The sequence below is a fragment of the Lepisma saccharinum genome, chromosome 20, assembly GCF_977018435.1.
Source record: "Lepisma saccharinum chromosome 20, izLepSacc3.1, whole genome shotgun sequence".
Classification (NCBI taxonomy): Eukaryota; Metazoa; Arthropoda; class Insecta; order Zygentoma; family Lepismatidae; genus Lepisma; species Lepisma saccharinum.
This window is the reverse complement of record NC_139248.1, coordinates 51,043,238-51,115,326: the sequence shown is the minus strand read 5'-3', so window position 1 is coordinate 51,115,326 and position 72,089 is coordinate 51,043,238. Positions and strand designations below refer to the sequence as shown.

Below are 72,089 nucleotides of genomic sequence, written 5' to 3'. Positions count from 1 at the left end.
CCCAATTAGCCTTACTATGCATAAAGTTGACTTAAAACACCAAATCAACCAATTCATCTCCTTTCAGAGTGGGCCTTCTATGAAACTGTAGTCGGCCAGCATCCGAAAATACAGTTCTGCTTCGCGTATACCAGAGTGTAATTGCATTTAATATTGTGACTAATTTTACTTTAAAAGTACAGATTAAAGCGATAATAGTGTCCAGAAAAAGAACCTCAAAGTAGATCTTCACACAAAGTATTTTAATCCATTGCCAAACATTTCAGTTAAGAATAACATTATTCTTTTCCATTGATCGTATTTTCGATTCATGGTGAATTTGCTAAAAGGACCATGTCAAGAAATCTAAATATGTAAGTTTTACTAGTAAATGCATTTAAAATGCACGAAACAACAGGGGAGGAGAAAAATAAACCTCAAAAATAAGTAAAAATGCAACAAAAACTGTTAAAAATACTGACAAATAAACTAAATGCCAAAAAAAGCCGAAAAATTAAAAAAAAATGTAAAATAGAAAGTGTTTTTCGGCTCTAACTGAAGGGAAACGGACATGATATCAGGTTTAGCATTGTTTTTAAGGGTCAGAGAAAAAGTTGATTTTTCATCAACTTTCGGATCCTAATTAGTAATTATGACCATTGAAAAAGTTGGAGGTAGCTTACTTAAAATTTTCTGGCTGAGGGATCGTATCGTCCCATATCTCCACTTCATAATAAAGAAAAACATCAAGTTCATATTTCAATAATGACTTGGAGTTTTCCACCACGAAAATTTGTTTTTCATAGTTTGAAGTTCGTTAGTACTATCTTTCAAGGTTTCCATTGTTTTAATTTCACACATATTTTATATTTCATATGTTCCTCTCTTTTTTCATACAGTCTTTGGAAAAAAGCTGAAGTTTCTTGTCAAATGGGGTATGGTTCAAATGACTCCTTTTCGCTCTTCTGTTCCTACTTTAATCAAACAACAAAATACTTTGTAACTATATGATTGCTTGTTCAAAACACGGAATTTTTACACAATTTACAAAATATGACAAAACGCAAATAGACATGTTCATCATTTTTCCCTTTCAGCGATTCTCGATTTTATCTGAATTCGTTTCCTCATGAAAATTGCCATGAGGAAATTATAGATATGACATTATGTGTGAATTGATTGGTTTCTTCAAACTGGTAGAAAATTTTAACATGAGCTACCTGGAGAAGAGGTAGCGTGCTTGATTCTTACGAGGGAGGTCGTAGGTTCGATTCTCCACCTAGGCAGGATTTTTTTCAGGAATGTATCGTTGGGTGTAAAGTTTATCCACCGTGCTAAGAAGTTAACATTGGTCTCTGTATTTCACGAGAGGAAAGGAAATAGTAAGAGAAAGTTATTTCAATGATAGGAGGAAGTCACATGCCACGTGGAATGCACAGAATCAAGTTACATGGAGCTAAATCTGTAATGGTTGTTTCGAATATTGCAAAGTTAGTGCGGAAAGTTTGTTATATCTGATACTCGTACTTTCTGTTCAAAGAAGACAAATATTTTAGATACAAAGCAGTGAGGAATTAACGATCATTATGAGGTTTTGAATTTTTGTTTGTCACTCACTATATAAATACTTATTACTAGTTTCTTATCGAATCGGCCTTCGTCGCAATAACAATTTATTTGTGTTAATTAGCGATTTACTATTAGTTTTAGACGCATGGTAAGATGGTGGTGAGGGGATTGACAACAGTCATTATGAAGGAATGGGCATAAAATTACCAATCTTAGCAATTTGAACTCATTAAACGCTCTCCTTCGTTACAGTACTGCACTACATCACTACTTAACATAACTGTATATCTTTTTTAGTATATCGAAATCAAATAATCAATATTTTAGGTGTCAGTGAAGAACAAACAATAATAACCCACAGCGCAACAGCCCTTGAGAGCCTTGGCTTACCTACCGACTGCTGGTATCCCTCCCACACTGTTCCTCCAACACCTGTTATAGCGTGGAGATCTTAGACCAGTATTGGGGTGACGTGTGGTCAGCCCGATGAACCCCCAGCCATTGTAGGTCTTCTTGACCGGGTTACCACTCACTCATTCGGAGCTCCCCAATTTCCTCACGATGGTGGGTTCCCACCGGCCCTATACGTAGGCCGAATAAATTCCGACCAGAGCCGGATTTGAACCTACGCCATCCTGCAGCGAACGATCTCAAGACAAGTGAAACCTTAACCCGCTTGGCTACGGAGGAGGACGAAGAACAAACAATACATAACTTAAATAACATTACATTTTGCTGTTCAGCAAACAAAAAAAAGAAAGAAAAAGAGGAGAGGGTGGGATTTGAACCAACGACCTTTCACGCTTGATGAAAAATGAGGATAGCAGCACCTAACCAACAGCTCTATGTTAACTTATTGACGTTATGCCCTTAAAAACATGTTGATGTTTATGAAGACTCCCATCTTCCTGTGTTTCAAGCACATTTTCTCGACAAGTCATGTAAAATATATGTTTTTGAGAACTGTTCGATATTATGCAAGGTATTGTAAATAAAATGTCGCATAAACGCCTCACAAATTTGCTTCCTTCTGCACAAACTTGATGGCAATTTCCTTCAGCTGGAGAAAAACTCTATTGAGTGTTTCAAACTCCCCAAATTTCAAGTCGAGCAAGCAGAATCGTAAATATCCATCAAGGTTCCTTTTCCAATTTATTATTTCTGTTTGATTGTGCATTATAATAGCGGTTTATAGTTTCTAAGTTCATGGAAAGTGTTAAATTAAAAACCTATCACCGCAGCGTTTTTTGTCTAGTGGAAGGGCCTACTCAAAGTTGGCTACTCTCACCTGGAGCTGAAGTGCAATATTGCTAAGTTTACGATTTCTGGACTTAGAATTCTTTCGGGGCGGTCAAATAAGATGTTGCGAAGTGTACGCCTAAAATTGTTGAAATATCGACATCGAAAATTGTTTTCCTGCCAATTTTCATAACCTTGATTGATAACAGCATTGGCTTCTACCTCACTACTAGTTGGAGTCTGAGTTCAAACACTAGTGGTCTTCGAGCGTTGAACATTAACTTGCCCCACATTTAACTTGCCTCTATTTTGTTCAGAGTTCTTAAAAACCTTTAGAATATTTTCACGTTCGTTGTCTGCATTAGGAAGAACAACAAGCCTCTTTCTACTAAATTTTATTATATCTAACCTTCTCAACATGGTAGTCAGTTGATCTACAGAATGAATTTCGTGACAAGTAATGTGATTGGCAATATTATCAGGTAATTGGTTAAGTTTTAACTGCAAAACATCTATATCTTGAGGATCTTCAACCAAATTGCAATAACTACAGTGAGTTTTTATAGCAAAAGTCTCTAAACTGTCATGTACACTGGGATCATATTTGCGATTCCTCAATACGGAGAGTTGTGATTGGATAACTTCCGAAGAAGCAAATTGCTTAATGAATTCTTGAACAAACTGATCATAAGAATGAAAGCAATATTTATGAGTCTGAAACCAATAACCATCTCTCCCAATGAAGCATTGTTGAATACCTTGCAGTTTCATTTCTGTTGGCACTCCTACAACACTTAATATGTTATTGAGCTGTTCAATATATTCTCTCACTGATTGTTGCTCTATCTTGCCTGAGAACTTAGGCAATTGAGATAATTCACTTCTCCATTGCACGTATTTCTAGTTATAGGATGATCACTTCTTCCTCTTGAACTATATGGTCGATTATAGCAAATATGATTTGCTCCGTTTAACCCTGTGTTACCATAATCGTGCAATCTCGGACCATTTACAGAAGAATGAGGATCATCGTGATTGTTCGAAACTGAATATGGTACACTTGCATCACGATAAATATTACTAACACAATCATATTTTTTTAGTTAGATTCCGATATTTGTGGGTTAAAATCACACTACATACAAGGAGAATTAAAGCTTTGATCTAGATGAGAATGTGGGTTATTATGTACATTCCTACCATTGTCATTATTCTTAGTAAGCACAAAACTAGAAGTAGGATGTGCATTTGTACCAAACAGTTGATAGCAAGCATCAGTGTAGTTATATTTCTCAGCACCTAGCTCTCGTTTTTGGTATGGACCTTCTGTGTCGTCACTTCGGAATTTCTATATGGAAGTTTCTTCAGAGCTAGATCTTACAGATTTATTATACTTGTGTTTCCAATGGACATGTTCACGAGCACGAGTGTTAGTAACATTCTTCTTACTGGAAACTGTCCTAGAAGAATCATCTGATACATCACTAGACGAAGTACTGAGTCCAACATCACACTGGGTTCTTCCATTCTGACATGTATTAAATTCCATATTATCCAGAACAATTGATTTTGTTCTACCTTTACTATTTGTAACAACTGAATTATGAGCAGAGGAATTATGTGCAAGGGCTATGCTACCCTCATCATTATGATTAGAATTAACTTTGACTGTTAAATCCTTGTCATCAGCTTGAAGCTTTTTGATATTTTATTCTATACCTTCAATACGGGAATTAAACTTTTAGAACTTTTCTGTGCAACGAGAAATATGCTTATGTACATCAGCATTAACATCACTTTTACTTTCTAAAATAATGACTCTAGACATAAGATCAACTATATTAGCAGAGCAGTCATTATAATTTGAATTGAGATTATCTAAACATTGGTCATAATCAAGAACATGTTCTATCAATGATTCTTGCACATTTTTAAATTCAGATAGTTTAACATCAACATTACGACCTTTATTATCAAATACAGATTCAAGACGTGTAGTTGATTGTAAACATGCTGTTCCAACCCCATCAATCTTGTACTTAAATTCAGACATCAAGATATTGAGCCGATTGTTAACATGACTAATATCATGATTAACAGCTTCAAATTTAACATCAAGCTCTGAAGATAACTGTGTATGTGTACTAGATAATTCAGCTTGTTTCGAAGTTATAACTTCGAACTTAACCTGAATATTTTCATTAGACAGATTTAATTCTGATCTAAGTTGTTGATAATTTTCTAGGAATGCCTTTCTTCAGTTTTTTGAATGATAAGTTAAACTCACTGTTGAATATTTATCTGTAAATACACAACTTTAAAAAATTTTCTCTCTGTTCACTGTATAATTAAAAGAAAATTAACCAAAGTGAAAAGTTCTTGTAGAGATCCCTGTTTAGTATCTGAGCAGCAATAATGTGATCCAATGCAAAGAAATGAATTGATGTGTTGACAAACAATGTTAAGCTACTTGGGTCCATTAGCCTTCTTGACATGCTTTCCTGTCAAGAAAGACCCATTTCTTCATTCTTCAGAGATAAATGATAATAGTGGATTCTTCATTCACTAAAAGCTATAGTTGCAAGGAAAAAATGCTTGCACACTTTCTTTGAACTGACACATAAGTTCTTGATAGGAATATAGATCATGAGTGTGTCAAAATATCTTCTAATGGAGTAACATACTTCGTTACTTTTGATTTGCACAATGTGATAAGGCTTCCACGAGCATCAGCATCAATTTTTTATTGTAAGATTGATTGATTGATTGAATTGTTGTTTTAAGTCCACTTTTTGCACAGTAAGGCTAATCGGGACTGGACCTACAGTTTAGAGTGGGATCCGAACCACTGTGCCATGTGCCTCCACCAGTATCGAACCCACGACCCCTTGATTACAAGGCAACAACGATACCACTGCACCATCGGGGAGGCCCTTTTATTGTAAGAGGAAGCTGAATTGATACTATGTAACAGCACACTCTTCTGTTGGCAACCAGACATATTGTTCTATGTGGCATGAAGGAATGGGTGGGAGATACGCAAATTGCAAGTACAGTTGTCAAAGTTTTGTCTGTGATTCTTGGAAAACACCCAAATATAAAACTTTTTTTTCTGTGGTCTGACAGTTGTACTCCACAGGACAAATACTATCAGTTTTGCTCTATAACAATTCTTCGAAAGAAATCCAACTATTTTGAATTTGCAGATACAGGATATTCTAATCTAGAAGAAGTAGATTCTGCTCATAGTGTCCTAGAAAGATGAATGGCTCGAAATGAAACATGCAATTCCCTTTCTCTGCTTCTACTTACATAATGAAGCTAATAAAACAAAAAAAAAGTATTTTTAAAATTGCTTAAGAGTGATTTCTTAGATTTTCAGGCTGTTTCAAAATTGTACAAATATTGTGAAAGTATTTTGCAAAACTAAAATACGCATGTCTACTAAAGCCAGAACCAAATTGTGATATGTTTAAGTTTTCATCTAATGTATTAACACTTCACAGAATATTACATGATCCTACACTGAGATTGCTGTTCTAAAATATGAAACCATTTTATTTTCATATTTAAAAAATGCTATCAAGAGCATGCTGTAATTTATGCCCCTTATTGATAGGGAGTACTATTAAAAAATAATTCTTCAGATATCTTAAGGTAAGGCATGGATATTTAATGATAGGTTTGAATTGTTGTTTCAAATCCACTTTATATAAAAAAAAAGTTAATCGGGGCTGCACCTACAGTTTAAAGTGGGTTCCGACCCATTGTGAAATATGCCTACACTTGGTATCGAACCTGAGACCCCTTGATTACAAGGCAACAATGTCACCACAACTCTATCGGGAAACTTAAAGATAAGCTTAAACTGTTTATTGTGAAACTGTAATAGATGGCTCTGACATGTGACATGAAGTGAACTGATTCTTGCAATGTAAGTGTTAATACTATTTCTCAGAAAGCTATTGTTGTATCTCCACATGTTAAGTTCCAAGTTCATATTATTGTCCTCTTTTGTTTTATCTCATTTTTTCTTCTATTTTGACACTTTGTCTTAATTAAGACAAACAGTTTGTGTTCACAATAATTCTTTCAGTATCTATTATCAGCAATATTAAATTTTTTTTGCACAAATCTTGTAGTGTATTCAAAATCCCCATACGTCAAACTTCAATCAGCTCTCCTGGAAAGCTGTACAGATAGAAATACGACAATGTAGCAGTCATCTGGCGAATTGAGTAATTTCTGAAAAAGAAGCTCCTTACCAGATCAAAGGTTGTAGTGAATCATAAATATAGTTATTTTTGAATCACTACAACCTTTGATGTGGTAAGGAGCTTCTTCTTCAGCAAGCACTCAATTCACAAGTTCAACTATTTTCTCGTATTTCTTCTCTGGCTTGAGTGATACTGCATTTAGTTAAGTTCATGCAGGCATAAATGATATCCGAATCTCCATCCAAATTTGTGTAAGAGAAACAGAATTACAATTTTTTGTGAATTTTCACTCCATAAGCTAATATCAATATTTATTTCAAACCAGTAAGACAACAGGATTGAATGTTTAACTGGTGAATAAATGAGAGAAACAATATAATGCATTATGTTGTGTCCAGCTTCTCACAGTCAGATATAAAATTATTCTATCATAATGACCTGGTTACCATTTCTATATGATTTTTTAAAATAGTAATTAACTACATGACAAGAAAATATATACAAAATGTTATCACTACTGAGTTGCCATGCTATGCAGATTTTGAAAAGATTAATAATATAGGAATTAATTACTACTAATAAAAATAATCAAGTGTGTTCATGTGTACCATTTTGAAAACTTTGGAATCTTATTGAAATATACTATATATTGTCTTCACATATAACAATAGGGTGCTACAATACAAATTAGTACTTTTGATACAAACTCTGCTCTTTTGTTACAATACCAAATACACCCCTTTATCTTTGTACAGGAACCACTGGCTTTGAAAGAAACAGGAAATACAACCAGATACACACGTATGAAAACAATATTGCTGAGAGGTTAATTCTACAGAATATTAAGAGCATTAAGAAGCTGAGAGAAGACATCATCAACATAAGAGGTCACTGAATTGAAAGGATGGAACAACAAAACATGTTGAGTAAGTAATACTTTACCTCTTTATGCACTCTCACTTTCCCCTGCTCAAAATTAACATGACTTCTCTACTGGTATCTCCTTCTTTATACCTTAACCTACACAATACCTCATGCTACCCTTATCACACCACACACATATTTCCTTGTATTTTCCATCTAGGCCTGGCTTCCTCAAATTTACCTCCATATTTCTTATACCTCCACAAATCTCATTTGGGTCAGGCGTCCTCGTATATCTCTTCATACACTCCACATGCCTCTCCATTCTTTCTGTTTGCTACCTTAATCTGTTAAACCTTCCCCCATTCCCTTTGCAGCCTCAGATTTCTCCTTCACTTTCCCTGACTTTAATTTAACCCTTCATTTTTGTTGGAGGACTCTTTTCTTCTTTTCTCCCTCTACATTCCTCATCTCACTATCCTTCGTTACTACAGGTTGCTTTATTTTCAGCCTTCTCTAATCTCTATCTCTCTCTCTCTCCATTCTACTTGCACTCTTTGAATTATACTACATATATATACCATCTTTCACCCTCCATTCTCCTTGAAGATGTTGCTTCTTCTTATCTTCCTTTCTACTCCTAATCTCACCATCCTTTCTCATTAGCGGCTCTTCTTCCTCCTATCAATCTTCCTAAACCTCATCTCATCATCCATTATCCTTGTAGGCCTGGTCTCCTCCTATCTCCACAATCCATTATCCTTGGAAGCAGGTCTTACTCCTATCTGTCATCATACTCTCTATCTCACCCTGCATTCTCCTTGAAGATCTGGCTTATTCCAATGTTTCTTCTTACTACTTAACTCAACATCCTTTCTCATTAGAGGCCAGGCTTCCTCCTATCTAACTTTCTAATCTTCATCTCACCATCCATTATCCTTGGAAACCTGGTTTCCTCCTTTCTTCACAATCCATTATCCCTGGAAGTAGATCTTAATCCTATCTCTCACCATACTCTTTATCTTATACTCTGTTCTCCATGAAGGTCTTGCTTCCTCCAATGTTTCTTCCTACTCCTAATCTCACCATCCTTTCTCATTAGAAGCCTCTCTTCCTCCTATCAAACTTTCTAATCCTCATCTCAACATCCATTATCCTTGGAAGCAGGTCTTACTCCTATCTCTCACCATACTCTTTATCTAACTCTCCATTCTCCTTGAAGATTTGGCTTCCTCCAATGTTTCTTCCTACTCCTTATCTCATCATCCTTTCTCATTAGAGGCCCTTCTTCCTTCTATCTACCTTCCTAATCCTCAACTAACCATCCATTATCCTTAGAGGTCTGGTTTCCTCTTTTCTTCACAATCCATTATCCTTGGAAGCAGGTCTCACTCCTATCTCTCACCATACTCTTTATCTCACCCTCAATTCTCCTTGAAGATCTGGCTTCCTCCAATGTTTCTTTTATATGTCCTTCCCGGACTTATGAACAGACTGTTGAAGTGCACCATCCCACCTGGTATATATGAATCTTGTAGCTTGAAGTTACGAGATTAATGGAAGTGCATGAGAGAAAAATTGTGCTGTTACTGTGATTATTTTGTGAGTTTCGTTATGATGTACAACTTTGGTTCTTTTTAAATTGCATTATCAAGATAAATAGATTCTGAATTCCTATGTTAAAACATAAGTTCTGTGTTTTGTTTCTATTTACTGAAAATCTTAATGTTTTCCCGTGCCCTGGGAGGTATCATCCTTATACCTATATACAGTCTCATGTTTCTCATTCTCAATTTGTATTGAGATAAATATATTCTAATGGCTATTAATATCCAATGGTTGAAATTGGCGTGACCGTGTCATCTTCCTACTCCTTATCTGACCATTCTTTATCATTGGAGGCCTGGCTTCCTCCAATCTACCTTCCTAACCCTCAAATAACAATCCATTATACTTGGAGGTCTCTTTTCCTCCTTTCGTCAACAATCCATTATCCTTGGAAGCAGGTCTTACTCCTATCTCTCACCATACTCTTTATCTAACCCTCCATTCTCCTTGAAGATCTGGCATCCTCCAATTTTTCTTCCTCCTCCTTATCTCACGATCTTTTCTCATTAGAGGTCCTTCTTCCTTCTATCAAAATTCCTAATCCTCATTTCAACATCCATTATCCTTGGAGGTCTGGTTTCCTTCTTTCTTCAAAAATCCATTATCCTTGGAAGCATGTCTTACTCCTAGCTCTCACCATACTCTTTATCTCACCCTCAATTCTCCTTGAAGATCTGGCTTCCTCCTATGCTTCTTCCTACTCTTTGTCTCACCATCATTTTTCATTAGAGACCCTTCTTTCTGCTATCAAACTTCCTAATCTCCATCTCACCATCCATTCTCCTTTGAGACCTGGTTTTCTCCTTTCTTCAAAATCCATTATCATTGGAAGCAGTTGTTGCTCCTATCTCCCACCATACTCTATACCTCACCCTCCATTCTCCATGAAGGTCAGGTTTCCTCCTATGTTTCATCCTACTCCATATCTCACCATCCATTCTCATTAGAAGAATGGCTTCCTCCTATCTACCATTCCTAATCCTCATCTCACCATCCATTATCCTTGGAGACGTGGTTTCCTCCTTTCTTCACAATCCATTATCCTTGGAAGCAGGTCTTACTCCTACCTCTCACCATACTCTTTATCTCACCCTCCATTCTCCATGAAGGTCTGGTTTCCTCCTATGTTTCTTCCTACTTCATATCTCACCATCTTTTATCATTAGAGGCCTAACTTTCTCCTATTTCCCTTCCTCATCTCACCATCCATTATCCTTTTAGACCTGGTTACCTCGTATCTTCACAATCCTTTATCCTTGGAAGCAGGTCTTATTCCTATCTCTCACTATAGTCTTCATCTCACTCTCCATTCTCCGTGAAGGACTGGCTTCCTCCTATATTTCTTCCTATTCCTTATCTCACCATCCTTTCTCATTAGAGTCTTTCTATTTTCTATCTACCTTCCTAATCCTCAACTAACCATCCATTATCCTTGGAGGCCTGGTTTCCTCTTTGCATCACAATCCTTTATCTGTGGAAGCAGGTCTTACTGCTATCTCTCACCATACTCTTTATCTTTTACTCTGTTTTCCATGAAGATCTGGCTCTTTCCTTTGTTTCTTCCTAACCCATATCTCACCATCCTTTCTCAATAGAGGCCTTTCTTCCTCCTATCAACCTTCCTAATCCTCATCTCACCATCCATTATCCTTGTAGGCCTGGTATCCTCTTTCCTTCACAATCAATTATTCTTGGAAGCCGTTTTTACTCCTATCTCTCTCCATACTTTTTATCACACCTTCCATTCTACTTGAAGATCTGACTTCCTCCTATATTTCTTCTTAATCCATATGTTACCATCCTTTCTCATTAGAGGCCTTGTTTTCTCCTATGTACCTTCCTAATCCTCATCTTACCATCTATTCTTATCTCTCACCATACTCCTTATGTTATCCTCTGTTCTCCATGAAGGTCTGGCTTTCTCCTTTCTCCAATTTTGCTCTTAATCTCACCCATCATTCTCCTTTTATGGATGGTTTCCTCCTATCTTTTGCACTACTTCTTATGTGATCCTCCATTCTCCTTGGAGGTCTGGCTTCCGCACACCTCCCTTCCTTATTCATATTACACCAACCATTCTCGTTGGAAGCTTAGCCTTTTCCTACATACCTTCCTACGCCATATTTCATCATCCTTTCTCCAAAGAGGCCAGGCTTCCTCCTATAACACTCCCTACATCTTATCTCACCCTCTATTCTCCTTGAAGGTCTCACTTCCTCTTATCTGCCCTATTTCACCATCCATTCTGCTTGGAGGCATGGCTACCTCCTACCTCCCTCCCTACTCCTTATCTCAGCCTCCATTCTCCTTGAAGGTCTGAATTCCTCCTATCTCCATGTCTACTCCTTGTCTCACTGTCTCACCCTCCACTCTCCTGTGAGGTCTACCTTCTTTTCTGTCTTCTTCCCTAATCTTTACCTTTTCTTCGGTTCTCCGTGAAGCCCTTATTAATTCTACATACCTCCTTACTCCTTCTCTCAGCCTCCATTCTTCTTGGAAGCCTCACTTTCTCTTATCTCCATCCCTAATTTATATATCTCTCCCTCTATTCCTCTTTGAAAACTTGTATCCTCATATCTCCATCCCCATTCTGTAATTTTCTTTCATTCTCCCTTGAGCCCCGCCTGCCTGCTCTCATCTTCTTTAATCTTCATGTCTTTCATCTTCTTCCTTGGAGGACTGGCTTTCACCTATTTCCCTCCTTTGGGCATGTATGCTCCTTGTTCCTGCTTTTCTTATCAGAAGAAAAATGTTGCTGAGGCCAGACAGGACTTTCAAAATGCAAGAGGAATTCAAAGAGATATTAGTAGCATTAAGGAAGCAAGATCTTGAGGAGGATTGGCGGAAATTAAGGGAATAAGGCGGGAGAATGAAGATGTTTAGATTTCAAAGGAGATTCGATGAGACATTTGAAGCAGGGAATCAGATTTTGGGATGCAATGCCTCCAGGGAAGAATAAAGGAAGAATCAAGGAGAAAGATTAGAAGTCTGCGCCAAAGATGTAGAAGAAGAGATATGAAGTGCGGAAAGAGATTGGATGATTCAATGTCCCCAAGAAGACTGGAGAAGTAGATAAGAGGTAGAATTGGTGAACGGATGAACTTGGCCTTAAAGGAGAATATCAGAAATAATGAAAGGTCTAGAGAATGGTGAGAAGAATCCAGGCAACCAAAGATAATGGAGGAAGAGACAAACATAAAGAAGAAATGAAGGCTATGAGAAAATAAGAAGCCAGTCTCAAACCAGAGGGGCATGCAAGATGAGTTGCATGACAGGATATAAAATGATTCAATACATTATAGCAGATTGCAGATTAAAGAGCATGGGAGGAGATTAGAGGAAGACAGGCATAAAAGGAGAATGCAGGGTGAGATAAGTTCTGAAGGAGATAGGAGGAAGCCAGTGATCTAATGAGAGAGGATGGTGAGAAAAGGAGTAATAAGGAAGAAATTAGGAAGCCAGATCTTCAAGGAGAATGGAGGGTGAAATATAGAGTATGCTCCTCATTCCTGCTTTTCTTATCAGATAGGAATAAGACCTGCTTCCAAGGATAATGGATTGTGAAGAAAGAAGGAAACCAGGCCACCAAGGAGAGTGGAGGCTGAGAGAAGGAATAGGGATATGTGTACTAGATATCAAAGACTGCAAGTAGAATGGAGAAAGAGATAAAGATTATGGAAGGCTAAAAAGAAAAAAACCTCCAAAAGGGAAGGATGGTAAGATAAGAAGTGTAGAGAGAGATAGGAGGAAAGAAGTCATCCAAGGAAAATGGAGAGTTAAATTAAAGTCAGGGAAGATGAAGGAGAAATCTGAGGCTGCAAAGGGAACGGGGGATGGTTTAATAAATTAAGGAAGGAGACAGGAAGAATAGGAGAGGCAGAGAGAATGGAGAGGTATGTGCTGAGTATGGAGAGACATACGAAGATGCAGGACTCAAATGAGATTTGAGGCGGAATAAGAAGTATGGAGGTAAATTTGAGGAAGCCAGGCCTAGATGGAAAATACAAGGAAATATGTGTGTGGTGTGATAAAGGTAGGATGAGGTATTGTGTAGGGTAAGGTATAAAGAAGGAGATACAAGTAGAGAAGTCATGTTAATATTTGAGCAGGAGAAAGTGAGTTGTAACAAAAGAGCAGAGTTAGTATCAAAAGTACTAATTTGTATTGTAGCACCCCATTGTAATATGTGAAGAGAATATGTATATTTGAATAAGATTCCAAAGTTTTCAAAATGGTGCACATGAACCCACTTCATTGTTTTTATTAGTAAGTAATTAATTCCTAGTTATTAAGTGTCAGCTATATTATTAATCTTTTCAAAATCTGCATAGTATGGAAAACTCAGTAGTGATAACATTTTGTATATATTTTCTTGTCCTGTACTTAATTACTATTTTAGAAAATCACATGAAAATGGTAACCAGGTCATTATGATAGAATAATTGTTAAATCTGACTGTGAGAAGCTGGGCTCAACATATTGCGTTATGTTGTTTTCTCATTTATTCATCAGTTAAACATTATATCCTGTTGTCTTACTGGCTTGAAATAGATATTGTTATGTGCAAAATATATTAGCTTATGGAGTGAGAAATCACACAAATTGTAATTGTGTATCTCTTACATAAAGTTGGGATGTATAATCTTATATTTTTATTTTTATGAAATTGTTTTAGCCAGTCATGTACAGTTCCAAAATTTTAACACGGTACATGCCAAGATTCATATTCCCATTAACTTGGGAATATATCTCCATTAAATATGGATGAGATTATTTAACTTTTACAAGAAAAAAAGTCATTGATAGTAGAATTCTGATGATGATGACATACACATTTTTGGCATAAATGAGATTTTAATAGTCCATTATCAATTGCTGCAATGAAAAGAAACAAGATCATTGTTGAGATATTTGCATAGGGTTTACTCAATATTTCAAAATACACTGGTTCTGATAACAAAGACAGATCTCATATTACTCAAGGTCTACACAATGACACAAACAAACCTAGAAGAAGTTCTGCTATAGTGGAACCACAAGGAAAGAAACCTGTACAGAATCTTATCGTGCTGGTGGGTGGGGAAAAGGACAGGGGGAAGGAGCCTTCAGAGCGGCCAACGTCAGTGTTGCCAGACCTATTGATTTCTTGGGAGAATTCCATAATAAACTATTGCTATGGCACCTCCAATGGCCTGCTCAGAAACAAGTTTCCTGCTCATCTTGCTTGAACATGGAGGGGAGAGATAGAGTGGAACTCCACGAAGCCATGAAAAGTGTTATTTGAACTGTGAAATTATGCCAAACAATACTAAATTGTGCTTGGACATTATTATCATATTTTTACTATTACTACATTACTATTTTTAGATGGTTGTAGTTTATCCCACCCGAAAATCTATTTCTATTTTAGTTATTTTACGTTGCTTTTGTGTCTCTACAGGTAAGTACGACAATGTGGATAAATGAATAACTGATGAAAGGGATGAAGTGACACAAACACAGTGAAATGTCCTTTCCTTACTAGATAGAAACACTGACTTTGTAGTGTGGCCAAATTATTTTATACATGCATGTGTTTGTATATATAATGAATACAGCAACATAGAGTCAGCATAACTGACAAATAAAGCATGTGAGTGTTAATAACAAAAAAATTGCTAGAGAAACTTTCATTGGCTTGAAAATACTTAATTTTCTATCCTTAAGATACTATTCTTAAATACTTAATTTTCTACAAAATTATATAGCGGCATGGACGTCCCGAAGGAAGTGCAAGGATGGTCGCTACCCCCTCCCCTTCTGGAAAATGAATGTTTAAATAAAAGTACCTATTATTTCAGATGTATTAGTTGATTTCAGTCACAGTAATTTACATCCATTATTATTAAGGATGTTTGAACATGATAATTTCAAACTCAAGTGGCGTTTTCTGAGAGGGCAACATTATTACGGGGTAATATGCCTCTTTTATCAGCCTGATAAAAATACATTGTTTCCCCCCTCGCTGGAAAAAATCTGCGAACATCCCCATGCTGCGCAGTGCGCATTCCTATGCTGCTCCCTGCCCCCGAGAACATCGTTCATCTGCTACTATTAGATCTTCTGGTTTCCCAAGGAATAATCTCCCGATTTTTTCAAGTCTGACCTAGCTACACTACGCCGAGCACCGATAACCGCAGGGAAGATGCTTGAACGATTTTGATGGAAGGTTTTTTTTTTCCTTCTGGTCAAGCTATACTGTACTTTACACATTACATGAAATTATTGTAGGTCAAATGCTGGTGATAAAATGCCAATGTGCATCATACGATCATATTCTCTCCCCTTCTAAAGATTGTTTTTCCGATCAGTTGAAGCCAGGAGAATTTGACCTCAGAAGCATTGAAGAAATGGTCAAATTAAATAAATAAATAAATAATTATAAACAAGATGAAAGCAGAAGGTGTACGCTTTCTAACAGAAGGTATGTGCTATCAAGTGAAGTTAACTGGAAGGTATACGGAGTATACCACCACATACCCTCGACCTAGCCTCTGAACTTAAAAGCTTTGTCTGGTCATCTTAGGTTCAAGAAATTATGTACATCTAAGAACACAAAATTCTACCCTAATATGTAGTTAACTGACAGTAACATATTGTTTTTTAACAAAAGTGTAATTATTATAATGTAATTGTCACAAAAATTCAGAAAAGCTTCTGTGTAATGACTCAACTAATGAGCTCAGAAGGATACACCTGTATTGTTGAATTTTGCTATGAGAGATTGACATATACTATACCAAGTGTTATTTTTCTTCTGCTAGAACAGAGAATGAACTGCCCTCTTCTATAAACCTCCCAATCTTTCCAGTGTTAAAAATAAAGTAAAAAAAGACTACTGCTAGATGAGCAATGTCTGATTACAAGCATATCAAATATCAGTTTATTCACATCTCTGCATAAATCGATATTAAATACTAATTATTTTCTCTATGTATTTTTGCCTTTCGATATCTCATCAATCATTGGCTATATTTTATCCTTATACATATGTGTGTGTGTGTGTGTTTTGTGTAATTATTATAATGTAATTGTTACAAAAATTCAAAAAAGCCTCTGTGTAATGGTCATGTAATTTACAGCTAACTATTGAGCTCAGAAGGAAATACCAGTATTTTCTTATTTTATGTCATTTTTCTTGGTCTTGAGGTTAATTATTATGATGTGGATGAATGGTGATTAGATGAAATTGAAGAAAGAACACTCATTAATAAATACCATGCATCAAGCAGGAGCTCTAACCGACAACCTGTGCTTGCCAGGTTAATAGTTATCAACTCAACATGCCTTGCTGCCAGAGCGACTATTTTCCATTTTTAAAACTGCTTTTGTATGAGAATATATATATCCTGATTATATAATATATAGGCTATATATACTACACATAATACACTATATATTATCCTCAATATATCAAGAGTTTCATTTTGCCATTGGAAAAAATAGTAGCCAAAATATAATTTTTCTAAATAAAGCTACACAGTGCCCAACACATTAAAAACCAACCTTCAACTAATCTTATGCTGCTTGCATTCTACTTTTGATGGCAGTCTAAGGCTAAACCATTAGAACCAAAATTGTACCTTTCAACATTTTCTGTAAGGTGAAAAAGCTGATGATTTCATTTCAAGAGGCTGTTGCAGTTCTTTTATCTCCATAGCAATTGGCTTCCACAACAATAGAGCACAATACTTACCTATCAATTAACTCCTATGATCAACAATAAAATCCATCTTATATTAAACCTAGTTGATGATAAATTTAAGATAGTCAGACATGAAATATCATGTGTAAATACTATGTGGAATTAAGCTGCAATAAAATACTCTATTGTAAACAGTAATGCCAGTTGGAAGTGCTAACCTTCTGAGACCTGCGACTTTGTTTACAGTTACAAAAACATATTTATAGTTTCCCCTCATTGCTAATTGAACACAAACAAATCAATTTTGAAAATATTTTTATTTTAGATTAACAAAAAATGCTGGTACACATACCAGTGGCGTGCGGTGCTAAATCAGACAGGGGAACAGGTGACCTGCACTTGCCCCCTCCCCTCCCATACCCGTAATTTTAAAAAGTAAAATTCAACCCTTATTGAAATGAACTAAATACAAGGGTGCCCCCCCCTCCCAAGGCCAATGGCGCATGCCCTCCAAATCATATAATTTGTGCCCTTAAACCATATCGTAATACCCAAAACATATTAAATTACAACAGTGTGTCTACTGAAAGTAACTTCTTTCTTAGCTTTACTGAACACTATACTTGATCTGCCCCTCCTTCCTAAACAGGGGTGCCCATGACTCAAGACCACCCCTAAGATCGTTCATCATAATCGAGAATATATCTTGTCTTGTAATGCAGCTATAGTATATAAACTTCACATTCACCTCATTCAAACACCAAACACGCATCCTAGTAACATATCATTACGATTGAAGGGAGTAAGAAAATCTTTAAATCCATTCCTTTGCAGGCTTTCAAGAATATTAATTTAAATGGATGTCAATACTTTCTTAAGATCCCGAGATATTTAGTCTTTTCCAGTTTCCCCTTTGGCACGTTCAGGGTCGAAAACGTGTGGATATCATATCGCTAAATGCAGTCTCCAAAATTTAATTTTCGAACTCTCTCTCCACTACAGAAATCTCTTGACAATCTGAGATTTCAACAAAGTTTCCATGCCAATTTTACACTTACTGTTGATATTGAATAGTGGATTATGATTCCTCCAAAAAATTAATTCTCAGTCTCCACACCAGAATTTCCGCAATAATCTGTCTAAGACAATAGTAATACACAATAATTGTATAATTGCCCTCAATTTAAGACTCAATCCCCTCTAACTAAAATACCCGCAATAATCTAAGACCTAGAGTTGGATACTGTTCCCCCCAAAGTTTAATTCACAATCCCCCCAGAACGCCCGTGTCAATTAAGGCCTAATATGTAAGAGTTGGATATTCCCCCCCCCCCTCTTTCGATAACACCCTTAAACAATTTCTTTTCTTCATCTAATGGATTAAATTTGGTGCATTTATGGTGTAAAATTTTTACATATATTTTGGAAAAAGATTTAAATGTTGAATTTTATATTATTTGAAGGGACCCCCCCCCCAAATCTTGATAGCGCAACCTGCACCATAATCCCCCCTGTTGGCACTCCTCCTGACCAAATAATCATACGATACATATGTTACAAATTGTCAGAAGTAATATACATGAAGCACGTTAAAATTTGGACAGTAACAATGTTAAAGCAAATATGATACTATAATGTAAAAATAACATTAAAAACAAAATTGTTGATACGCAACAAAGAAAATAATAATAAAAGCAATTTATGAGTGATCAGAGAGAAAAAAATGTTTTGTCGAAACCTGTTTCATCTCTCTATTTGTAGATTAAGTTGACTTTTTTGTTGAGTCGAGCATTCTTGTAATTCAAACGTCCTCAATGCAATAATGGCATTCAGATGGCCAAATTTTTTCATGACATCCGCTAGATTTGTGGAAATTGTGACAAAACCCGAACTGTTCCAAACTTCCTTCTCGGGAGCAAACAAGGACAACACTTTTTATAAAATGCCTTGTGTACGATTTCGTTTTTGTTTTTAATTCGGTTAGGGTAGGTCTTGGTTTGCTGTCTTTTCTGTAAAGTTCAATGAACTAATAGCTTTCGTCTCCAGCCGTTCGATCATACAACATTCTCAACCCTACGCTCGCAACCCTCGCTTTCTTGTCCTGCCACTGCGTGCACCTGGTCTTGGGGCTGTTGGAACAGGTGGATGCGAGCTGTTCCCTCGGAAGCTATTTCGCAGCGTTTAGCCAAGGCATTTAGCAGACGATTAACTGTAGAAGATTTTTCCAGTTCGTTATGAATGTCAGACGCAATTTTGCAATGAGATTAGGAAACTATAGACTTACTACACTCAAAACTATCACTACGATGCAATTAAATTTTAGCACATAGCAAAAACTCGAAGGAAAACGAATTCGCTGTCTCTCGTAGGGAACAGCTAGAGAGTTCAGCTTCCCTGGTGGGAAGTGGGGGACCATGAGGATCGTTTACCTTCGCGCGTGGTCGGAAATACTCGGCGTCAGGCACTAGAAGTAAACAAACGTCCAGTCACGGTGAAAGTTTTCTTCGGCATGTTGATTTCGGGAGAAGGAAGTGTTCTTATTATATTAATATAGATAATTAAAATAGCTTCAATGGGCGATAAGTAGGAGGGAACAGCCTGTTCCCTCTGTTCCATGGAGGGAGCGCCACTGACACATACGTATGTGCACCTTAGGTTTCAATTAGTAGGAAAAACATAAAAACCTTTAACATTATCAGATTTGTTTATTAACTTATATTCATTTGATTCTTACAATAGCCGGCACCCATGGTGGTGTGGTTAGCACATTATATTACCATGCCAGGGGTGCCGGGTTCGAATCCTGTCCTGAGCATGGGTGTTTGTGAGTGTCCATTCATCAATTTCATCACATAATCACTCATCCACATCTTTGCAAATTAACCAAAAGTGGCACAAAAAGCAAAGTAAAATAAAGCAAATTAATCAATCAATCTTACAATATTGAGCAGCTGGACCATTTTCAAATTATATTTCTTAGCTGTACATATATGTGGTGGAATTGTTAGTGTTATCATTTCTAGCATGAAAGTGCTCTAATACCAAACTAGAGATCCCAGGTTCGATCCCAGATGCAAGTTCTAACATTTTGTTGATTCAGATTTTTCCCAAAATTTTTTGGTGAAAATGGGGAAGAGATGGTACTTGATAACAAAAATTGGGCACTGGTCTTGAGAACTAGAAAGATGTTGACTCCATGCACTGAACACACACAACTCAGCTGTTGAAAATGTCCAAAATGGCCATTACCTAACTGCAGGTATAGGTTGTTTGTTAAATTTCCTATCTTTCCTTGTCTCGCTTATCTGGATTATAACAGGAAGAACCAATTAAGTAAATTTTTATAGGATGATTGTAACATTATTTGGCCAAATTATTGGTCTATATCCAATTAGAATTAACTGGCATGTTGAGTTCAGCCAATTAACATATTCCGTGCAGGATCATTTTATTATCACTAGTTCAATAAAATCGTTGAACATTAGAACTCTAGATTTTTTCATGTGAATGCATTCTTCATCATGTGATGAATTTGGTACTTCACTCACATTCGTCTGATTAATAGTCTGGATAATGTCTTCATCATCAATAAAACCTAGCCTGTCCCATGACAGAGTGGTTAGCACATGGTGATATGGTGCCAGAGGCCCGGGGTTCGAATCTCAGCCTCGACATGGATGTTTGTGAGTGTCCATTCTTCAATTTCATCATATCATTACTCATCCCCATCTTTGCAATTAGCCAAAAGTGGCACAAAAGCAAAGTTAAATACAGCAAATGAATCAATCAATAAAACCTAGAATGAAGAAGAACACCATGCTTATTATGTTACAAGAGACATAAATTGAAGTAGATTGATTGATTTGGTGTTTTAAGTCCACTTATGTACAGTAAGGCTAATCGGAACTGGACCTACAGTTTAAAGTGGGAACTGAACCACTATGTTCCTCCCCCAGGTATCGAACTCCAGACCCCTATAAATTGAAGTAGAATATAATGTACAGAGCACATAATAATTCCTACATTCTGTAACCACGATAATTCAATTATGTTAGATCATGGAGATTTATTTCATAGTGCCTAAAATGTCAGGAGCATGACTTCTTTTTTATTTTATAAATCTCTTCCAGAATTCTTTATGCATCTTATGTATTGATAAAAAGTGCTATTTCATGTTCAAGTTGATAAATTCTTATGTACAAATAATTTACGTAAATGTGAAACAAGAAATTCCAACATCCAGTTATGCATTTTATTGCGTAAAATATAGTAACAATTTTTATAACAATTAGCATTAGAATTTCACCATTGTCTTGATGTTGTTGGGTTGATGGCACTCTTCTTTAATATGGTTGTGGTTTTATTTGAATGGTGTGGCTATTGAACACTTGTGGTTCCAACAGGATGGCATTATATGCCATGCCTCCCATGAGATGATTGCCTTGTGGCACAACATATTTCTTTCGCGGAAATTTGACCACAACTGGCCAGTGAGGTCATGTGACATGACACCCTTGCAAATTCTTCCTTTGGGTGTATGTGAAATCGTAGGTTTATGAAAAGAACCCCCGAAACCTACCAGAACTGAAGGAGGAAATTCGATGTGTCACCACCGAATCTAGTGTGAGTCACCAGTAATTTCATCAATAGAGTGACTAGAGTGACTACCTGCAGCGCAAGCGTGTGGCACAAAAAGACAGATATTGTCTCTCATTCTTAACTGGCAATATGTACCCTTTGTAATGATGTAGAAATGTATGTCACTTCATGAAAATAAAATATTTTTTTCCCGTAATTAAATCCGGCATTCTTGTTGGGCCACCTTTTATCTAGCAAGTAGAATTTACAAAATCAAGAACTTCTATGTTATGCTATTTAACTCTGCCAACTTACAAAGGGGTCTACAGAAAGGATCATCACTTAAACTGGGCTTACATCATGGATATGTATCTTAAATGATTTAATCAAAAACTGCTTTTGTCTCAAAGAATCTAGTTGTAAACTAGTTTGGCAAAAAATGATAATAATAATAAGCTTGTTTTAAAATTTCCTTTCAGTGGTTATAAATAAAGTATAGAGATGAGATACTTTAGTCAGTAAATCATTGACTACATGTTTTGAGTAAGGCACTTGTGGTATGTGTCATAATGCATTAGATATATGTCAAATTCTTTTACATAAGTGACAGCACCTGCTGGTAATGAGAAAGCAGGATTGTGCTGTAAAAGTTTGGATATCACAATGGGGTAAAAGTTCAAGAAAATAAATGTGTAAACTGCATCTGCATCTGTGCAAAATATTTCATATTCTGATTTGGATTCTGTGCCTGATTCATCAAGTAGAGCATAAAAATCTGTCTTCCCTTTCAAAATCATAACACTCCCCAAAATAAAGATTTCTCACAACAAAGGGAGAAAAGGCTGAGCATCTGAAAACGTAACCATTTAGCCTGTTGAGAAGGTAATATTCCATATAGATTTATACTTAACTTTTAGTTACTTATATTACAAATAATTTCGGTACAAATTTTAAACCTATTTTTCAGTCTAACATTATTTCTAAATTCTCTGGTGTGGTAAAATTACATTTTCGTCATTAGTTACAACAATATACATTACAACAAATGTATTCAAAATGTTAATCTGAGACCTACAGAAACTGAAATAACAGTCATTGAAGTTTGTTAAATTTTAAGATTCTGACTGCAAAGGTAGCTTATGTATATGGAATCAAAAAGTCTTACCCTGCTATACTCTATTAAGTGCATCAATTAACATATATTATTACGAAACTTACCAACAATGACTAACTTCAGATTTCATTGTTGTAGATTTTATCCTTAGGAAGCAATTGTTTGTGTTACCATGGTTGAAAGAGATTATAAGGTAACTGGGGGAATAACGCCTATTGAGGTAATAATGCCAGGTGGATATATCTCGAAAAGTTGAAAGTGAATTCGAGAGATGGCAAATGCAGTGTGAGCGTTACTAGCAAGTAAGTCACGTGATTCCTTTGTTCTAATGTCGCGCCATTCTTTCCAGTGTGAGTTAGCTGTTTGTGGTGAAAGCGGCTATATGGAGACGCTGATGTAAAATTGGGAAGGTAAGTTCTTAGTGTGCAGAAGTTTTTTGCTCACATTAGAGGTTCGTGCTCTGTATTATTTTTGTACGTGGGTCGTTATGTTTTCCAAACATACTACTAACTAATTCTCTTTGTTTTGAGGAAGAAGCAAAATGCATTCCAAAAGAGGAATTTGCATATTATGGGTAATAGTGCAAACTTCAATTTGGGGTAATAGCACCAACTTCAATTTGGGGTAACAATGCCAACATTGCTATTGTGTTTATTGTTAATATAAGATATCTTCAACACGGGAATTTTTCCATTTTGTTCTGATATAATTCCTGACCATGCTTTTGCTCCTAGCATTGTAAGCAGTTTGCCTGGTGAAGAAGTTGCTACTGGTCCAGCGTGCGCAACATCAGTTCCAGAAGTAAGATCGGCAGAAGACAATGACAATTTACAAGAAACATCAAATGATGACCAATTGCCATCAACTTCATTCCATGGACTATTACCAAGTCCATGTAAAACCTCAAAGGCCCTTAAAAAAAAGTACAATGCCGTTAACACTCTTGCCACAGTTTTACGGAAAAATATTTTCTGCGATGAACAGGGAGAAGAGGAAGATGAAGGAACAGAGAAAAAAAATTGCCAACTACTTCTGGTGATATTACAATGTTGAAGAGAAACATATCAAAGTGGAAAGAAGCTCATAAATCAAGCATTAGATAGAAACAGAACAAATCGGAATCCTGGTATTGTCCCATATGTAGGGAAGATCGAATACTCGATATGAGAATGTGTATAGTGTGTGCAAAGTTTGTACATGAAGAATATGTCGGACTTACAAAGCATGACAAAGAAAAATTTGTGTGCCCTATGTGTAGCTAATCTGAAATCATAAACACTCTGTTCTATCGTGGCCATACAGAATTTTTTTACTTGTAAAAGTAAAGTTCATCATCCATATAGCACCGTGTCATGAAGTCACAATTAGGGGATGTGAGGATATAGCCCCACACATTCTCTATCTTGGCCACTTCAGAGGTGATGTATTCAGCACCATGCTCTGGCCACCTTTACATACCCCCTACCCCCATGCCCCTGGGAACCCATTGATTTGAGGCTTGGTGAGCCCCAGAGGCATGTTTTGCAGGGGCAAGGCCAAAATATTCTGACTTTACGGGTATCTCACATAATGGCCAAATGCCAAACCTACTAGATATAAGTAACATAAGTAAGATACTGGGACTAATTGTTCCAGTAGAACAGCATAGCTGCACAATATGTGTTCACAACAGGCCTCAGAATGATAAAATGTTTGATTACTTGGTTACATTATTTCAGTGTGAATAATGTTTTTGTGAAAGTGTTGAGGAAACATTTCAAAACAATGTTTAACCATTTACCACACTAGCATAAAGAATTTTGTACAATAAAATAATTTCAATAAATTACTACAGTATATTGATATTCTTATTACATGTTTGAATTTGTACCACATATCTGCTGAGCATAAGTTTCTTGTAACTTTACAAAATTCAAGTATTCTATTTATTAATATCTGCACCAGCTTGAATACTTAATTAGATTTCATTTATCTGATAACAATAGTTTTATCAATTCCAGTACATTCCATCTATTGGTTCCATTTTACTTATTGGTTTCAGATAAATACGGCGTACCCCAATTAATTTATTAGTCACAATTGAATATATTTTATTCTAACAATCAATTGCTTCTAATACCGTTTAATAACTATATTTGCTATTGGAAGCAATCAGCTGGGTTTGGACAGTAATAGTTGGAGTAATTCTTAAGCATTTTGCAAATTCAGTTTGGCTTCTTGATCCTGCTTATTAGGATGCAACATTTCAGCAAGAGAGCAACACATGAGAATTTCCAATTATACAATTTTGATGTCTATGAACAGAGAGAAGATAACAACAAGGCAGAACTTGTCAAATATCAAGAAATGTAATCGTTCTGATGAGAAAAAAGAAAAATTGCTTAAACCAATGTAATTGTTATGAAGTGATGCATAAGTAGCTGTAATTCGAACACTAAGATGACATTTTCAGAGCTTTAGTAAAAAGAGTATTGTAAATTTGTGAATTGGTTCATTATGTCAAGTGAACTTTCTCATTATCCTGACGAGTGTATATTAAAAGCAGGACTCAAATCTTATATATTATATAAAAAAAATGTTATTTTTTTTTTACAAGGAGAAGGGGAGAGATTGAGACTGTCCTATTCTCAAACTATGATGTTCAAAGCTAATATTATTTATGTTATTGATGTTGTTTTTAACTTATGCATGTTTGTTTTATATATATATTGTTATAATCATCTTATCACGCTCTGTAAAATACAAGAAATCAAATTGCTGTAACCATAGCAACGAGAAATAATAAGTTCTAAAAAATGGTGATGGAAGTGGTGAGATTTTCTGCGCCTGTATTGTATTTGTTTTAAATATAACGATCATCGTTAGTTACGCAATTTTATTTGCATTGTTAACACTGTTCTGCAAAATTAAACTTTTTGTCTATCCCATGAACCAAAATAGGTGATTCTTATAGATTTTGAGCTCCTGAGTTCGAATCCGCAACCCATTTTTCTCCAGGACGTACCAGTTTTGAGGGAGGGGGTGGGGGCAGGTTTCAATGACCACGTGAAGGTGCTATTCTCCCCCCACATAAATTTTCATGCTATCATCAGAATTTCAATATAAAAAAAGCAGATACACCTACATAAAGAGTAAAAGTTCAACACTTACATGTCAATTGGTGTTCCTATTCCTCTTGTAATTTGTACAGGGTGTCTCACGTGTCGCATTCCAACAGAAGTCTGCCAACATATTCACACTCCATTTCCCACTGTAGCGCCTCTCCATGGTAGCTATTTGTTGATGAAACCTTTCACTGTGTTCATCGGAGACCTCCCCCAAGCTGTACTGCTGAGGGAAGAAGTCCAAGTGACAATGCAGGAAATATAACTTGAGGGACATATTACATCCCATGGTAGGAAATGAAGTAATTAACCTGCCCTCAATGTCTTTGTAATTAGGTGACTTATGATTCCTGAGAAAATTACTGCACACGTCTCGAAAGGCCTCCCAAGCCTCATGTTCCACATCACTCAGCTTAGAAGGAAATGTAGGATCCTTCAAAACGTCTCTGATTTGAGGCCCTGTTAAAACACCTTCTTTCCCCTTGGCCTTGCCAAGTCTTGGGAACAGTTTTCTGAGATGAGTAAATGCTTCACCATCCCGCTTCATGACCTTGACAAATACCTTCATTAGACCTAATTTTATATGGAGAGGTGGTAAGAATACTTTCTCCAGATCCACAAGACGTTCATTAGCCACATTCATTTCTCCTGGGACCAGTTGGTTCCTTGGTGGTCATTTTGTGATGGTGTACTGCTCTTTGGCTCGACTGTCCCAATGACACAAGAAACAGCAGTGTTTGGTGTAGCCTCCTTGTAAACCGGTGAGGATGGCAATAACCTTAAGGTCAGCACATACACACCACTTAAATTGTTCGTAATTTATTTCTGTAGTAGGTTCCACATGTTCTCGTATGTTTCTTTCATATGCACAGCATGAGCAACAGGGATGGCAGGATGTTGATTGCCATTGTGTAGTAACACTGCCTTCAGGCTAGTCCGTGACGAATCTATGAACAGTCTATATTCTTCAGTGATGTAGTCAAATTTCAGTTGTTCCATAAGCGACGGAATGTCACTGCAATACACCAAATCACCATCCTTTGTAAAATTAGGAACTAGGCTCACCTCTCTTTTTCTGTACATCGATATATTCACATCTTGGTCAAGTCGATTCCATTGTTGAAGTCGTGATGTAAGTAACAGGGCCTTGGTCTTTGGAAGGTTTAAGTCTCTCATAAGATCATTCAGTTCTTTCTGACTTATCACATGTGGTTCCTTAGTGTCAGACACTGGGGCGTAATTGGGATCTGAATGCGTACTCGAAGATTGTGCAACATCCTGACAAGTTGCAGGTTCTTCGTCGGATGAAACACTGCTCAGTGTGTATGAGTCTGGTGGTACGGGTACAGTCAGAACAACATCATGTGGGACAGGTCTCCTCGTGGAATCCAAGTCAGGATACTGTATTTTATGCTTCGTGCCTTTTGAGAAACCTGAAATATTGGTCAGGCAGAAATAACAGTCTGCAACATGATCCCATGGCTTGCGCCAAACCATAGGTACGGCGAACGGCATTGATTTATGTGTACCTTTCAACCATCCTTTTAGAGTATGCACACACGAGTTTCAACTTTGTTTAAGAACCCAGTTCCAATCCTGGTCGCCGACTTTACACCCAAAGTACAGGTGGTACACCGTCTTTAGGAACGGTGACAATGGCCTACTTTGTCCCTTGAAGACCACTTCCCCACATATGTAGCAGAATGAATCTACAGAGTTTGCAAGTTTGTAGCATGTTGGTTTAACACAAATGTCAATATTTCATGCAGAAATATTTTTCCTTAACGGTATACACAGACACAGAGTAATGCGACTCTCTTACACAACGATCACCTCGGAAGTAAAATATGTGCTTCACGAGACAACGAGGTGGATGTCTTGGTGCCTTTTACCAGCCACATCCAGTTTGTCATCTAGACAAGAGGTTGCCAACGAATGACCACAAGTTGATTACGAATCCCTTTACTTTGAAGGAAGCCGAGGTGACAGTGTAGGAAGAGTGTAACGAAAATAAAACATTGAACTCTACCGTACATAAATAAGCCTGTTACACATAGTTAAAAACTGTAAGATACCATTCATTTTAGAGCCAGTGACATCGTGAAAATATTTCTTCTAGCAGTAATGTTAAAATGCAATATTATTCACATGTTTGTTTTGACATTTATTTAGAATTCTCAAAAAAATGTGTGTTGTGGGCGAATTCACTTATTTTTTTGGGTGAGTGGGGTGTATTTGGTACTTTTCCTACTTCAGGAGGGGGGAATTTGTAGGGGCAGGGGAAAGAATGTTCCTATAATATTGTAACAATTCTTGGATTGAGATAAAAATACACAATTATGCATTCCAAGCATAGAAAACACATATTTCATTTAAAAAAATACAATTTTTCGGTACATTTTATGGAAAATGCCCCCTAGAAAAAACCTTATGTGCTGGAACTTTTTCAATGCGATATTCGTAATCAGCGACCTGCAATCTATAAGGTACACCCTTTCTTCCTCGTTGGAGGAATTTCATGCCGATCAGTGTTATCACTGTTTTGTTCCATTGCATGCTTCTTGAGGGGCATCCCTGATCACATAGTGGTACTGTCGTTATCTTTTAATCAAGGGTTCATAGGTTTGATACCCAATGAAGAGACACAGTGGTTTGGATCCCATTTAAATTATCGGTCCAATCCCAATTAGCCTATCTGTGCATAAAAATGGACTTAAAAGAATTGAGGGGCAGATATTTAAATTCCTTAGAGGATGTGAAGAGAGGCATCAACAACTCAGTTCATTTTGCATTGAAACCTGCTTCATGGTATTCTCAAGAAATTTCATTGGAGGCTGAACATTGGAGAAGTATTGCAGGTTCCAGTGCACTGTAATTTCTAGAAGAGTCAACTGTACTCTTTATGTGGTGCATGAATGAAAATGGTAACCATAGATTTATAATTCGCCCTAGAAATTCTGCCAAGCCAGAACTTAAAGCACAGACAATAAGTTATCTAGTATGCATGAGAATCATAATATAACCTAAGTTGAAACACTGGAAACTAAAAATTTGGTTGCATGTGTATTTAAGATATAGTGATAACTCAAGAATGTTTTAATTGGTAGAGATAATCTATAGGGAGGGAATTTCGAATTCTTTCTTAATGTCTAATGATATTCTGAACTCTGCCACCTTTTTCATGAATCCAAAGTTATTACCTAGGATGGCTGAAATTTTCACAGCTGTCTAACACATTGTCATTTGCTGCAAAAGGTAGACCATCCACTGCACCACATCCGTAATGTAATTCTAAATGATTGGCATATTCTTCTCGAATGTGCCAATTTTATTTTCTCAGTTAACCTTCAGTTAACATATTTATCATGTTTATCATCCATGTTGGGAGATGATGACAGTGCTTCAACAATTTTTTTTAGTTTTATGAGAACAACGGGTCTTTTCCCATGTCTCTGAGGAAATTTCTAGTGTGTTCTTTCTTTTTTAATAAGTTCGTATGTCCTGTGGAGGTCCCTTTACAACCTAGGCATTCAACCTTCCTCAAGGTGCTTTTTACACCCCTATTTTAACGCTCATGTAAACATTTTACATAAGGGGATTTTCCCCCCTTATTCATTGAAGAGTGCAAAAAAATTTCTTCTTCATTCATTTATTTTCTGAGGAACTTGTCTATCTTAAATCAACACATGGGATTAAGGTGCAGTAGTGAGTACATTCTCATATCTAGAAAATATGGGTTTCACACAGATATTACATGGAAGATTCTGTTCATTTAATTCTATTAACATGTATGTTCTATAAGAAATGAGTGGTTATTTAATACAGCTGACTAATAAAACTTGTTCTTTAACTAGGATATATTTAACCCGTGTAAGTTTTTCCACACTTATTATCTCTTGGAGTTCTGTCTTCATGAATTAAGCTTTTCTTTATGTAAATAAAAACCAATTTCAGTTATTATTATTGGATGCGTTAATTGTTACTTAAATAATGAGTTTGATTGTTGTAGATAATGGTACTATGGAGACAACAGACAAACACAAATACCTGTCCCTAAAAATGAAAAATGATTTCAACAAAACTATCAGTTTACTTGGCTTTCAGTGTACAATGAGGATAAGAAGGATGGTTCTAATGAAGAGAATTCATAATGTCATTGGAAAAATCACATGGCTTCTTGAAGGTTAGTTTTATGTGTGTTAAGCACTTTGCATACCTAGCAAAGTGAAAAGCTTGTTATTTAAACATATATGCTTCTAAAGCACTTTTCCTACGTTCAGGAGAATACATACTAGGCCTGTTCAAAAAGAAACCGAACTCCTTTTGTAAAGTGTGTATATAAATTTGTTGAAGAAAACTGACAGTGGTGGTGATTAGTGGTGTCCTTAGTTATTAACGTGGTTCAGTTTCAAGCCATTGCTACGCACAGTACTGCAGTAGATAGCTTTGAGTGCAGATGTGTTTAGTGCCTGCCATGATTTTCAGTTACCCTACTATGAAGTATCTGAAAAGGAAGAGCAACGAGTATGTGTGAAATTGCAGAAAACTTTCAGAGACGCATGGAAGTTACATGAAGCCTATGGCGAGGAATGTTTCAGTTGAACAGTGTTACGAATGGTACAGACATTGCAGATCAGGTCGAATCCCCATCGAGAATGACAAATGAGAAGATCCCATGTTAAAGTGATGTTGATCATGTTCTGCGACTGGTAGGTGATCAGAGTTTATGCCAGATGGTTCCACAGTGAATGCAGCATTGTTCTTTAACGTCATGCAATGATTTCAAGAAAAGGTGCAACACAATAGGCCACATATGCTGTAGATCAAGTCCTGGATGGTTCGTCACGATAAGGCATGTGCTCATTCCTCACTCATTGTCCGGTATTTTTGGGCAAGGCACCAGACACCACTTGTCCCTCAACTGGCCTACTCCACTGATTTGGCACCAGCAGACTTCTTCCTCTTCCCAAAGTTGAAATCAACCCTCAAAGATTACAGATTACAGACAATAGAAGAGATCAAGGGGAATTTCACTATGGGGTCAACATGCATTCCAAAACTGGAGTTCCAGCAGTCATTCCAGGATTGGAAGAAATGCTGGGAGTGGTATGTGCACAGCAGAGGGAAGTAATTTGAAGGAGACAGGTCGAAATAGATTATGAATATTACCATTTCCCAAATTTTGTAAAAGTTCGGTTTCTTTTTAACAACCCTTGTTTAAGAACAGATAAAAGTAAAGACAAAAGAAATTAAAACAAGACAGTAAACACTTAGTGGCTGAGTATGTTGTTGTGGTCAGTCCGCGATTTTGTTACCTGTCAGTAATAAGAATGCTAACAGGTTCCAGGTTTGAGTCTCAGTCTGGGCATGCATGCTCCTTTGCTAGTGTCTATCCATGTGCTTTATCTAATCACCATTCATTCTCATTATCATTATTAGATTTAATAGTTACAAAATATAGTAAAAAAATAGAACAAATGTCACAACAGAAATATACACCCACAATCGCACATACTAACATACATAGAGACATTTCTAACATATTGAGATATAAGTATACACGTAATTTGGAATATGACTTTACATTTCTGTGCACTTTCCAAAAATTAAATATAGTACATTTCATGTATTTCCAATTGTGAAGATTCTGCTTATATGTAATCCATTTGCAGCTGAAGTTTTCTACAAGGGCAAAAAATCATAATTGTGAGATATAGATAAGGAAAAACTCAAAATTAAAATCTAAGTAATGATATTGAACATATGCTTCTATCAATACTAGCTGATTATGGTACCCAAACATATCCACAACTTAGAGTGTGGTAAATATTGGAACATAATATTATTAAATTTTGATAGATTGTCCTGTGGTACAAGTAAATATAACATGCAGGCTTTATGAAATTCAAATTTAAGTAAATGGCATGATCTGCTATGAACAGATTTAAAATAATGCATTCTTCACTTGGCATCTCAAATGAGTTGTTAGTTGTTATCAATAGCTAAATTTTGATTATTACCTAACACTTGGTTTTGAGCTGTAAGCATATGTAGCAAATAAGTGATATATGAATTATCAATATATTATCAACGTTGATGATTTTCTGATGTTTTGTCAATTTCTTTTTTAAATATTTATTTATTTATTTGACAAGATAATTAAGCAAACTCTCAGATTTTGACATTGATCATAATTTTGAGGGGACAACTCATTGGAGATTTTAACTTTATCAAAATAGTTGTAAATTGTGCACACTTTCTTCCCTTTTCTAACCCATGTATCTTGAAGGGCGCTGTGGAAACAGTAATCTAGATACCATAAAATGTCTTTCAAAAGCAAATGTCTTCTGGTTTCACAGCTTATTATTTACACATTTCTCATGCTTCTCTCTTCTGTTCACTGAATGACACATTTTCTTTTGGGTTCTACAACTAAAATATTGAGGTGTCTTTGCTCCTCTCTTGCTTCTGTTGGATTCAAAATATGATTGAAAAATGTACAATAAAACTAATCACTTCCTTCATGAGAAGGTAGCATTTAACCTTTAGGCACACTCTCACTGTTTGCTTCTGATGGCTATTAACAACCAGGAACAGCTCAGCTGTAGAAACTAGAGTGTATTTTGTTGTTTCTAGAGGCCTGCAACTAAACCATAAACAAGTCTTGATATTCTAGCATACTTTCCTAAAGTATGTCACAAAGAAATCAGTTGAAACATTATTCCGAGAAAAGTGGTTACTTGATCATAACATCTGCAAATTAAGAGAGAACTTTTACAATTCAAGCAATAGTTGCATACAACAAGATAAGGAAAGTACTTAATATGATGATTTACGAAGATTTTACACTAGTCGTGTTTCTCTGGTTTTTTAGTATGTGATATCCAACATCAAGAAATAAATTATTGAATTGTACATTCTGATAATGCTCAACATAACTAATCAATCTTAATGAATTATTTCCCCTCAAACTGAATCTTTCTTACACTTACTTTATGAGATAAATGGTTAAAATGAGTTGATGGACACACACAATCACATACAGATTCAAATTTTCTTATCTAACACTATATTTATTGTATCTTTAATGATGTGATACAATATACAGGGGAAAATCTTCCTTTTTATATTTACCAAGATAATATATTAATTGTAACCACTAATATGTATTCAACGTATACAACTTGATTGGCTATTATATTTTCTATTATGCTTCTCTATTAATTCAAATTTTACAGGGGTCGACCTTTTGGCAAGCCACCCAAAAGTTAACCTCACTTCCACATAGTACAACCCAGTAACTACTTCTTGCAGGCCAACAAGCCTCTGGCACTTAGACTCATGCCCAGGATAATCCTTTGTGCAGTTGTGTCGTCCTGTGTCTGTTCCCTTGTCTGCTGAGTGCATCATTATAACCTCTGCATTTAAGTTTGGTTAGTACACTTTAGTCACCTGAAATAGTGTGATTTTTGTTCTTTTTAAGAAATGAATAGATATTGAGATATTGAGTACATATTTAGATACTGAGGTAATGAGTATATATTTAGATATTAAAAAGAAAGATTTGCAAAACATATTTATATTATTTATGTTTAAGTTAAGGGGCCTATCCCCATATTACATTATGGGTTGATGGACAGATATCAATCACATATAGATTTGTATGTCCTAATGTGTCCATGATATAAAAAACATTCAGTCAAATTTTTTCCCAGGTAATCCATTGGCCTCACAAAGAGGAGAAGGAGAAATGCCTGTATATCAGATCATGGAGTGAGTAAAAAGTTATTTCCACAACACAGACAATCGGTGAGCTTAAAGAGACACAATAACTTTAACAGATGCCATACTTGAACTGGACCAGGACAAGAACAACAACTTGTTAACGTAAGTGAGTGATTTTATTTTCTTACTTTCTTACTTTCTTACTTTCTATTTCCTCCCTTCCTTCACTTAAGTGCATTCACTTCATCTGGCCTCTGTCTCTTCTCCTTGCTGCACTCAGTTCCTTCTCTTTCTCTCTCTCTTCCCATTGGTGGATTATCTTCCTTAATTTTCCTCAGTTCTCTTTGAAGAAGGCCATTCTTTCTCTCTCCCTTCTCCTCCTTGGTAAGTGATTTTCTTCTGTCTGTCTCCCTTCTGGTTAGAGAACTTGCTTCTTCTTGTTTCCTTCTATGGCTTTGGAATTAGTTGATCTCTTTCTCTTCTCTTTTGACAACATGCTTACACTCCCTTGTGTAATAAGCCTGTTCAGAGGGCGAGTGTATTTAGTAGTCTACTTTCCATGTTGTTACGGAAGTTCCAAGTGAGTGTACCATCATTTATTTTATCAAATTACTACTCATCGTCTTCCTTGCGATTTGCCAAAAGTGGCAAAAAAAAGTGATTTCGTCCTATTGCTTGTTCCTCTCTATCTACTTCTCAATTTCCTTTATCTATCTCCTTCTCCTTAGTGCATTTACAGTCCATTGTGTTCATCTCCATCTACTTGGAGGACACAATATTTTATATCAGCTTTCATTCTCCCGCAAATGCATGTTATTTTCATTCCTTTTACTTACATCCATTCTCCTTCTTGAACTATACATATGCTGTCTCTTCTTATCTTTTTGAAGGAATTTGCTACTTACTATATCCCTCTCTTCTCCTATGACCTCTGCTTGTCCTTTGAAGACTTGCCTCCTCATATCTCCCTCCTTTTACCTTGGCAAACTTGCCTCCTTCTATATCCTTCCCTTCTACTAGTAAGAAATATTCCTTGCTTTACACTCCCATTCTACTTGGAAGACTTTCCTGGGTTTACTTGTTCCTATGTTCCTCCAATATCATTCGAGGACTTACTTGTTGCTATCTGCCTCTGCTTTTTTCTCCTTTTACCTTCACCTCTTACCGTTGTGAATTATGAATTTATTTTCCTCCTCTCTCTTTCTCTCCCTTATTTCTCAGTAGGATTGCCACCTACTATTTTCTCCACCCTCAATGAAGAACTGGTGTGATTTTAATTGTCTGTCTTTTACTTGGATGACTGACTCCTCTTAAAATCTTTCTCTGCCATTGGGGAATTTGCATCCTTCCTCTTCCTTCTAATACGTTTACATTTCTCCTTATTTGCCTCTCTTTTTAAGATTGGTTGATTTGGTTGATTTGGTGTTTTAAGTCCACTTTATGCACAGTAAGGCTAATCGGGACTGGACCTACAGTTTAAAGTGGGATCCGAACCACTTGTACCTCCACCGGGTATCGAACCCGGGACCCCTTGATTACAAGGCGACGACGCAACCACTGCGCCATCGGGGAGGCCACTCTCTTTTTAAGAGAACTTGGATCCTCTTCATATTTCCCTTCCTTCTCCTTTGAGAATATGTTTCTCCTTACCCCCTTCATCTCCTCGTAGTTGTAGAGTATCATCTCTCCCTATCCGTTTCATTGTTCCTAGAAAAATCTACTCCCTCTCGCCAACCCTTATTCTTGGAACACTTATCTCCTGCTATCTCCTTCCCTTCTCTTTCAGGAAAGAAATTCACCAAGTTGAAGAGGCGACATAGGAAGAAATGAGTCCTCTATGGAGAACAGAAGGTGAGTGATGGAAAGGAATTTACAAATGGAAGATGGAAAATTGGTAGTACTTTGTCCTTCCTCCTCTATTCAACAAAAGAATGTAGAAGGAAAGTAATCCATTAAGTGGATGAAAAGGGACAGGAAACACCGAGTCCTCAAAGGAGAAATGAAGTCGTAGAAGGAAGATTGTAAGAAGGGAGATAACAAAATACGAGTCAGCCATGAATACTGGCAGATGAGAAAAGGAATACAATCCACTATATGGAAAATAGAAGAAAAACTTGGTCTTCATCATCATCATCCTCCATTTGTAATCCATTCCCTCATCCCATCTCTCTTCCTTCTCCTTCAAGAACTCAGCATTTCCTGTCTCCTCTAATTCCCCTTGGTGGATCCCTATCCTTCTATCTTCTTCCATTCTCCTTGGATTATTCGTTTCTTCTTATTTCCTTTCCTTGTCAAAAGTGGATTATACTCATATCTCCCCTCTCCTTGGTCATTTCAGATCTTGATATCCCTTCTTCCATATGCTGGTTTTCATTCCTTTCATCACTTTTCATTCTCCATGGAGAACTCAGTTCTCCTGTACACATCCATTGTTACGTTCTTTTTCCTATCTCATTCACACTCTTGGTATAACACACTTCTTTATCTATTCTTCCACTATGATTGGTGGATTTACTTCAGTTCATCTCTCCTTTCTTTTTTGCATGACTAGATATTCCCTATCTCACCCTTTCCTCTCTATGAAGGAATCTCTTCCTTCTATTTTGTTCCTTTCTGCTCCTTGAAGGACTAAGATTTTTCCTATCTCCGCTCTTGCACTTTATGTATTTCCTCCATTTCTTCCTCTCACTCCACTCACTCCTCCTCTCACTTCATTCACTCTTCCAGCCACTCTACATGGATGACACAATTCTTCCTGTCTCACCTCTTCTACTTGGAGATTTTCTTTCTTCTATCACCAAATTGTCACTCTTCAACTTGGCTGATTCCTTTTCTTACATTTGATTGATTGATTGAGTTTGTGTTTTTAGTCCACTTTATGCACAGTAAGGCTAATCGGGACTGGACCTACAGTTTAAAGTGGGCTCCGAACCACTTGTGCCTCCACCAGGTATCGAACCCAGGACCTATTCTTCCATTTCTTTCCATTCTCAATGAAGGATTCATTAACTTCTTTATTTCTTCCCTCTTGCATCTGATGTATTATCTTCATTTTGTATCTCCCATTCCCAATGGATGATGACACAGTTCTTCAGCAAGTACTTTAAGTACTTTCTTCCACTTGGGTGAAATCCACCAAGAAATAATGGGGAGATACCATCTCAAACTACACCAAGACAGGGATAGAAGGAACTTAACCCATCAAGGCGATGAAAAAATATGAGAGGAAACAAAACAGAAAAACTGAGTCCCCCATGGACAATGAAAGAGAGGAGGAGAAGACACCTAGCAGAGCATGGAAAATGGAAAAAGTCTACTCCTCCATGGAGAATGAAAGCTGTGAGGTCTAACAGAAACTGCCAAGCTGTAGAGGCAAGATTGAAATAACTGTGCAGAATTGAAAATGAGAGGAGGAAAGGAATCCACTAGAGGAAGAGGTGAGATAGGAAGACCTGAGTCATTTGCAGAAAGTTGAAGCTGGGAGGTAAATCGGAATCCACCAAGTGGAAGAATTGACTTGGGTTAGGTCATGTTAGTATAGATAGAAGGAATGGAGTCTTTCATGGAGAATAGAAAGTAAGTGGAGGAGGAAAGGAAACCACCAAGTAGTGGACGGAATAATAGAAGAACTGTGCCACACATGGATAACGGAAAGTAAGAGTAGGAATGGAGCTCTTCAGATTGAAGTGAAGAGATAGGAGGGACTATGTCCTTCAAGCATAATGGAAGTGAACGGAAATGAATCCACCTTTCCATTCTCCATGTAAGACTGAGCCTTCTATCTTATATACCATTATGCTTCAAGAACACAATCACTTATGGGGATATAGGGAGAACCAAGTCCCCTATAGAGATTGGAATTTTAAGATATGAAACAAATCCACTAAGTAGAAGGGAAGACATGGGAGGAACTGAGTATTGCTTGGAGAAAGGAATGTGATATGAGCAAATAGAAGGGAGGGATAATTGAGTCCCTCGTGGAAAATGAATCTTAGAGAATGAATGAGATACACCTAGTTGGAGAATAGAGTTAAGAATAACTGAGTCCTTCATAGGTATTTCAATGTGAGAGGAGGAAAGATATCCATTATGAGGAAGAGGGGGAAATAGAAAGAACTGAATCCTCCATAGAGAATGGAAGACTATAGAATAAAAAAAATCTAGGAAATGGAAGAAGGAGAAATAGGAAGAAAAAATCCTCCAAACGGAAGGGAAGAAAATAGGAAGAGGTGAAGCGGGGAACATTATAATAACTTAATGCTTCAATTAGAAGAGGGATAGGACACAGGAGGAAATTATTTCACCAAGGAGTGAAATTGTAACAAAAGTGGAGTGAAGTGCTTCAAGAAAAGTGGAGAGATGAAATGAAGTAAATCCACAAATGATAGTGGAAGAAGAGACAGGGAACATGAGGAGAACTGAGTCCTCACAGACGAAGAAAGGGGATGGGAAGTTCCACGAGGGACTAGGAAAGGATATAGGAAGAACTGAGTTAACTGAGGATAACAGAAGAAAATATGAGGAAGGAATTCCACTAACAAGAAGAGGCATAGATAGGAGGAATGATACACTCACACTTATCACTGTATGCACCAACTGAGTAAGTAGAAGAAATAGACAAATATTACTTTTATGAGTAGCAGGAAAGCATATATAATAATCAGCCGAAATAAGTTATAATAATTCTTGGAGACTTCAACACCAACATAGGAAGAGAGGATGTATATAAACCAACTATTTTGAAGCTTAGCTTACACTTAAACTGTAATGAAAATGGAGAAAACTAGTAGATTTTGCTACCAGTAAAAATATGTTAGTGAGTAGCACGACATTCCCACACAAAAACATAAATAAAGCTACCTGGCAGTGTCCAGATGGTGTGACAAACAATCAGATAGACCATACATTAATAGACATAAGATATTGCAGTGATATATTAGATGAACAGAGCTATAGAGGAGCCAATATAGATCTGATCATTACGTAGTAACCATCAGATATAAACATGGAATCTCAAACACAAAGAAAGAACAAGGAATTAAACAGTCTAAATATAATGTGCAACTATTGATACAAAATCTAGAGACGAGAATATCAAATCAAATTGAAACAAAATTTTGAAAATATACAGAATCCTAACCATAGAAGAAAAATGGAAAAGAATAAAGGAAAACATTCAGAAAACAGCAAAAGAGACAATAGAATGTGAAGAGAAAACTAAAAGAAAGAAATAGTTTGAAATGAGTTGCCAGATACCATTAGATGAAAGAAACGTAGCTAGAAATAATGTTCTGCAAAGGAAGACCAGAGCAAGTGTAGGGAATTGGATAGTGAAAAGAAGAGTATCCAAAAGAGAATGTAGAAGAAAAAACGGCAGTGGGAAAAAGAAAAACTAATAGAACTAAATGAACTACATAATAAGAAAGAAGTAAGGAATATGTATAAAAGAATAGCAAACTATAAGAAAGGATTCCACCCGTGAACAAATTTGTGCAGAGATAATGAAAGAAATCTTATTGGAGATAAAAAGAAAATAATAAGTAGATGGGCAGAATATTTTAAAGAATTATTACGTTTCGATGAAAATGAAAATAGGTTATCAGAAATAAGAAATGACCAATAATGGGATGAAGAACAAGACTTGCCTAAACTAAAGGAAGTCATACAAAGCTTTAATAATAACAAAGCACAGTAGAATATGAAATTACTGCTGAAATGCTCAAAAATGGAGGAGCAGAATTAAAGAAACAAATAAATCTTTGACGTTATTAAACAGATCTGGAAAAAACCTGAAATGCCAAAGGGGTGGACAGTAGCAATAATATGTCTGATACACAAAAGGAATGACAAGACTTGTTTTAAGAATTATAGGAGCATATGTCTCCTTAATGTGACATACAAAATATTTACAAAAATTCTGGAAAGAAGACTAGAACCATACATAGTGACTACCAGTGCGTATTTAGAAGTAATAGATCAACAATAGACTAAACTTTGTATTAAGAATGATATTTGAGAAAAGTTTTGAACACAATTTTAACATACATTTGACTTTATACAAAGATACAAACTCTTGTAAGATAATGAGAGAGGTATGGATATCCCAGAAAAATTTGAAATACAAAATTAGAATAGAAAACCAACTACAAAAGAAACGCAAATTGCAAAAGAACTACGACAAGGGGATAGTCTCTCCACACTGCTGTTTAACATAAGTTTGAACCATGCAAATAGAAAGATTGAAATAAATCCTGGAGGAACCATCTTAAATAAGACAATACAATACCTTGCATTTGCTGATGACATTACCTTACTAAGCAGAACATCAAAAGCCCTAGAAGATGGCCTAAAACAATTATAAGGTGGACTTGAGATTGGACTGGAAATAAACCAAGATAAGACAAAATACACGAAAGCAACAAGAAACAATACGAGTTCGAAACACACAGTCAAAAGTTTGAGCGAGTTGGAAATTTAAAATATCTAGGTTCAACAATAACAGAAGATAATAACATTGCAGAAGAGGTAAAAGCAAGAATAACAGCAGGCAACATATGCTATCATGAATTTGGAAATATATTAAAATCGTTACAAGTGAAGCAAAAGCTGAAACTAAGACTGTATAGAACGATAATGAGACCAATAGTGATGTATGGGTCAGAAACTTGGTGTCTGACAAGAAAAGAAGAAGAAAGTCTATTGGAGAAGAAGATTTTACATAAGATATATGGACCAATGAATGAACATGGCATTTGGAGAATCAGGAAAAATGAAGAAGTAGCTACACTTTACCAGAACCCAAGTATAACAAGTGAAATAAGAGCCAAATGCCTTGGCTGGCTGGGGCACGTAGAAAAGATGCAACCAGACAGAGCAGTATATAAGACCTACCAAGGGAAACAGGAAGGTAAGAGGAGTGTTGGCAGACCCAGGAAGAGATGGTGGAAGAAGACCTCAAACGAGCATAAGAGGATGGAGAACTAGAGCGAAGAACCGAGAAGAGTGGGCAGCTATCATCAAGGAGGCCAAGGCCCTGCATTGGGCTGTAGAGCCATGGAATAAGTAAGTAAGTATGCTCTCAAAGGAGACATGGGATGAATAACCATATAAAATGAAAGGAGAAATAAAAACTGAATGCTCCAGGATGAAGGAAGGTGGTAGGAGGAATTAAATTTACGAAGGGCGAATAACACAATATAGGAAATAGGGAATTATGTACGGAATTGAGTAGAAGATATGAAGAGGCAAATACACTTAGTTCTACAAGAAGAATGAAAAAGATTGAAGGAAGTAAATCTACAAAATAAAATAGGGGAGAAGAAATACTGTCCTCTCAAGAGAAGAAAGGAAATAGGTTGAAGTAAATCAGCCAAGGACAATACAAGGCTTTAGAATGAACTGTGGCCTGAGAAGAGAATTAATGGAGACAGGAGGAATTAAATCCACAAAGTGAAAGGAATACAGACAGATAGAACTAGGACATTCAATGAGAAGATTAGGTAGTTGGAGGATTGATTCCATGAAACGAAATGGGTAGAGAGAAAGAACTGAGTCCTCCAACAAGAATGGAGAGAAATAAGATGCAGATGATTAATCAAGGACAAAGGAAGGATATATTAAGGACTGAATTCTCCAAGGAGACTGGAAGAAGATAGGAGGAAGGATGTCAACCAAGGAGAAGAGGAGAGAGAGAAAGAACTGAGTCGTCGATGAACTGTGGAAGGAGAGAAGAGAAAAAGGATCCTGCAAGTTGAAAAGGGTGATAGGATGGAACAAGTTTTAATCCCCCAAGGATAAGGGTGTGAGAGAGAGCATGAAATAAATGAACGATAGATAGAGGGTGGATATTTATTTATTTATTTATTTATTGCATCTTGTTTATCATGGCGAAGTTAAGGCTTTGTAGCCTTTTCTACCACTTAACAAGGTTTACAAAAACATTTAAACCATTACATAGAAAGGTAAATATTAAAATATATAGAGAGAAATATAAAATTACAAAGAAAAAAATTACAGAAAAAAATGATAAGAAAAAACAATACATACGGGAATAAAAACCTAATCTATACTCAGGAGCATACAACAAAACACACACATACACACACACACAATCACATATTCATGACAGTAATCAGGGATTTGAAATATTAAGGTGAATAAGGGTTTTCAGTGTTTTTCTGCGCTTAACTGTATTCAATTTATCACTAAAATATAATGTGCTAACAATTTGTGCCCAATAAAAAATGTTTTAATTGTGTCTTAAAGACATATGCTGAAGATGAGTTCCGGATTTCGAGGGGCAGTGAGTTCCAAAGACGAGAAGTAGAAATGGTGAAAGTTTTTGAATAAAAATTTGAGTTATGAAGGGGGATGAGTAGTTGAGTTCTCCCTCGGGATCTGGTGTCAAGGCTGTGTGATTCGGAAAGCATTGAGAATCTGCTCGAGAGATAAGCCGGTTCCTTTAAACTGATTGCCCTATAGAGAAGAGTGAGGTTGTGTACCTTTCGCTGATCAATTAATTTGAGCCAATTTAGCTTTGTAAAGAAAACGGATAAATGGTCAATGTATTTCAGATCGAAAATAAAGTGGACGCAAGTGTTTTGTACTTGTTGAAGACATTGAGCGAGATCATCTGGTAGTTCGGAATAGACAGAATCGCAGTCATCGAAGTGTGGAAAAACAAGTGCTTGCACCAGTTTGATTTTAATGCTAACGGGTAGAAAATGTTTAAGCCGAAGAAGAGCGTGTAATACAGCGAAGGCTCTTTTACTAGTTAAATTTATGTGATCTGACCATGATAGATGCTGATTAAACATTACGCCCAGATTTTTGGCTGTTTTACTTAATTTAATAGCTTTCCCCAAGACCATTATGGGAGGGAGGGAAGATATTTCAAATGCGGAAAGCATTTTCTGTGAACCTATAATAATAGTTTGGGTTTCCGAAGGGTTAATTAGTAGCCCATGATTAGCTGACCAAGTACGGATTTTGTTCAGATCATAATTTATATCGCGAATTAATTTTCAATATTCTTTGGAGGAAAGGACAAATACAGCTGAACATCATCTGCATAGATGTGATATTTGCAGTGTTTGAGTGCGTCAATAATATGGTTAATGTACAGAGAGAAGAGGAGTGGACCAAGGATGGTTCCCTAGGGGACACCGGCACTGATTGATCGCCATGACAATTTCTCACCAGAGTTGAAGACACATTGTTGGCGTTCATTAATATACGAACGGAACCAATCTATGGTTAGGTCAGAGAAGTTGTACAGGAAGGATAGTTTCGATAGCAGGATATCATGGTCAATAGTCTGAAAAGCTTTACTAAAGTCCAGAAGTACAAGAATAGTTACTTCTTTAATGTCCATGGCGTGTCTTATGTCATCCGTCACGTTGATGAGCGCTGTGCAGGTGCTATGGTTGCGCCGGAATCCCAATTGCAGGGCATTTATTAGATTCTTTCGTGATAAGAAATTATGCGTTTGGTTACTGACAACATGTTCGAGAGCTTTGGACAGAGCCGGGAGAATACTTATCTGCCGGTGGTCGCCGAGGCTGAGAACTTTGTTTGTTTTCGGCAGAGGGCGAACCTTAGCCAGTTTCCAAATCAACGGGAATATGCCGAAGGACAGGGAGAAATTAAAAATGCCTGTTATAGGAACGAGAACGTACGGGAGAATTTTTTTAATAATTAAAACAGAGATTTCGTCTATTCCCACAGCTGTGGATTTTATTTTATTGAGTGCTGACTGAACGTGTTCTGGCCGAATGAGCGAGAAGAAAAATTTTGGTGCGGTGCTGTGAACGGTGGTCGAAATCGTTCGTATTGTTTCTTCTCTTACATTATTGTCGAGTGTTTGAACTTCACTGAAATATTCGTACAACGTTTCTATGGAGAAGTTTAATTGATCGTTCCTTTTCTGTTTATCAACACCTAAAGTTTTTAGTTTTTTCCAAATAACATCCAACTTTTTCTCATAATTTAGAAGATCGTTCGCAAATCGACGCTTTGCTTTCCTGACCTCTTGGTTACAACGATTTTGTAATATTCTGAAACTTTCGAAACTGCCACTTGCCGACTGGCTGCACTTTACGTCCCTCCGATGTTTGCCATAGGCTCGATCCCTGGCTGCCATGAGTTGCCGCATGTCGTCCGTCAACCACGGACAAGGGGGGCGAGAGATGCGTTTCTTTTTCACCGGGGCGTGCTTGTTGTACAGCTGGAGAATGAAAGTGTTAATTAGATTCACCTGTTGGTCAAGAGTGGGCAACGTGCTGATTACGTGCCATGGGAGAAGGGTGGCGTCAGCAGATAATTGCGCATCATTTATGTTTTTAATGTCTCTGTAAGATACAAGTTTGGCTTTGTACTTGGGAATGCGTAGCTCGTAAGATAAAAATATCATGTCATGGTAAGAGATTCCGGGTACTGTGGTTTGTCCGTGACTTACTACGGGTGATGGGCTGGAAACAAGAATTAAGTCAATCAATGATTCAGAGGTTGGAGTGTGGTGAGTTGGGTCGAGAGGACAGATGGAAAGGTTCAGAGCAGACACCGTGTTCCGGAAAGACGTGACTTCTTTCTTTGTGCTGCAGAAATCGATATTAAAGTCCCCCAAAATTATTGAATGTTCATAGTTGGGCAAGAAATTCCCGATTTCATTTTCGAAGTTGACGAGGGAAGTGCAAGGAGGTCGGTATACTATGGACAAAAGAACCTTTTGTTGTCTTACGGGGACTTCGAGAATGAGGAATTCAGAAGAATAGTTATATTCTCCGTGAGATTCTGCTATTACTTTTGCGTTAATGTCTTCCCTTAGATATATTGCTACTCCCCCGCCCCTTTTTCCGATCCTGTCTCTCCTAAAGAGTTTAAATCCCGCCACATGAATATATGAATAACTTAGTTCTCCATGGAGAATAGAATCCACCAAATATAAGAGGAGAGATGAAAAGATCTTAGTCCTTCTAGGAAAATGGAAAGAGGTAGATGGGAGGGAATTCACCACAGGAATGAAAGTATACAGGAAGAACTGAGTCCCCTAAAGTGAAGGGACAGAGAGTAGGAAGTAAATCCACCAAAGGCATGGAGAGGTTATTGGAAAGACTGAGTCCTCCAAGGATACTGAAGGAAACGAATATAGCACTGGAAAACATGGAAAATAATAGAATTTAGGCCAACAAGGAGAACGGAGGGAGATAGCATGATATAAATCACCAAGGATAAGAGAGGAACATAGGAAAAACTTAGTCCTATGCAGAGAATGGAAGGAGAAAGGAGTAAGGGAATCTACCAGGAGTAAAATAATAAATTGGAAAATCTGATTCCTGGAAGGAGAAGGAAGGGAATCCACAAGGGAAAAAAAGTGAAAAATATGAAGAACTGAATCCTCCAAAGTTATAGAAAGATGATAGGATCAATGTAATGATACTGGTGAAAGGGTGTAAGATGAACTGTGTCCTGCAAAGAGATAGGCGAGATATGGAAGGAATTAATTGTGGAATGGAGAAGGGAGTGAGAGAGAATTTATTCCTTCAAGGATAAGTAATTGATATGAGATAAAGAAAACTCCATCAAAGAAAGAAGAATGAGGTAGAAAGAACTGAGCCCTTCAAAGAGAAGGTAAGGAGACAGGAAGAACTGTGTCTTCCAAGCAGATGATAAAAAAAGATACGCAGAATGTATGTATTTTTGCTAGTTAGTATTTATTTTTATTTATCTATTTACTCAGTTTCAGATACAGTCTTGGCCATTTTACACTGAAACAAAAGATAACAAAAGATGAAAACAGTAACAAGATGGGATAGATTTACATATTCTTGGTCAGTAATGTACAAAAATTACTTTCTGGAAGGAAAATATCTACATGCAGGGGAAGTTTGTTGTAGATTTCTGGCAGCCTGTAAAACAGGGAGCATTGTAGAAGAGTTAGCCTAGTAGTTGGGTTGTGGAAGAGTTGCAGGTTTTGGTTTTGCTTTTGGGGTACCCTAAGTGTAAATTCACTGATTAGGAGATCAGTTCTGATTTTGCCATTTATTATCTTGTATGAAAATTTCATGTCAGCAGCCATGGTGTCTGATTTGGATACATGTCCGAAAGAAGGTATATTATGGTGAACAATGGCAAGAAAGAAACTGAGAACAAAATGTATTCTGGTAAGATTGGTTTTTCAGGCCATTGCCCAAATTGGGGAGCAGTTTTCAAGGATGGGCGAGATTTAGAGAATAAAGCAAGAGATGATGGATGGGTTTTGAATTTCACTAAATATGTATAGAAGACCAAGAAGATGCATGGCTTTTTTAGTGGTAGCTATAATATGATAATTAAAAGTGATTTTCTCATCCATGATATTACCTAGGTCTTTTTGAGTGGAAACTTTTTGGATTGGATTGTTTTCAATAGCTTAAGCAGACACCACTTTGTTCTTTTTTAGGGAAAAGTAAGGAAAGATCATTTCTGAGGGTTTAATTCTAGATTCCACTGACTACACCAATTAACAAGTTCTGCGAGAGCATTTTGAAGAATCGTCATGCCATGATGCGATGAGATCTCCTTGAAGAGTTTACAATCATCTGCAAACAAAAGTATATTGATAAGGAGGGAGGACAGTTTTTCAAAGAGGTCATCCATGTACAGAAGGAATTGGAGTAGGCCTAAGACTCTCCCCTGAGGATAAGTGGAGGAGAGGGTCAGAAACTGAACAAAAGCATTGAAAAGTTCGGCTCTTTCTTCTCTGCTAGCAATATCAGTATTATGAACAATTTTTTTAGGTATACGTGGGCTTTGTTTTCTTGAATTTAGTAATGTGAAGAATCTCTTTGGGTTTGTAGTACATTCGGTTGTTATGTTATTTATATATTCACTATATTTTTTTTAGTAGGTATCTTGAGTGACGTCTGATGTCAAAATAGGTACCCTGAGTGTGAACATTAGAGTGCTGCTTCCATAGGCACCAAGCCTGTTTTTTTTTTTTTTTTTTTAACACAAAGGGAACTTCTCTGTCGAAACACATGGGGTATTTGGTAGATCTCAGTCTTGCGGTGGGTACGAAGTCTTTTATTGTGGCATGCAAAATTTCAACAAAGTTCTTAATGGTTTCGTTCACTTCCTCTTCCATCAACGAAAACCAAGGGTAGGCATTGAGCGCACGCTGGATGACATTCCATGGAGCTTTTCGCCATAGGTGGTGGGGGGTGTTGGTTCCGCTTGGCAGATTCCTTGTAAGTTTTGGTATTGATGAGGATCAGTGAAAATGAATCATGAAGGGGCACTCATAAAGAACATCCAATGACCTGGCTATGAATCAAACATGGAAACTTCTAAGACAATCTTAAATCTACCACTTAATGCACTCATCCAGGAAACTGTTGATGGAAAGAAGTGAGTTCACTGAGGGAGGAGATTTTGATGATGGTTGTTATTTTTCTATTTCAGTTGTTGTACTGAGCCCTTCAACGAGAATGGTAGGAAATTGGAGGAAGAGTATCCTATGGTAGGGGAGATCAGAAGAACTGAGTCAAGAAATGGAGGAATAGAAGGAAATAAATCCACAATAGAGAATGGAGGAAAAGAGAAGAAAGCAAATCCACTAAAAAAGAGGAAAGGGAAAAATAACAAAGAGAGAGAGTATAGGAAATTTCTTAACTCAACTTGTTCTTCTCCCATCTTGACTCAGTGATGGAGGGTAACTGTTTAGTTATTCCAAGATCTGATGCACTGTGTCTCTTCCACTTTTACTTGCCATGTAAATGGGTTCTCTAGAACAAAGTAAGAAATGATGGAAGAGCATAATAGGAAGTACAAATCTAATCATACTGGTGATGTTCGTGCAGAATACATTGTTATTAATATGCATTATGTTCAGTTTTAGTTTATTTGGATCAGAAATTTTCAGAACCTTCTTGGGTGATTTATGGATTCTCAGTGAGGAAAATTCTGAGTGATTTCTATTTCTTTTTAAATTTTATGTATATTCCATAATCTTATCTGTGCATAAATTTATTTGAAACAGTCTTTTTCAAACTACATATTTCTAAATTTCTAATCTCTGAAGAACATGTAAAAACAGGGAATTTCTGTCTTCATAACACCAGATTACACCAAAACTCTCCTCCTTTGTTCAGAGCACTGACAGCATTTTTAAGAGCATTTAATAGTCATGAGCTTCCATAAATAGTCAGCACACTTACATTTCACGTGAGCTGTTCTACATTTGGTCACCATTGAAAGCTACAGGATATTGGTGTGCAGATGTACTGTACAGTGAATACTGTATTTCAGTTATTAAAGTTGCTCTCAGTCATTACATGGTTTCCTGTATAACATTGAAATACAAAATTTAAGGTTTCAAACATGTGATTGATTAACATATTCATAATGAACTGATTTCATACAATTATAATGTAATGATGTGGCATCTACTAACAATTGAAAAATAGAAAGTTCATTTGTGTAACATAAAAATGAATGCATGAAAATGTGACGGTCCTGTGAATCCGCACAATATAATTATATGTTTATTGAAATTATTAATTTCATATTATCCAAATCACTTTATATTAACGGTTCAAAAAAATGTATAATTATTACTTTGTACAACGTTAATTATGTTTTATGTTATTCATTGCACTATACGCTGTATAAACGAGATATTTGGAATTCTAACGTTGCTATAGCAACGAGAATCAATATTCATTATGTGATAGTGTGTCTGACAAAAATGGAAATATAAGTAATAGTGAACTGCATATTGCTCAGTTAATTCACTAATATATAGACCCATAGAAGTTGTATCTTCACCTTCGCGTTTTAGTTTCAAATATTTATGAACGAAATATAATCGTGCAAATGATTGAATTGTGAACTTCACAGTATAATTGGTGGTCCAGTATTGTGGAACGTTATCAGCACGATCTTGAGTGATGTGTTTTGCGTGTTAACTTACACCATTGTTCTCGTGAATCTAGTTTGTACATAAAGTTATATTATGTACGCATCAAGTAATCCTTATAATCTGAGATCCAAAACAAGTCTTACAGCTAGATCTATTAATTGTGGTGATGAACCTGATGAATCACAAAATAAGAATGGTGCCATGAATATGGTGAAGTGCTGCAAAGATCCCGATAAGGAAAGGTTGGTAGCTTGTGAAAATTGTGGCCATTGGTATCATTTACAATGTTTGGGTTTGTCCGATAAGCATTGGGAGTTATACCAGTTAAATGAAAATTATTTCTGTACAGATTGTGATCCATCTTATGATCCGTTCAGTATTGAAGCTTTTGTGCAATGGAAAAGAAGTCAAGAAAATGTTCAAGAAATTGACATTCGTCCTTCTGTGTTGGCAGAGACGTCAACGGAGCAAAGTAATGTTCCTTTTCAAATGTTTGATCTGCTGGCAGAGTTAAGAAAAATCAGCGAGTCACAACAGATGGAATTTACAAAAATTAGGGAAACTCAAGATTCTATGAAGCAAACTCAAGAGTCTCAACAGCTTGAGTTTACAAAAATGAGGCAAACTCAAGAGTCTCAACAGCTTGAGTTTACAAAAATGAGGCAAACTCAAGATTCTATGAGGCAAACTCAAGAGTCTCAACAGCTTGAGTTTACAAAAATCAGGGAATCTCAACAGGAAATTCAAAATTCACAGCAACTACTCAAGCTTGACTTCCACGAATTGAGTACATCGTTACGAAAGGAATTAGCTGAAGTTGCCGAGTCCTGCAAATTAGCAACACGTTCATTACATCAGGAAATGGAAAGAGAAGTGCAAGGACTAACAGAGAAAATCGAGGAAGTCAACACTACTTGTACAGAGAATTCTCATAAACTTGCTGGGTTGAATGATCAGATTACAGAATGCCAGAACAATGTTTCAGGGTTGTCTCGGCAAGTTCAAAGACTTGAAGTCGTTGTGAGCAGGGATGAAATAACTAAGCGCGTGGAAGCATGTGAGGAAAATATTACTAAGTTAACATCTAATATTTCGACTAATGTTGAATCAAGTAATCCTGTACAAGTTTACAGTTCTCATGTGAATAGTAACTGTCAACCTGATATTCCTGCACGGAACCTAACCTCTCCTAAATCATCTGATTCTTCAGTGTGTGATGTTTCTGATGATGAACACAATCGCATTGCTTCACAAAGACACAAACGTTCTAGAAATAATCGAGTGAGAACTAGTAATACTAACAAGTTATGTCAATCAAACCGTTCTTTATATTCTGATGGTTCTGGTCAGGAAAGAAAGAGGCAAGTAAACCAATAGTCAGCAAATCCGCAGAATCATCGATGTGATTATCCTGACAATTGTATGCGTTCGCTTACTCAGGAACCTCGACGGTTGGTAAGATTGAATGAACTTACTGTTCTTCCTAAATATTCTGGAGATCCTGAAAAATCAAGCCCACGTAAGTTTATTAAAACTTTAACGTCCTACTTAGACTTACTGCAAGTTCCTGACATGCAAAGGCTTGAATGTATTACTAATTGTTTTCAAGGACCTGCAGAAGGTTGGTATAATACTCATGTCGATTCGTTTACATCGTACAAACAGTTTGTTGACGAATTTCTGAATCACTACACGTCTTATTCGTTAACTCAGGCTCAATTATCTGAACTTAGAAGTCGTAAATATGATCCTAAATCGACGAGTAGTATGGAAGTTTTTGCTATTCGTACGCATTCAGCATATTATAATTTAGTTGATCGTCCGAATGATGCAGAAGTTATTGATATTTTAATCAATCAGTTGCCCACATCTATTGCACAAACAATATTAGCTGCTAGATTAGTTAAAATGGATGATGTAATTGCTTTACTAAAGAGGTTGGATTTAGTGAATTCAAGATCAAACAAGAGTTTTAATGTTCATGATAATGTACGTGAAAAAAATTTCCGACATGATGGGAATAATTCTAAAAGTTTTACCGACAATAATAGTGTGAGGGCAAAACTGAGAGTTCAAAGTGTTGCTAAAAGTTCATCGTTTGTGAACGATGATGAACCTAATGGAAATCAAGGTTTAAGACGTAACGTAAGACCTAATGATAGTGTTCATTTTGTTTCTTCTAGCGATGAAAATAAAAGAATTAAGATTCCACGTACAGATGTTCCATTTGTTGCTGAAAACCAACAATCAAATTCCAGCCAGAAGACGATGATATTTAATAGAAATAATAATTTTGGGAAACCTAACCTAACTAACAGACCATATAATCGTTACAGACGTAATGGTGCAGGAACTCAAAATTTCCGGCAAAATAGAAGTCCACAAAGCTCACGATACTTCAACAATAATGGTAGATTTATGAGCAACAGTTTCAATGCCAGAAACGAGCAAGAACAACAGTAATTTACACTGCGTCCTAACTCTCAGTTCTCTAACAATAATTTCCACTCATTCCAACCATGCAGTGTATGTGCCAATTGCGGATATTCGTCTTCTCAGTTGTCAACGGGAAACAGTTGCAATGCAACTGCAGTGGCGAATACTCCATTAAATGAAAATGCTCCATCTTTCGATCCAAGAGAAACTTCTTGTAAACAGTTCATTTCTTCTGCCCCTGAAGCAACATTAAACGAACGTCGCGGGTGAACGTGGACCAGTTTGCTCGCACCAACATAATGGAGGGTCCGTCTAAATCATATCGTAGTAATAATATAGACACAACTTGTCAGTATGCTGTATTAAGTAATTCCGTTTTATCTGAAGTTGATCATTGTTATCCACTTTCAATATTTTTTCAATTAGATTGGTACGAAGATGAACCTACTTGGATTTTAAATGATACTGGTATACCTACTCCTATTACTGATCAACCTTTGATCACAGGAACAGTTTGCGGTATTACCATACAGTGTGTCATCGACAGTGGAAGCCAGTGTAATTTAGTCAGTTATGAATTATGGTGCAGTATAAAATCAATTATTCCGAGTGCCAAACTGGATACAGTGGATCAACTTAAGTTATTGCCGTTTGCAGGACATCAGAAGTTTCGTGTTGCTGGTCGGAAGATTATAAGTATTTCAATTAACTCGGAAGTGTTTTCTTTGGAGATGTTTGTATTGAAGCAACTGCATGCTGAATTAATTCTCGGAATACCATTTTTAAGGCAATACAAAGCTGTACTCGATTTTAGAAGAAACAAAATTAGTTTGATGGCGTCTACAGGTTCCGAATTGGTTCAGCCATTTAACTCTAGCAAAAGCACAACTGATAGGGATCACTGCCAGATGCAGGAAGTTACTATAGTCAAAGAAGCAGAAAATTTACTTGTCGTTTCTCTAGATCAGATCACAACGAAGGTGCGGTCGTGTGAATCACTCAACGCGGAGCAGCAGTCTCAGCTTGAGAATCTAATAATAGAATATCATAGGTTGTTTTCTGATCGACCCCGATCTGCATTCGTAGAACCTTATCAAATTGAACTAGACACAAAGGAACCAATCAAGGCACCTATATATCCGGTACCGTTCGCCAAAAGAGCAGCGTTAGAAAGGGAACTAGAGAAATGGAAGGCCTGGGGAATAATTAAAGAGATGTCTTCGCCTTATTTAAACCCAGTTCATATCGTTCCAAAATCTAACGGTGAGTGGCGTCCAGTAGTAGATTTTCGTCGCCTAAACCAACATGTAATTTCACCACTTACCCATGTTGAACCTATAAACGAGCTACTTCAACATTTTAAGGGTGCAAGATATTTTTCTTCGATTGATCTCTCCTGTGGATATTTTCAAATACCACTTACGCCCGACTCATATAAGTACACAGCTTTTTCGTATCGAGGACGACAGCACGTGTTTTGTTACTTGCCATTTGGTATAAAATCAGCTGTTTCTGTTTTTGTTGAAAGAATGAACAAGGTGTTTGGACCAGAGACTCATTCATTTCTGATGATATATGTGGATGACATTTAATATTTAGCCCAACAATAGAGAAACATTTTGAACATCTTGATTATGTTCTACAGACATTGCAGAAGACGAACATGTCCATAAAATTTGCCAAATGCAAATTTTTCCAAACGGAAATTAAGTTTTTGGGTCATGTGGTGTCTGGTTCCGAGATTAAGGTCGATCATGATAAAGACTCAGCTATTCTACAGTTTCCTGTTCCTCAAAACAAAAAGTCACTTCGCAAATTTTTAGGACTGGCAAATTGGAGGAATCGTTTTATACAGGGATTTTCAGATATCGCTAGTCCATTATATCATCTTTTACGCAAGAATGTGCCATTTTATTGGACACCTCAGTGTCAAGAAGCTTTCTTGTTATTAAAGAATGCTCTAATTTCAGCACCAGCATTGAGTCAACCCGACTTTGATTTGAGGTTTTGTGTTTCTGTTGATGCAAGCCAGAAAGGATTGGGTTGTGTACTTTGGCAAGTTCATAATGATGAAATTCGTGTCATACAATACGGCAGTCGTGCTCTTAGGGGAGCAGAGATTACATATAGTACACACGAATTGGCATGTTTAGCTATATTATTTGCTCTGGAGAAATTTGCTATATATCTTAAAGGAACTGATTTCAACTTATATTCAGATCATAAGTTGTTATCTTGGCTTAAAACTGCACAATCACTTAATTCTCGTCTTACGAGATGGGCTCTCAAACTGCAGTGTTTTGATTTCACATTATATCATGTCCCAGGAGTTTCGAATAATATTGCTGATACGTTGAGCAGATTTCCGCCTTGTACTACTTATTCTGCACTTGATGATAAATTATATATCAATCAAGTAATTGTGGAAGATTCACAAGATGATACTTCTTCTATTTGGTTAAAAGCTCAACGAGCAGATGAAAAATGCAATAATATAATTTCTCACCTGGAAGATAGTACAACTGATAAAAACTTTTCAAAGCATCTTCTTCACAACAAAATTCTTTTTCATAAACCCAATTCAGATGAAATTTGTAAACTTGTAGTGCCACGTGAGCTTATACCTTTGGTATTACACAAAATGCATGATTTAAATGGACATTTTGGTTATCAGAAGGTTTTAGCAGCTTGTAGAAGGGCATATTTTTGGCCGTACATGAGAAAATCAATTAGAATTTACCTGAAAGATTGCTTAGAATGTGCACGAACAAAGATTGTAGGTCGGCCGGTGCGGAGAGATGAATATCACGTCGTTTCTCATCAACCTCACGATTTCCTCTCTATTGATTTAATCGGAAAATTACCAAGATCACGTACATATGAATATCTCCTCACAATTGTAGACATTATGTCAAAGTTTGTTATGATTTATCCGTTAAGAAAAGCGACTGCCAGGGAAATTATCAATCGTTTTGAAGAACATTATTTTAAACATTACCCTGTATGTAATGTATTATTATCAGATTGTGGAAGCCAATTTACATCAAATGAGTGGAAAGCCTACATGGATTCAAGGAAAATTAAGCATATTACTACCACTACATACAATCCGAAATCTAATCCTATTGAGAGGTACAATAAGGAGATTGTTAGGTTACTGCGATTATTCTGCAATGATAATCACACCAGTTGGTATCCAAAAATAAATTCTATTATTCAGTTATTAAATCATTCATGCTCTTCAGTTACCGGATTATCTCCTAGTGAACTTTTCTTACATGAAGATATGAAGGACTCAATATTTGAAGAAATCAGCTGGCCAGAACAAATTAAATCTTTGCCATGGAAACGCAAATTGTTTTTAGCAGAAATCAGGATTAGACAATCTAGAAGAAGTAGAAAGATTAAGAATGCATTGAACTCGATCAAACTTCAAACAGGAGATTTGGTTATGATAAAAAATAGGCAAGTTAGTTCTAAAATTAACAGCCAGATTCATAAATTGTTCAACTTGTACGAGGGTGGTTCAATAATTATTGTCCCTGACATATAAGCAGTATTATTTTTCCACAAAGTCCCCCTTCACAGTAATGCACTTCTTCCACCTATGCTGTAAAGCCACTATGCCAGCTTCAAAGAATGCCTGTGGCTGAGCCGTGAGCCATTCTTCCGCAGCGTCCATAACAGCAGCATTTGAGGGAAAATTCGTCCCCTTGAGGTGCTCCTTCAATTTCGGGAACAAATGAAAGTCACTAGGGGCGAGGTCGGGTGAGTAGGGAGGGTGTTCCAACACATGGAAACCAGCAGCATGGATTGCGGCACCAGTAACATGGCTTCTGTGTGCTGGAGCATTATCGTGGTGAAACAGCACTTTTCGCCGCATCATCCCATGCCGTTTCTCCTTGATTGCTTCGCGTAACTTAGGGATTAGGGCTGCATAATAGTCCCCAGTAACAGTGTGTCCCACCAGGTAGTCTATAAGGAGCACACCCTTTGCATCCCAAAAAATTGTGGCCATAACCTTGCGTGCTGATGCTTGCACCCTGAATTTGCGGGGGGAGGTGAATTGCTGTGCCGCCACTCCATACTCTGTCGTTTGGACTCGGGATCATAGTGGTGGAGCCATGTGTCATCCACTGTCACAAATCTATCACAGAACTGCTTCAGGTCTGCCCCCATCAGCTCCAAACCATCCCTTGAACATTGAACTCTGTCTTTCTGTTGTTCACGGGATAACATTTTGGGGACCCATCGCGCTGACACCTTTCTGAATCCCAAGTGTTCATGCACAATGGTTTCCACTGAGCCTACAGAGATGTGCATGATGTCTGCTAACTGTTGCACCGTGATTCTTCTGTCAGCCATAATCATGTTATGCACAGCATCAATGTTTTCTGGGGTGGATGCTGTTGTTGAAGGACCAGCACCAAGGGCCTGTTGACAGCTTTCCCTGCCGCAACGGAAATCGCGGCACCAGTTTTTTACCACCTGGTAGGTAGGAGCCCCATCACCCAACACACTGACCATGTCCTCATGAATCTCCTTTGGGCTTAGCCCCTTTTTCTGGAGGTACTTGATGACAGCTCGTTGTTCGGTTTTCTCCATTTTTCAAACTAAGTGCCACCTCTCACACCTAATACGAGAAAAACAAATTTACTATAGCACCTACGGTTCTGAAATTTTGCATATAGGCATCTAAGACATTAGGCTATAATATCCCCATCATTCATTGCAATTCATATATTTTAAGTATGCCGGGGACAATAATTATTGAATCACCCTCGTATATTGGGCCATTCCTTGTCAAGGAAATTAAGGACAATAATGCAATTCTTTACACATTGAACCAGCAATATTATGACAAGGTGAACTTTTCAAACCTTCGAGTGTTTAACTGTTCGGACGAAAAGAGGAATCAACTCTTGTCTGAAAATTAAATTTATTTGAGTAGATACTGGGAAAAGGAAACCATTCTGTTTATTATTTTGTACAATTGAATGTTCTATTATGGTCTGATTTGTTATTACTTGTTAGACACAAATCTGTTTATGTGCAAGTTGTTGTCGAATGTCAGATAATATTGTGCATTTGTAACTTTGTTTTAGTTATGTTGATAAACATCTGACTGATTTTTAAATGAAAACTCCTCCTTGCTGTTTCGTAGTTTTCATTTTCCCGGAGGAGGAGAATGTTGTGACGGTCCTGTGAATCCGCACAATATAATTATATTTTTATTGAAATTATTAATTTCATATTATACAAATCACTTTATATTAACGGTTCAAAAAAAATGTATAATTATTACTTTGTACAACGTTAATTATGTTTTATGTTATTCATTGCACTATACGCTGTATAAACGAGATATTTGGAATTCTAACGTTGCTATAGCAACGAGAATCAATATTCATTATGTGATAGTGTGTCTGACAAAAATGGAAATATAAGTAATAGTGAACTGCATATTGCTCAGTTATTTCACTAATATATAGACCCATAGAAGTTGTACCTTCGCGTTTTAGTTTCAAATATTTATGAACGAAATATAATCGTGCAAATGATTGAATTGTGAACGTCACAAAAAGCATTAGCGGAAATGTGTTTCATGTGTGACATTTTAAAAATGTAGCAAAGTTTGACTTTATTTGTCTGTGAAGCTTATGGGATACATACACTAATATTTTTTTTACTGAAATATACAAATTATGTATATTCACAAACATTTAAACCCTAATGCAATTAAAAGCAATTTTAGCAATATTGATTCATTTCATTATTTATGTGGAATAGGACAACTTTTCATGGAATGTCCCAAATATATATTATGGAATCTTTCAATATCTTGTTCGCTAACACATGTTATCTTAGTAAAAAAAGGTAAAGTGTTCCCCTGTGCATAGCACCACGCCATGAAGGCGTATAGGGGGTGGGGGGTAATGCCCCACACTTTCTTGATCCGGTCGTGAGTAGGGGTGATGTGATCAGCACCATGCCCCTGACCGCCTTTACCGCCCAGGGTTTCCCCCAGGTACCCATGTTATTCGACGCTTAGTGCTGCAGCTTTTTATAGAAACTTCTTTGTTGTGTTAAGCAATGTATGGGCAAATTCAAATGCAGAAATTTTGCAGTCAAAATGTTGGTTCAGTTGTGATTCATTGGCGTAACTTGGAATAATGCAAGCAGGGGCACTTGATCTTGCAAAATTTTAAGTTTATTAAAATTTAGATGTTAAGAGATAAGAGTGTTAACATCTTGGGACCTGAGAAGTGAAGTGATAGAGGAGTAATATTTGTGATTTTGCAATTGTAACTGTTATTTAGCAAATAATATGTATGCTATTTTTATGAGATAGAAAACTTTCTGATTCTCTTCAAAAAATGAGTCCTCAAGTTCGAATATTTTCTCCAAAATTCAGTTCCCCAAGTTACGACCATGTTCTGATTCATTAGAATGTTTTTACCTTTACGAATGTTTAACATTTGTATAGGTGTGTCTTTTTCATTAGTTATAGTATATAATGTAAAAGTGGTCTTATTAACTTTTACTCCACACAAATTGATTATGGAAAAAGAAATGGATATTTACAACAAATCTTAAATAGATTTTCTAGTTCTTTATTTTATCATGTAACTTTCAAGGAAGATTTTTGGTGTGATAAAAATTTTCTGTTTGTATTTTTAGTTTCTCGAAGCATGTACACTAGATGATCATTCATCCTTCAATGAAAAGCCATGCAACTTCATAGTAATGATAACCGTCCAATGCAATATGTATGTTCTGCTATTTATAGCAAACAAATATTGTGTGAATTAATGTTACATGATATAATATAAATTTGTAATCAAGGAGTCCCGGGTTTGATATCCATAGGAGGCACATGGCACAGTGGTTCGGATTGCAATTTAAATATAGGTACTGTCCCGATTAGCTGTGCATAAAGGAGACTTAAAATTAATCAATCAAACCTTTAAATTCAAGTGCTGTCTGCATGCCACTGCTGATTGCATTGTAGGCTCCCTTCCTTATGATTAGGTTATCTTCATTCTACCTTGCAAGCTATAGAACTCTGATAATTTCATGTCATTGATCTCATGGATAATCTCTGGGAATTGTGTAACCATAGTATCCTTACCAACCGCAACAATGAAACTTGTTTCATAAGTATGCATAACAATTAACTTCTCTGATCAACAATAACATTTAACATATTAAGTTATGTCAGTGCTATTAGTAGTATTATGCAACCTGTGACGTCACAAAGTTCTCTGCACTTCCAAAATATTTACTTAATATAATTGAAACTTTTATTCACATTCATTTCTCATGCAAAAGCGATCACATTAATATAGAAGGAAGAAAAGAAAAGGAACCTATATTAGTGATACATCTCCATTTGTATATTTACTACAAAAGAAGGAAACCAAAAATCAAATGCAAGCTTACTGTGAAACAAAAATGTTTACCATAACACAGTTGAATCACTTGTTTGTGGCACAACATTAAACAATTACCTGTTGTAAAACGTATTATTAGAGAGAGCACAGGCACCATCGTGATTCTTTGTGATGATACTGTAAGGGTACTCCAACTGCCCCACACTTGAATTATATGAATTAGCTAAGTTGAAAGATGGCAAGAAGAGGGTAGACCATGGCAGTGAACCTAGTCTTTGTTTGCATATTCCCTTTTGTTTGATTTGGTTAATTTAATGTTTGACATTTAGCATCACTTTTCTGCCACTTTTGACTAATCACAATGATGAGGATGAGTGATGACATGATGATATTGACACTCATGGCAACCCCAGGGCAGAATACTACCCCCAGACACTGCTATTATAGTGACTGGATCTACAAATACAAAAAAAATGCAATTCTCTTGATTATGATTAAATATGTGTTTATTTATTTATTTTCTTTTTATAAATGGTAGAGACTAATAACAAAGAGTGCCCACAGTAGGAACTCTATGCCAGTTTCTCTCAACCACCAGGAGACAGTCCATTACTAAGATGAGAAAGGTTATACCAAACCATGAGAGTTTCTCCTGAAGTTAGCAAATAACAGAACCACCTGGCAACCACCTGGAAAGATAACCTTTCATTCGGCGTTCACAATCGATAGCAGGAAATCCTTTCTGGCCAATACTGTTGAGAAAACAAAGCTGCTGAGATGGGACTGTCATCTATGCAGCCTGCAAAATTGAATTTTAATTTTGAGCCTATTTGGACTTTTAATCTCTCTATTAAATCTTTATAGCATCCATGAATGATGACTTTTCGCTTGGCTTTGAGTTCGACTGTGATAACAGGAAATGTTTTTGCGACAGTGTTACACACAACAGGCTCTCCTTGCGAAACATTCACCCACAAAAACCACCAGGAGAAGGGCTGCAAGCAAAGAGTCACCCTTAGTGCTAAGGGGGATCCGTCAGGATCAGGTTGAAGTGTGTGCGGAAGGCCCGTGTACACCACCTTCTATTGCGTCACATTGCCAAACGTAAGACGAACTGCAGGAAACTGTATGAAAAGTACCTAGCGGGTTCCAAATGGAAGAAAGTTGTCACAATGGATGAATCATATGTCCATCTCACTGCTGGTGGTCACATTCGGGTGATCACATACCGTGACATTGATGGCAAGAGGTGCAGCAACTTTGTTCGTCAGTGCAGGGAAAGTTTCCCTCGTGGCTTTATGGTTGTGATGGGATTCGGATATGAGGGTAAGTTGATGATAAGCAAGGTGGACAAAAACGTGAAGATGAATGCCAGATACTTCCAAGACACCTGACACCTGACACCTGTTTATCGGAGAGACATCCCAAAATTGTATGGAATGGACGCGAACAGGGTGATGATCCACATGGACAAGGCATCGAGTCATACCACCAGAACATCACTACATTTTTATCAGGAAATGGCAGATGAATTAGGCATTCGTGTCATTCTGTTTGAAGACATTCCTGTGAAAAGCCCAGATGCCAGTCCAATGGAATTTTGCGCATTTGGACTGTTGAAACGACGTCTTCAACATCACCGCCCATGCACCCTGGATGGTCTATGGAAAACTTGCAGGGAGGAGTGGGACAGAATTCCCATGCCTGTCCTGCACCGGAGCTTGCTGCAATGAAAATTGCAATGCCGGGCGATAGTCCACAATGCTGGGGGTCCAATAAAACATGATCCGTGGTGGCGGCGTGATCTCTTAAGGTGAGTATCTGTCAAAAATGGTCGGATTTAAGCAAACAACCTTACTGTATTTCAATTTATGCGTTTTAGCGTTTTAAAAAGTGATTTATTCTGTCTGTCTTCCCAGTTCAAGCATACTCCTCGTAGGTGATTTTAAGTTGCCAGAAGTAACAGGTTCTAATTATGATTTCAGCAAAGGTTCGCAAAAATCTAAAACTCTCTCGAACTTCATGTCTTACTACAATTTAAGTAGTGTAAACAATGTGTTAAACACCAACAACAAAAGACTAGATTTAGTTCTGACTAACATCCAAAACGTGTCGGTCTGTAAAGAAACTGAAACGTTAGTACCGGAGGATGAACATCCCTCCCAACTTAGCATAGAATTCTTAGTTTCAAAACACATTAAAGCAAATAAAGATAAAACAATTAGCATACATAATTTCCAGAAAGCAAACTTTGAAGTAATGTACCGTGAAATTGCTACCATCAACTGGGAAGAAATATCCAATCAAAAGAATGTAAATTGTTGCTCTTGATATTTTTACGAAAATCTTGATAACGTTTTCGAAGTCACCGTCCCGTACAGAAACAAATCCATAACAGCACGCTATCCTAGTTGGTTCACCAGTGACATAATTAAAAACATTAAAAGCAAATCTCATCACATTAAGAAATGGAAACGCGCAATTCGTAATATCAACTATCATCGTGTACAGTTTGAAACTCTCCGCAAAATAATCAAAAGGCAAATTGAAAAAGCCTACAGGAATTACATATAAGACACAGAAAATTATATAAAACTCGATTTTAGAAACTTCTGGTCCTTCGTCCAAAATAAAGATAGGAAAAATACGACCATGTGCCTCAAATACAATGACACTACACTAGGCGATGACGAGGCAATTGCGAACGCCTTTGTTCAGCATTTTCTTTCCAACTATAAGAGCACGCCCGCGAATTACAACTGCAATTTAATTGAAGACCACGAAATGATAGACTAGACGTAGGTGAAGCATTTGTACTAAACACAGTCAGTATTGAAGATGTTGAAAAGGCATATATAAAAGTTAAAACCAAAGATATCCTGTGGCCCTGTCACCCTATGTGTTAAAAGGTTGTGCAAGCTTATTAGCCCTACCCTTAATGAAAATATTCAATCTTTCCCTAGCTACATCTGTATTTCCCACGAAATGGAAAACATCTACAGTATGGCCAAAAATAGTGGCACCGGTAACATTGAAGAGCATAAGCCCATAGCTTTTGTCTACATCCGCAAAATTTTTCAAATGTCTTATTTATCAAAGATTGTTGTCAGACATATCCCCAGTAATATCTGCAAACCAACATGGCTTAATCCCTGGCATATCTACTCACTATTACGAACCTATCCCTCCTAAGTCATTTCGTTGCAACAAATCTAGAAGAAAGAAAGCAGGTAGATGTCATCTATACAGATATATCCAAGGCCTTCGATAGAGTAAACCAAGATATTTTGTTGAGTAAACTCTCGTGTTAAGACCTCTCCAAACCAGCACTAAATTTCCTTGCTTCTTATCTTTAAGACCGTAAGCAGAACATATCTTGTAATGGAATTTTAACAGAAGAGTTCACAGATTTCTCAGGAGTCCTTCAGGGTTTGAATCTCGGATCTTTGTTGTTTTTAATTCTAATCAATGACTTACCAAAGTACCTTTGTGACTCATTCAGACTCTTATACGCGGATGACTTAAAATTCGGTAGGACTATTTGTAATATTGATGACTGCAAATTGTTACAAAATGAAATCAATACAGTAACAAAATGGTGCAGAATAAATTATCTTAATCTGGACATAGAAAAATGCTGTGCGATGACAAACTCATGCAACAGAAAGCAAATTAAATTCAATTACAAAATAAATAACACAAATATTAAAAGGGTTAACAAGATGGGAGATCTAAGAGTTATATTTGATTCAAAACTTACATTTGCAACACATGTTGAGAGGGTCGTAAATGAGTCACACAGGAACCTAGGGTACACAATTAGAATGAGTAAAGAGTTTATGAACAAAGAAATAATGAAATTATTATTTAACGCTTTAGTTCGAAGCAAAGTAGAATATGCAGCAGAAATATGGGCTCCTCAGGACAAAAAGTACATGCATAAAATAAAAATGCTACAGTCTAAATTCGTAAGGTATGCCACTTATAAAGAACAGGCATATATCCCCGATACGAATCATACACTTCTCTCTGTAAACACCACAACCTGCATTCTCTCAGCAAAAGAAGGAAGATGCAATTGCTCTGTTTCTTATACAAAATCACGAACAATAATATTCAAGTGCGACATCTTCTAGAACAAATACACATATGTGTTCCTATCTCCAAGACACAATCTACAGGGGGCCTCTTTTACTGTAGTAACAGAAGATCAAACATTATAAATAAATCTCCTATCAGGAGAATGTGTGAACTCTACAACAGATGTTCCGAATGGGAACAAAAATTAGATATATTTCACATGCCTATTGGGACATTCAAAAACGTTATTCAAGGAATGGAAGAATAAATGTCAACAATGTAAACATAAAGCAATTTTTGCAAATATATATATTTCTTTTTAGTTTATACTCAATAACATATATGTACGTACTTTCTAGAGTGTCATTTATTTACAGGTCCTTTATTACAAACATAATTAATGTATTTCTTCAAGGTAAATAACTTCTATCCTTGATTTATACTGTGTTTATTTAATTTCCATATTTTATATAATTTGTAATATGTTATATTAGTATCTCCTCATATATATATATATATATATATATATATATATATATATATATATATATATATATATTTATTGTACATGGTGGTAAAGATCTGAAATACTGAGTGTAAGATAATTATGTTGTGCATTGTACTTAATAATTGACATATTGTATTCATGTAGGCTATTTATGTTTATTTATGTTTATTTACATTCCTGCACAATAATATTTCTTATAAAACTGTAAATTTACAAACTCAAAGCAAGAAAAGTAGAACACTGTAATTGGGCATTCGCCTGTTGTGTTTAATAATAAATAAATAAATAGATAAATATTAAAATTGCATGTTCAAAGAATTGGTAAATGGGCAATGCTTTACAACATTCATATTGCCATTGAAAAATTTAATTTTTCTAAATAAACTACAAGAGTTCTCAACACATTAGAAACCAACCTTCTACAAATCATATGTTGCTTGCATTCGACTTTTAATGCTGGACTTGGACATCTTGATTAGACTCAAATTGTTGGCACTTTTCTCGATATCTCTGTACTGTAATGTGAGAAACCTGATGAGTTCATTGATCCCATTCATCATCATACTGAGAGGAAGTTCGGATTCTCTGCATTCTCCATAGCAATCTTAGCATCCACAATTATAGAACACATTCCTTTCCTAAAAATTAATTCCTCTGATCAACAATCAAATTCAAATTGTATTATACCTAGTTGAATGTAATTATTATGTGTATATACTGCAAATAGTTAAATGAAAATAAACTACAATAAAATACTCTATTTCATCCAGTACTACCTGCTGGTAGTGTTACAGAAACAGTACTTTTCATGTTAAACTTAATATGTGCTATAACATGGATACAGTAGACATTTTTGAACTCTGTATATTTGGTTTGTATAATCAAAATGTCCATCAGCTATTCATTGATTTTATAATAGCATATTCTTCAGTCATAAGAGATAAATTATATAATATATTAGTAGAGTTTGGAATACCTAAGAAGCTTGTTAATATGATAAAAGTGTGCACCAGTAAAACAGAAAAAAAAATCGTGTGGATATTAAATGGTCTGAAAAATTTACAATTCATGGTGGGTTAAAACAAGGAGATGCATTATATTCATTGCTCTTTAATTTTACCTTAGAATATGCTGTTAGGAAGGTAAAAGAATCTAACAAAGGACTAAAATTAAATGGTGTGATTCAGCTGTTAGCATAAGCAGATGATGTATACTTACTGGGGGATGATGTAAATACAAAGAATATGACGTAATGCTAAAATATTTTTCAAAGCAGCTAAAGAGATAGGTTTTGGAAGTTAGCAAAGAGAAAACTAAATATATGCTTACAGGCCAAAACCAAGTGTTAGGTAATAATCAAAATCTAATTATTGATAACAACTCATTTGAAAGAGTTTCCAAATTCAAGAACTTAGGAGTAATACTAACAAATGAAAATGAAATTAAAGAGGAAATAAAAAGTAGGCTTAATTCAGGAAATGCATGTTACTTTTCTCTTCATAAACTTTTGTCTTCTTGTTTAATATCTAAGAAACTAAAAGTTAAAATATACAAAACAGTAATTTTCCCTGTAATATTATATGGATGTGAAACTTGGTCCCTTACATTGAGAGAGGAACATAAATTGAGATTATTGGAAAATAAGATCCTTAGGAAAATATTTGGGCCTAGAAGGGATGAGGAGACATGTGAGTGGAGAAGGTTACATAATTTAGAACTACAAAATTTATATTCATATCTAGATATTATTATATTAGAATGATTAAATCAAGAAGACTTAGGTGGGCAGGCCATGTGGCATAAATGGGAGAGGAAAGAAGAGTTTTCAGGATTCTTGTTGGGAAACCTGATGGTAAGAGACCAGTAGGAAGGAAACCAAGATGAAGATGGAGGGATAATGTTGAGATGGACCTATAGGAAATTGGTAGGGATGGAAAGGAGTATATAGCTCTTGCTCAAGATAAGGACAGCCATAAACCTTTGGGTTCAAGAAGGCTAGTGAGTTAGTTAGTATATTTGGTTCAACTTGTCCTGGGCCTGTTCAACCATTGGTGGCTCATGACTTTTCAAAGATGCACGCTACAGACGATGTTCTTTCTTGCATTTACAATGACCCTTCCCTTACACACACATACACATATACATTCGCCTGGAACCACTAGCGTAAGCAGGAATTTTTTCTGAGGGTGCTGGAATATTAAAAGTTGGTATCACATAGCTGCTTTCTAGGTATGGACAGAATAGACTATAAAATATTTTGCGATCACCACTTTTTACCTTCATTTTAAAAGCTGTACAAAGACGAAAATGGTAATTGGAGATCATTGTAAGGGAAGTTTGTATTTACTACAGTGTTTGTTTTCCAAAAGATGTTTGATCATTGTGCATTAAGTGAGAACCCCTCCCCCTTCTCTCTCGCATTTTGTTTCGGCACAAACACTGAAGTGTTGCATAACCATTAGGAAATAGATTTATAGTATTTATAAATAGTGATTTAGATCAAATATCAAAGTAAAATATCCAAATATACATTATATGTAGCATATTGCATTTTTGGAAGCCCAAAATGCATGGATTATACTTTAATATTTTCAATCTATTCAACTTATCACCAAAATAGATTAAATTCTGAGCTATATAGTCAATTTGTGTTCCAACCCTTTACAACTGGTGCGAATATATATTACACATTAGAAATATTTTACAAATGTACACTGATAATGTAAGGAAAGTGTAGGAATGACATTACAAGTTGGCCTTCTGAGAGGGACAAGAAGGTTGATGCAGGCTTTCATCTTATGCTGAGATGGCAGCACTTACTGTGTAGTGGATTTGTATAGCATGCTAGCAGATGGTCTTCACAAGCAGAGACCTTATCTCTCAAGTTAGAACCAAGAGGCATGATGTGGAGGTATTCATGTTTGCCACAATGTGACGAAAATGTTCTATGAAGTCAATAGCATGGTATGGTATTCGTTATAGATTAACAGCATGCAGAAAATACATAGCTGACCCTCTTAACATCAGAAGTTTCATTTCACTTCAGTGTTTTATTGAACTTCTTAACACATTCGGGTCTGGCCTCATGATACAGCATTGTTACCTCTGGTCTGCGGTTTTTGGTTGTTTTTCAAAAAATCATAAAAAAAATATTTTTAATTTGTTTTTGTTTACCACTTATTTCTTAAATCTACAAAACTTCCTCTTTTCAATGAACAAAAATTTGTTAAATTTTCTTTTCATTTTCAGACATTTTTTAATATTTTTTCCAGCAATGTTTTGTGAAGAAGAAAAAAGTACAACATTGTAACAAATGTTAATATAGAAATATTTTAAGTTCGTAATCTGGAAATTTCAATAATTAACTACATAAGCTATCAATACACCTTTTGAATCTTGCATAAGAATACTTCATATGTGCACATAACAAAAAATAATTACAAATTACAAGTAATTATCTTTTGCATGAAAAAGTGGCTGCAGGTCAGGACCAGACGATGTATCAGTTCGTTCTGCGTCATCTGTAAAAATTAAACAAATAAATAAATAAACTAAATAAATAAAATAAATATAATACAAAATAATAAATGGAAAAACTAAAATTACATCAGTGCATGTAGGAGAATCAAGCAAGAGGCAAGATGAATAGACCCAAAAAAATTACCTCTTCTCACTTCATTCATAAAATACTAGAGTTTGCAACACTGTTTATATTGTCGACAATAATTATTACAAATATAACCTACCTTCCAAATCTTGAAATTCATCTGCATCATCAAAATCGTCGCTAACTTCAAACTCTGAGGCGGAATCCTCTATGCAGTCTGGATCTAATGACGCCATTCTAAACAATGCACAGTACATCAACCCGACAACAAACAGTCGCAGGTGCGAGATAAAAATAGCACATGAGTTAGTCACCTAGCGGTCGGAATTTCAAACAACAGAGGGGCTTGAATGAACACGCACATGAGACGAAGTATGAGCATAGCCCGTCGTTCAATCAGCAAAGCGATTGCATACCGCAGGATGGGCTATGCCCGTCGTTCGTCCACTTTGACTTTTAGTGCACTGCGGGCTAAGCCCGTCGTGAGACCCCAATGTGTTAAATCTATTACATTTGTCCTTTTCTTTCTTTTCATTTCAGCAAATTGAATAACGTGATATGGCATGGTAGCATGTATTAAGCAGCTGTCAATGTGTTCAACCTGCAGCAAGGCTCCCACAAATTGAAATATTCTAGTACATATTTTTATAGGTGGGAATATGTCTCCTGCATGTGACACCATTTCATGTCATGATCAACATCACAGCAATCAAACACAAATGTAGAGAATGCATTTACTTTTTTCTTAACACAGATGTCACACTTTATTGAGTGGTTGGGTTACTGTCTTCTATGATATGAATGTTCAAGTGTTCAAGTCAAACTAGAACTTGATTTTTCATAATAAAGGAACAATTTTAAACTTCTAGAAAATACTTATTTCTCGTTGTAATTTTCCTCTCTGCAAATATACACTTACCACAGACTTTCAGTAGTGTTTGGATACGAGAAGCATAGAAATATTTCTCAATATATTGGAACATGATTTAACTGCTGTCTTCAATTTTTGTCACTGCTGAAATGCTAGCCTCCGAGGAACCTCTTTAAGGATGCAAATGTGAAAATAATTTGGAGCAAGACCAGTACTGCATTAATGGGGTGTGTGGCAGTAACTGTCAGTTGAGTTCCAGTAGTGCACAAATTGTGGTGTGAGCAGTATGTGGTCATGCATTGTCTTGCAGCAACAGAAAGCCTATTAGTGATGAAACCAGACTGTTTTTGTGATTGTGTTCAAACTGCAAGTTAGTGACATATTATTCATAGATTTTTAAAGGATCACTCATGAATATTCATGGGAAGAAATGCAGCAGGCCCTGAACCACTTTGACTGGTATCAGCTTGCACTGATATATGGCCATCTGTAAACCAATTGCACCATTTCTTCTGTGAGTATCACTCACTTTTGTTCAGAAAAGATTTAATCATAACATTCCATTCCATTTTGAACTCACAGGCTTGTCTACTATCTTGTTTTAATAACTCATGTTGCCTGCAATGTTATAGTGGAGCCCAAGTTAAGAGTTCAGTATGGGCCCTTATGGGCTTTTACTTTTGAGATCACCACCCCTAAACAAGGGTGTTTCTGTCAGAAACAAAAGTCGTTATCATTCGAAGAGAAAATAATAAATAAGCAAGAACCAGAGGAAATGTAAGGCTTTGATGGTTTACACCTTCTTTTGCAATTCGGACCATCAAAAAAAGACGTTTTCCTTTCTTGTGTTTACCGCGATTTGGGGAGTTAAAACTAACAGCCGTCCGACGGTTGCCACTTGCTGCAAACACGTGTTGGGAAGAGGGAAGGGGGCGGGGAATGGCCAGGCAAAAGTTCGTGAATAGGCTCCTGTCGGGGGTCAAGTGGTTTGTTGTTTGCGTACGCGCTTTCTCATTTTGGGTATTTCTTGAAGGAATTTATTATTATAATTATTCTACAACAGCAAAATGGCAAGGGGTGGTATTATCAAGCATAAAATTGTCCAGAGCCTTACAAGTAAAGAGAGACAAATTGTAATAAATATAAATATACTTCAAGCAGAAAAATCCCGGTAAAAGTGTTAGTTGGACTGCAAGCGAAAATGCTGAAACGACTGGAATTTCGTTCAAAACTGTTTACAAAATTAATAGCGAAGCGATTAAAGGTCTTCTTGCAACACCAAACGAGCAGAAAAAACGTCAAGAGGTACGCAAAATCCAACGACTTCGAATATAACTTTAATACGAGGCGATGTGCGGCGAAACGTCCCAGGCACATTGTATATAATACATTGCCGGATTTTTCGGGAGGTAGTTCACTTGCCCCTCCCAAAATGATGACTAAGTATTATGAAAAGTATTGAGAGCGTTATATTAAAGATAAAAAAAATGATCGAGCCATTTTTCCTTGATAGTTAAAAGAATGTCAGTCTCCTTTCTGTAATTATCCTTCATATGAGTAAAAATACAATAGAACTCCTTTTATTTCACACCTCTACTAATAATTGATTGATTGAGTTTTAGGTCCAATTTTATGAGCAGATAGGTTAGTTGGGACTGTACCTACAGTTTTATGTGAGATACGAAGTACTATGCGCCTCCAGCAGGTATCGAACCCTGGATCACTTGATTATAATGCGACGACGGAAATTCTGCTAATGCTATCCCCTTATAATCGAAGGACCCTGGGTTCAGTTTCCTGGTGGAGGTACATTCTAGGATGAATTATACATTGAAGGTTCAGTTCCGATTAGTTCATCTGACCACAAATTAGATCTAGAACGAACCCTTGCAATTATATTGATGTGAATGACGTGACGTGTCCAATGGGCGTATATGTTGGTCATAACTCCCCCTTGGATAAGTATTCCTAAAAGAAGAGGGTCAACAGCAGGAGAAGATGGCATATGAGGATCAGCTACTAAAACGTATACGTACTACCCCCCTTTCGGAAACACTGGGCACAACACTGATATAAGGGCACTTTTTGATGTGTCGAATAACTTGCAAATCTGCACATTACATTTCCAATATTACGTAATGCTTACAGCATATTTTGTGCACGTCCCAGAAAAAAATAATCTAGACCCGTCTATGACTGTCGAGCTGCTGCTGTGCAAAACGAATGGAGGGACAAAACAATAAAGACACAATAAGACTTTCTGTGCGGCCTTACGAGTGGTTTGCGACCACCTACAGGTCGGGGGGAGAGATTTGCTTTAGTGCATGCCGGTAATGAACACGGTTTTGTCTCAAACGACACAGTGTGCCGATAAATGTGAAACAGGCCTCCCCGATGGCACAGTGGTAACGTCCTGGTTTGATACCCTTTGGAGGCATATAGTGGTTCGGATCCCAGTTTAAACTGTAGGCCCAGTCCCGATTAGCCTTTCTGTGTAAAAAGTGGACTTAAAGGGAAAAAACACGGCCAACGTACACGATGAAATGGACAGCAAGACGTATGACAAGTATATTCGGGAACAGTTATTTGCAAATCTCCCTCCATGGACCGTCATTACTCTGTACCACAGCCGCATGAAAGAACAGCTTCCCATCAAATCATGGCGAAAGGATTTGTATTCTTGTATTGAACAGTACCCGCTTCCGTTAATCACTAACTTTTGTAGCGGCGTGTACTACAGCAGAAGTTCGATGCACGCCGGAGCCTTCCTCCACTACGCACCATGCGGCAACACTGTCCCCATAAGCCCCATACTGAACTCTTAAGTTGGGCTCACCAATAGTACTCCATGCAGTAATAGTAGACAGTCTACTATAACTTAAGTCTTATATATACGTACTTCTGGCTGTGTTCTGTTCTTCTGAAAATTTAAAAGTCCTTGTTTGACTTAAATGTCCATTGTAGATAGATTATTGAATATAGCATCGTATAATTAAAAAGTGTGGACTTTTGGAAGAGGGGATGAGCAACCAGGTTAGTCTTGACTAATGTGCCTCAGTCCCTGGAAGACAACTCAAGATTTAGTATTTCAAACTGAACTGATATTTGATCAGATTGGACACATAGAATGGTGTGGTTTGGTTTTCCAAAGCTTGGATGATTGATTGATTGATTGATTGATTTAGTTTATTTTACTTCGCGTTTTGTGCCTCTTGGCTAATTTGCGAAGATGGGGATGAGTGATGAAATGATGAAATTGATGAATGGACATTCACAAACAACCAAGCCCGACCGGGATTCGAACCCGGGACCCTTGGCGTCGCAGCACGATGTGCTAACCACTCGGCCACAGGGTCGGGCAAAGCTTGGATGAAATTGAGAGATAAGAACAGGGAGTGGATCACACATTGAAATTTTGAATATTGAAGGGGGTTATCATTTTCTACGGAGATATTTGGTGATGAAAAGTCTCAGTTTCATAAAGCATTTTCTACATGGTTATTGTAAAAGTTTGGAGCATTAGAATGGTTTATGTATGACCTCTTTGGTGTGATGCAGTGATAGCTGTTAAAGTATAGATACTGGATATGATTGGCAGGCTAAATGTGAATGAATGTCTTTGAGGACGACATTCTCCTTTATGTTAATGTTTGATGAAGGTGAACTCTCCTGAAAATGCTTTCAAGTTAAATTGACTATACAAAACTTGTTAAGTTCATTAAGGTGGGAACAGTAGCAGCGAGGGGGAGGGGCTGTTGCCTCCCACTTTATACTACTTTTGCCTCTGCACTATGCTAATCATTATCTACAAAGATAAATATACTGTCTTTCCCCCCCAGTGTTGGCACCTTGCCCTCCCCCCCACCCCAGTTCTGGCACCCAATCGCTGCCACTGGGTGGAAATGTTCTCTCCATGTGACCAGGGGAAACGTTATGTTATTTATAAGGCAGAGAGTGATAATGGTTGAGTGGAAGAGTTGCTGTTCTGTCTTCCATTACTATATAACAATAAATAAAACTACTGACTGCCGGCCTCACTCCCACCTGCAAGAGTCCCGGGTTCGAATCCTGCTCGGGCTTGGTTGTTTGTGAATGTCAATTCATCAATTTCATCATTTCATCACTCATCCCCATCTTCGCAAATTAGCCAAGAGGCACAAAACATGAAGTAAAATAATCACAATCAATCAATCAATCAATCAATCAATCAATTCCACCTGATCCTACTCACCCGAGATGGGAGATCGTCCAATTAGTTACAGGGTGATGTGATAACCCACAGTAGTTGTTGTGGATATTATGGAAGTGTTATTCTTGAAACCTCAGATTGTTAGATGTGAAAACTATGTAACTCAGATGGATCTGGAAAGAAGTTATTGGTTTTTACGGTTAGGGGTGTTGATCCAGAAAGTAGTTCTAAACCTATATATATAGAAATGACAAGCAGCAAGCAATTACTCAAAATGTTTGGATTTCACCAATTAGAAAACAACCACAGATTTGTTATTTGTCATCATACGAATAAGCAAAATTACTATGAACATGAACTGGCCATCGATATTTATTAACTATAAACAGGCATTTGAAATTCAAGACAGGAAAGAGTTAAATAT

The 72,089-nt window shown here is 36.6% G+C and overlaps 1 protein-coding gene across 1 annotated transcript; it reads left to right on the top strand.

Moving 5' to 3' along the window:
- The first annotated feature begins 40,314 nt into the window (after positions 1–40,314).
- On the top strand, positions 40,315–40,665 carry LOC146003461 (uncharacterized). The gene has a single exon (XM_083141750.1). The coding sequence runs from the start codon at positions 40,315–40,317 to the stop codon at positions 40,663–40,665; it is 351 nt and encodes a 116-aa protein (XP_082997876.1).
- Positions 40,666–72,089: the final 31,424 nt, after the last annotated feature.

What these genes read in the sequence shown, in the direction of transcription:
- LOC146003461 (XM_083141750.1), top strand. Translation starts at nt 40,315, where the DNA reads ATGAGACCAATAGTGATGTATGGGTCAGAAACTTGGTGTCTGACAAGA.